The 66,775-nt window shown below is 47.5% G+C and overlaps 15 protein-coding genes and 1 pseudogene across 23 annotated transcripts in view; 10 read left to right on the forward strand and 6 right to left on the reverse strand.

Annotated features, from left to right (window-relative positions):
* Window positions 1-3,383: 3,383 nt before the first annotated feature.
* Window positions 3,384-11,780, forward strand: HFE (homeostatic iron regulator). Of its 8 annotated transcripts, none has more exons than XM_074318388.2 (7): window positions 3,389-3,697; window positions 4,953-5,438; window positions 6,886-7,149; window positions 7,298-7,597; window positions 8,394-8,669; window positions 8,788-8,901; window positions 9,740-11,780. In XM_074318388.2, the coding sequence occupies exons 3-7, from the start codon at window positions 6,912-6,914 to the stop codon at window positions 9,778-9,780; spliced, it is 969 nt and encodes a 322-aa protein (XP_074174489.1). In that variant the 5' UTR covers window positions 3,389-3,697; window positions 4,953-5,438; window positions 6,886-6,911; the 3' UTR covers window positions 9,781-11,780. The 8 variants fall into 8 exon arrangements, with proteins under 8 accessions (XP_074174486.1, XP_074174487.1, XP_074174493.1 ...); XM_074318390.2 differs by having other exon boundaries at window positions 3,607-3,697; window positions 4,978-5,438; XM_074318389.2 differs by lacking the exon at window positions 3,389-3,697 and adding an exon at window positions 4,235-4,368 and having other exon boundaries at window positions 4,978-5,438.
* A 3,433-nt stretch (window positions 11,781-15,213) lies between these two features.
* On the forward strand, window positions 15,214-16,070 carry LOC109435966 (histone H4). Its single transcript, XM_019714207.3, has one exon. The coding sequence runs from the start codon at window positions 15,242-15,244 to the stop codon at window positions 15,551-15,553; it is 312 nt and encodes a 103-aa protein (XP_019569766.1). The 5' UTR covers window positions 15,214-15,241; the 3' UTR covers window positions 15,554-16,070.
* Window positions 16,071-19,328: 3,258 nt separating this feature from the next.
* LOC109435960 (histone H2B type 1-C/E/F/G/I) lies at window positions 19,329-19,965 on the reverse strand. The gene has a single exon (XM_019714201.3). It carries the CDS (start codon window positions 19,754-19,756, stop codon window positions 19,376-19,378), a length of 381 nt encoding a protein of 126 aa, XP_019569760.1. The 5' UTR covers window positions 19,757-19,965; the 3' UTR covers window positions 19,329-19,375.
* A 58-nt stretch (window positions 19,966-20,023) lies between these two features.
* LOC109435945 (histone H2A type 1) lies at window positions 20,024-25,634 on the forward strand. Of its 2 annotated transcripts, XM_074318569.2 has the most exons (3): window positions 20,024-20,610; window positions 22,997-23,125; window positions 24,815-25,634. In XM_074318569.2, exon 1 carries the CDS (start codon window positions 20,096-20,098, stop codon window positions 20,486-20,488), a length of 393 nt encoding a protein of 130 aa, XP_074174670.1. In that variant the 5' UTR covers window positions 20,024-20,095; the 3' UTR covers window positions 20,489-20,610; window positions 22,997-23,125; window positions 24,815-25,634. The 2 variants fall into 2 exon arrangements, with proteins under 2 accessions (XP_074174670.1, XP_074174671.1); XM_074318570.2 differs by lacking the exon at window positions 22,997-23,125 and having other exon boundaries at window positions 20,025-20,610.
* A 7,685-nt stretch (window positions 25,635-33,319) lies between these two features.
* Window positions 33,320-34,093, forward strand: H1-4 (H1.4 linker histone, cluster member). Its single transcript, XM_074318568.2, has one exon. It carries the CDS (start codon window positions 33,369-33,371, stop codon window positions 34,023-34,025), a length of 657 nt encoding a protein of 218 aa, XP_074174669.2. The 5' UTR covers window positions 33,320-33,368; the 3' UTR covers window positions 34,026-34,093.
* Window positions 34,094-34,908: 815 nt separating this feature from the next.
* On the forward strand, window positions 34,909-40,181 carry LOC109435953 (histone H2B type 1-M). The gene is made up of 2 exons (XM_019714193.3): window positions 34,909-35,360; window positions 40,041-40,181. The coding sequence occupies exon 1, from the start codon at window positions 34,972-34,974 to the stop codon at window positions 35,350-35,352; it is 381 nt and encodes a 126-aa protein (XP_019569752.1). The 5' UTR covers window positions 34,909-34,971; the 3' UTR covers window positions 35,353-35,360; window positions 40,041-40,181.
* A 7,094-nt stretch (window positions 40,182-47,275) lies between these two features.
* LOC141568466 (histone H2B type 1-C/E/F/G/I) lies at window positions 47,276-48,726 on the forward strand. The gene has a single exon (XM_088799715.1). The coding sequence runs from the start codon at window positions 47,329-47,331 to the stop codon at window positions 47,707-47,709; it is 381 nt and encodes a 126-aa protein (XP_088655841.1). The 5' UTR covers window positions 47,276-47,328; the 3' UTR covers window positions 47,710-48,726.
* On the reverse strand, window positions 48,720-49,407 carry LOC109435961 (histone H4). Its single transcript, XM_019714202.3, has one exon. The coding sequence runs from the start codon at window positions 49,199-49,201 to the stop codon at window positions 48,890-48,892; it is 312 nt and encodes a 103-aa protein (XP_019569761.1). The 5' UTR covers window positions 49,202-49,407; the 3' UTR covers window positions 48,720-48,889.
* A 3,702-nt stretch (window positions 49,408-53,109) lies between these two features.
* LOC109435937 (histone H1.3) lies at window positions 53,110-55,399 on the forward strand. The gene has a single exon (XM_019714170.3). The coding sequence runs from the start codon at window positions 53,712-53,714 to the stop codon at window positions 54,354-54,356; it is 645 nt and encodes a 214-aa protein (XP_019569729.2). The 5' UTR covers window positions 53,110-53,711; the 3' UTR covers window positions 54,357-55,399.
* A 135-nt stretch (window positions 55,400-55,534) lies between these two features.
* On the reverse strand, window positions 55,535-56,318 carry LOC141568575 (histone H3.1). Its single transcript, XM_074318841.2, has one exon. The coding sequence runs from the start codon at window positions 56,005-56,007 to the stop codon at window positions 55,597-55,599; it is 411 nt and encodes a 136-aa protein (XP_074174942.1). The 5' UTR covers window positions 56,008-56,318; the 3' UTR covers window positions 55,535-55,596.
* Window positions 56,319-56,922: 604 nt separating this feature from the next.
* LOC109435950 (histone H2A type 1) lies at window positions 56,923-57,628 on the reverse strand. Its single transcript, XM_019714189.3, has one exon. The coding sequence runs from the start codon at window positions 57,616-57,618 to the stop codon at window positions 57,226-57,228; it is 393 nt and encodes a 130-aa protein (XP_019569748.1). The 5' UTR covers window positions 57,619-57,628; the 3' UTR covers window positions 56,923-57,225.
* Window positions 57,629-57,905: 277 nt separating this feature from the next.
* Window positions 57,906-58,360, forward strand: LOC141568550 (histone H2B type 1-C/E/F/G/I). The gene has a single exon (XM_074318775.2). The coding sequence runs from the start codon at window positions 57,931-57,933 to the stop codon at window positions 58,309-58,311; it is 381 nt and encodes a 126-aa protein (XP_074174876.1). The 5' UTR covers window positions 57,906-57,930; the 3' UTR covers window positions 58,312-58,360.
* Window positions 58,361-60,984: 2,624 nt separating this feature from the next.
* On the reverse strand, window positions 60,985-62,370 carry LOC109435955 (histone H2B type 1-C/E/F/G/I). Its single transcript, XM_074318744.2, has one exon. The coding sequence runs from the start codon at window positions 62,248-62,250 to the stop codon at window positions 61,870-61,872; it is 381 nt and encodes a 126-aa protein (XP_074174845.2). The 5' UTR covers window positions 62,251-62,370; the 3' UTR covers window positions 60,985-61,869.
* Window positions 62,371-62,467: 97 nt separating this feature from the next.
* LOC141568535 (histone H2A type 1) lies at window positions 62,468-62,986 on the forward strand. Its single transcript, XM_074318743.2, has one exon. The coding sequence runs from the start codon at window positions 62,587-62,589 to the stop codon at window positions 62,977-62,979; it is 393 nt and encodes a 130-aa protein (XP_074174844.1). The 5' UTR covers window positions 62,468-62,586; the 3' UTR covers window positions 62,980-62,986.
* Window positions 62,987-63,053: 67 nt separating this feature from the next.
* On the forward strand, window positions 63,054-64,512 carry LOC141568534 (histone H3.1-like; annotated as a pseudogene).
* LOC109435936 (histone H1.3) overlaps window positions 64,399-66,775 on the reverse strand; it is a 5,086-nt gene continuing 2,709 nt past the window's right edge. The window contains exon 2 of the mRNA XM_019714168.3: window positions 64,399-64,537. The gene's annotated coding sequence lies outside the window, so the exon portion shown is untranslated. The remainder of the gene's footprint in view (window positions 64,538-66,775) is intronic.

The raw sequence follows: 66,775 nt of genomic DNA on the forward strand, positions 1-66,775 counted from the left end.
AACACGGCAGTTTACGAAAACTCAAGATGTACAAAAATGAATGAGAGTAGACTGTTGTTTTACCCATGTCGTGCGGAAGACCCTGCTCACCGCGCCATGTGTCGTGGGGGGCAGCCTGTGGGGTGTCAGCTCCCGCTCCCCACATAAGAACGTGGGACATGGTGAGGCCAAAAAGGAACACCCACGGAGCCATAGGCAGGGGAGTCATACCACTATACTCTCGCTGGCGGCTGGTTTGGAGACACAGGAAGCAGGAGCCACACTGTTCGCAACCCTCACTGCGCCGCTTGCAGGCTCAGCCACCATCTTGCTAGCCCCCATTTTCCTTGCTAGCCCCCATTTGCTGCTAGCATAGCCACAGCAGTTATATTAGTGGCCAATGGCTCACTGGTTACAGCTGACGGCCAACTAGCCACAGCTGATGGCCATGCAATCACAGTTGACAGCCATTTATTACCTGAGCCAGCACCTTTCCACGTGAGGCCGAGAGCCTGGAAACTGCACTCCTGGCTCTGTCCCCACAATCCATCATAATGGAAAAAAACATGGGTAGTTTCCACCAGAAGATAGTAAGTACCGAGGACGTTGCCCCCTTAAGGTTCTTAAGGCTAATAGAGCCCAAGGATACCATTTACAAAGGTAGGCGTTGCACTGGTCTCAAAGTGGCCGCGGCTGAGCCAGACATCTGAGCCAGACATCTGCACGGTGGCATGTACTGGGCTCTACACCAAAGTGTATGACACATACAGCTTCCTCCCAACCTGCTTGTCTGTGATTATTACCTTCTGGTGTCTATGAACAGTTGTAAGAAGTCATTCACATAAAGTATCACCTGCTGATCAGAAACCGTTACCTTATTTAACAGATGAGCAGAAGACTGAGGTCAGAGAGGCTGGAGCGAGGCCAGCGGGCGGTGAGGCCAGCAGCCAGCAAGCAGGACTTCGGACTCCTAGATAACATGAGAGGACCAGAAACTTGTGACCTGCCCTGCCACCTCTTACTCCTGCTGGTCACCAGACAACACAACTTCTCCAGTGTCCACATGTACCAGGAGCTCTGGGAACAGGGAGACCAGAGGGCTTCAAGGCGGGGTGCAGGTGGCTTCACAGTCTAATCTTTCTTCTTCTTCTTCTTCACAATCTAATCTTGAACATTCATTCACTCGCTCACTCATTTAGTTATCCACTCCACATCTAAGTATTGAGTACTTACACCAGGCAATACTATGAATATAATGTTCTAGCTTGAGCTCTGTCTGGGAAAAACCGCTGGAAGGAAACACTGATATATCCACAGGGTTTTGTCTCTGGAGGCTGACATTGCACGTGATTTTTATTTTCCTAGTTTGGCTTGTCTGCTTTCAATCTTTCTCTCATAAACATGGATGGGGTCTGTAAGTCAATTGCTATGACGAGCAGCATGCACGAGGTTCTTTAGCAAACAGAAAGGGAAGTCTTTTTCTAAGGTTGTTGGAAGTTTTGCTGAAGTGCCTGAGCTGCAACTCTAAGGCTAAGAGCCCCTGGTGTCCACAGAAATGACAGTCAGAAGCAGACGGAGGGAAAGGATGGGAGCTGACGGACTGGCTGGCTCTGCCCAGCCCCCCAGACAGCAGTGGTGTTCAGGCTGCTCTGTGCACAGGAGCCAAGGGGGGCTGCTGACAACTGAGGGGCAGGTTCCACTCCTACTTTCGCATTTCAGTAGCTTTGGGATCAGCCTTGCGTTGACACAGTTTCCCCAGGCATGCTGACGCTCCTGGCCCAGGACCACCATCCAACAATCCTTTCTTTAAAGGACGCAACTCCCTGCATTCCTTTAGCTTTCCGTTTCCCAGGGCGTTGCGTGAGCCCAGGATTGGCGAGCGCTGGGCAGAAGCACGTGCAAGAGCTCAGGTGCCTGCCCACCACCTGCAGCAGCAGCCGTGTCCCAGCTGCACTTTCTCAGGCAAAATATAACCTGCACCGAGATGGCTTGGCTCCAGCGGCTTCTTCTGGTGATTCATTCTGGCCCCACGGAGCCAGGCCCTCGGAGCACCGTGCGCGTGAGTCTCCCCCTCCTCCACTCTCCCCACCCCTGCATCCCGCTTCCAGCATCTTCCGCAGGCCGGTCATTTTCCAGGCAGCTGTTATTTGTTCCTCCGCAAGGTCTCCTCTCTCCCTCTTAAAATATATAATCAATAAAATAGTAATAAAGCTCTGTACTCCCCCTCCCAACAACGCGGGTCAATCGGAAAAAAAACCTCGTGTAAGTGTACCGGCGGTTCAGATCCGTGTTGATCAAGGATCAACTGTACATGAAAGGCCCAGAACAGGCAGATCTAGAGACAGAAAGTAGGCTGGCGTCTGCCTAGCGCTGGGGGGAAGAAGACAGGGTGCTCGGATGTGAGGGCGAAAACGTCCAGGCCTTTTTTGTGGAGAGAATGAAAAATGTTCCAAAACTGATTGTGATGATGGTTGCACACCTTTGCGAATGTACTAAAACCCACTGAGCTGTACACTTTAAATGGATGGCTTGTGTGAAATGCGAATTATATCTCAACAACACAGCTGTTGGGGGGGGGGGGAGGAATAGTATAATCAACCCCAATGTGCTCATCACCAATATTCAACATGTTTCCAGCCCTGCTTCATGCCCCCTGCAGGTAAGACGCCCTTTTCCCAAGTCTGATTTTCCCTTAGATGGCCAAAATTTGCATATGTGCTTAAAAAGATATTGTTTATTGGGTTCATTAGGTATGTAAAGGTATTTGGAAAATCAGATTATTGAATTTGTTCCTCTGGTTTGAAATGTCTGCAGCAGTAGGTCCCAAACCTTGTTGTGTGTGAGGGTGGGGGGCTTTTAACATCTGGACGCCCAGGTGGCACCCACACCAAATCAGTCAGTGTCGGAGGGCCCCAGCTCGCCGGCAAGAAGCTTCCTGTGTCTCCAGCTAACCCGAAGTGCTGTGAGTCTGTGAAATGAGATTAAATTAGATAAATTGTGAAAAATGTCTCCGTGGCTTGTCACAAGTAAATACATCTCCCTAATGACAGCCCTGTCTCCTTGAATAGGACACTCCAAGCGGCCGTCCCTTGAGTTCTGCAACACTATGATTCAATTAATTCTAACCAAATAATGAAATCGAATTATTCTAAATTGAATAACAAGATTGGCACCTTGAACTTAAGGTAAAACTTTTGAAATGTAAAATTGAACTTTTAAATTATTCAATATGTAAATATCTAGATCTATCAGAAACTCGTTAAACACCGTTTCCCCTGTCAGCAGCGTCCCCTGGGGGTGTAGAGCCCGCGGTGGGGCGCTGGGCAGCCGGGCGCTGGGCAGCCGGGCGCTGGGCAGCGGGCGCTGGGCAGCCGGGCGCTGGGCAGCCGGGCGCTGGGCAGCGGGCGCTGGGCAGCCGGGCACTGGGCGTTCCGCACGCGGCGGCAGGAGGGCGACTGTACGTGCAGGAGGCGCAATTCTTTCCACCAGTGGCCGGAAAAGGGTCACACTGGTCAGGAATTTTCATTCGGCAATGGCTGCAGGGTGACGCCTCGAGCCACCCCGTGTCCCCGCCCGCCGCCCAGGCTGAAAGGCCCGGGGACGCGCGGTGCGGCCGGGATGGGCCCGCGAACCGCGCGCGCGCTGCTGCGGGTGCTCCGGGCTCTGGCGGTTCTCCGGCTGCTGGGGGTGCGGATCGCAGCCGCGCAGGGCCCAGCGCGTGAGTGAGGGCGGGGGACGCGGGGACCGGGCGGGGGACGCGGGGTTAGCACGGGCGCCCCGAGCGAAATTACGGATCGAAAATTAGCTGTCGTCAGCGAGAGGGAGGGGTGCGGGCTCCCCGGGGAGGAGCCAGGCCGTGGGGTGCGGGTGGGTTCCGCGGCCTCCCTCCCGGGGCCTGGCCCCCACCCCACTGGCCCCAATCCGCGGAGCAGCACTCTCCCTCCCTCACCTGACGCTTCTAAATGTCACTCTTTCCGTTTCTCCTGGAGGCCGAGCTTGGCTTTCAGGTCCTTGGACTCGGGTCTCGGGTTTTTTGTCTCTACTGCCGGTTGTGTCCTGTTTCCCGTCACCTCCCCCGACCAGGAAGTCTTCACTCGGGGTCACTGCGTCTGGAGCACCCCTCGACCTTTCCGCACCGGGCGCCGCTAGGGCTGAGGGGGCACGCGGGTGTCCCGCTCAGAGCCCCTTGCACTGGGGAGAGTTTCGGGGGTGCGCGAGGGGCCTATTCAAGGAGGGAGGCTGGGATCTTGTTGCGGAAAAACGGCGGAGACCGAGACTCAAGCGGCACGCAGAGATCAGGCAGAACACAGCTTTATTACGCCGGCGGGCTCAGCGGGATTGCTCCCAAAGACTGAGCACTTACTGGGGTCCGGCGCTTTGTTTTATAAGGTTAGGCCTCGGGGTTTGGGGGGGATTCGCGCCATTGAGATTGCGGCGCTAGGGATTGGTTAAATCTGGCCGGGGTGCCGGGGAGGTCGGTCCCTAACAGCTGTGATTGCTCAACACTGTTTTGATGGGAAGGCCTCTAACTGCTGTGCTCGCAGGGAAACTGCTCCGATAAGATATCGGAGGACTGAGGGGGACCGAAAGCTCCCAAGGCTGTGCTGGCAGGCAAAAACCGTCCCAACAATCTGAATTCCACCCCAGCCCCACCCCTGTCGTTGATCCCTGGGGTGGGGCTCCTGAGAGGGATCTGTCCCCAGCCTTATTGTCTCTGCGACACTATTCTGCTGGGACATATAACTTATCAGTTATTTCTGAACTGGAAGTCAAGTTCTGGCTTTCAGTGGCATTGATTTACGGTGTTAAACAGTACTGTAACTAAAGGGCCTTTACTGAACGATGCCACAGAGACGACAACTAACATCTACGTAATGACCTCAGTTTTAGGTCACCTTCCTAGCTCTGATCTTACAGACTCTAGCCTGGGCAGGTAGGAGACATTCATATGTTGATTTTACTGGCCCTCGCAGGTTAAATTACTTTTTCGGGTTACAGAGACCTGGACAACGTGGTTTTCTCCTGCCGGGCGAGTACCACTGCTCTTTCTAACCTTAGCTGGCAGGGACTTCACCGTCGGGCACAGGTCAGCGTTTTACTAGTGACCACGGAACCTCAGGGCAACACCTGGAGGGCAGGTGGGAAGTTGTCCACTTGTACAGATGACGAGAATGAGATGGTTTGCTCTCTGGTGGTGATGTTACCCTGAGCTCCTGCGCCGGAGCCCACCCAGGTGCCCACTACATAGCCACCATTGTTACACGTCACACTGCAATAGCGGTTGAATCCGGGAATCTGGTGTTGGACTGGAGCTCTCCTCGTTCGCCTGGAAGGGGGCACCAGCCATGTGCACTGTGCCAGACCCCTGGGAGAGCAGGCGCCAAGCCTTTGCCCTCTGCCACTGCATTCTGGTGGAGGAGTGGCCATAAGCAAAGGAGGGAAAGGAACGAGAACGTCAGGTAAGGAGCGCTGTGAAGGCGTGTGGAGCACAGGTCAGGACGGGCCACTGTCGCAGGCGGCCTTTGAGCAGAGAGTCCTGCCGGAAATAAGGGTGCCAGACGCTGCCTGCCAGCACCACTGCCTGGACAAGCCGAGGGCCCTGGCGGGTGGGGAAGCCTCAGCCCTCATGATGTGTGAGGACCGCCGTGTGCGTTGCTGGGTATTTAGCAGCATCCCTGGCCTTCACTCCCTAGATGCCGTGGCCCTTCCACGGGAGTGACAAGCACAAACATCTCCTTTATTGCCAATGTCCCCTGACCTGGTCTAAGAATTCTCACTTAAGAATTGCTGTGTTGAAGAAAGAGCAAGGACGCAGATGCTCCAGGAGTGCAGGGCCGGAGGCCAAGACTCGGTGACAGTGACAGTGACAGGCTCTGCAGAGGAGCCACAGGCCAGTCTCCAGGGTCTCACGGGCCGCGGTGTGGATCCTGGCCGAGGAGTGACATGAGCTGTCACAGCTTTGAGCAAAACTACTCTGTGGAAAGCGGGGCGGAGAGAGCTGCAAACAAGCGGGGAAATAGCCCGGTATTCCGGGCAGCAGGCGGGTAGCAGAGCCATGTGTGGGGGGGTTGGGGGGCAGCTTTTCCGGGTGTTTTGAAGGAGCTGCTGAAAGACCTGTAAGCTGTGCGACACAAAGAGGAGTCACAGGCGACGCTGTCCTTTAATTATTTCATGGGCCTGAGCTCCGGGCGATAGGTGATGCCCTCTCTGAGATGGTGAAGGCAGAAGAAAGAGCACTTGGGGGGAAGTCAGAGCAGCTTGGGGCTTGTCAAGTTTGAGAGTCCCATCAGCCATCCGACTAGGGGTGTCACGTAGGAGCTGTCACCCTGTATTCATCCAATGAGTCTTCATTAAGCACGTCCTCCTGGCCACGCTGTGCCAGACACTGGGGTCCACCACTGGACTCCCCACTCTAACTGAGGTGCCGCTGGGGACACTCACTTTCCTGGTCCTTTTTGGCTTCCTGGGGCTCTTTCTGTATTTGCTCTGAAGCTGTTTGGATGCTGAAGCTTGCTTGAGCTATTGGTCAGCAGACCTTCCAGCATTTAACAACCACCTGGACACAGGAAAGGGTTTAGAGAGGACACAGTGAAAACCCAGCAGCACATTCCTCTGGCTTTGGCTCTAATGAGCTCCGAGCACCAACTTCCCGAGCTCAGTGCCATAGCTGGACACACCTTGGGTTTTCTAGGGCCTGTGGGGTTGCAGGGAGCCTGCCCTAATCAGATGAATCCTGGGCAGCGAGTAAAGGGCACATGAAGGGTGCGGACAGGACTGTCACATGGAGGGGAGGCAGGCACTGGCTTCACTGCTCATTCTGGGCCCAGGTGCTGCGGGTGGGAGCTGATGCAGAGGGCATGGGGCCGGCCAGTCCCCTGGGCCCACGGAGGCCTGTTGTCTCCCCAGGATCACACTCTCTGCGCTACCTCTTCATGGGCGCCTCACAGCCTGACCTTGGGCTGCCCCTGTTTGAGGCCTTGGGCTACGTGGACGACCAGTTGTTTGTGTCCTACGATCACGAGAGTCGCCGAGCAGAGCCCCGGGCCCCGTGGGTCTTGGGTAGGGCTGCCAGTCCCCTGTGGCTGCCGCTGAGCCAGAGTCTGAAGGGCTGGGACCATATGTTCACAGTGGACTTCGGGACTATCATGGACAACTGCAATCACCTTAAGGGTACGTGGGGGGCGGGGGGGGCTCGCCTCCTAGAGGGAGAGAGCTGGGCTTTTGAGGTCCTGGCAGGCAGCGGGGAGATGAGTTTGCTTCCTGGGGTTGTTCGGTCCCTGCAGATGGTGGAGACAGAGACCTGCTCCTTTGATTTCAGTAACAAAGCAGGGTGTGCTGCCAGAGTCCCACACCCTGCAGGTGGTCCTGGGCTGTGAGGTGCGAGAGGACAACAGCACCAGGACCTTCTGGAAGTACGGCTACGACGGGGAGGACCATCTCGAATTCTGCCCCGAGACGCTGGACTGGAGAGCTGCAGAGCCGAGGGCCCAGGTCACCAAGCTGGAGTGGGAAGTGAGCAAGATTCGGGCCAGGCAGAACCGAGCCTACCTGGAGAGGGAGTGCCCTGAGCAGCTGCAGCGGCTGCTGGAGCTGGGCACAGGGGTGCTGGACCGGCAAGGTATGTCGGGAGCACTTGGTGCACCCACATTCTAAGGACGAAGCGGGCGGGGCAGGCCTGAACCCCCAGGTGGGGTTTCAAGGTGTCTGAGGTTGTGAGACGCTGGGAAAGAACTGAGGTCTGAGGTTTCCACCCTAAGTCTCCGCCTGGTACGTGATATGCCTGACACAGCATCAGTCGTGGCTTTAATTTTTTCTCTCCATGTATGTGGCCAAAGAAGAAGTATCTGTGGTCTCTTGACTTAACTCCGAATCCTGCGTGCACTTATGCCTTTTAGGAATCAGAGATGTCAGTTATCCCATGAACACCAAGACAAGAAATGACCAAGGGAGACAGCCAGTCAGAGGAGCAGAAGCCTTGGGGGTTCAAGGTTACTTTCTCAGGGCACCGCATGGCCACGGCAGGCTGGCTGTCTTACAAGGCCCCCTCTTACAAGAGTGCTTCCTGGGTTGAACCAGGCGACACTGCTGGTCGTAAATGTTCAATCATTTGTGATCTGTAAAGGACTATTTTATCTGATTTAACTCAGCCTAGTAACAAAGCATGGAAGGCATGGCCAATAGGCGTGCAGGTGGCCACAGGACAGGACAGGCTGATACACTGTGACTGTAGGCCATGTAAGCCCCTCAGAGCAGAGTGTTGGGACATGTCTTGGGCACACGCTGGTGTGTGCAGTTGGCTTTGTCTGACCAGGCTGGCTCCTTCCTCCCACCTGTAAGGGAGGGCAGGGCCATTCTGGTCTTCCTGGCAAGGCTAGAGGGCTCCCCTCTCCTGCCCCTTCCTCCTCCCTTGCCAGTGCCTCCTTTGGTGAAGGTGACTCGTCGTGTGGCCTCTGCCGTGACCACTCTTCGGTGTCAGGCTCTGAACTTCTACCCCCAGAACATTACCATGAGGTGGTGGAAGGACAGGCAGCCAGTGAACGCCGAGGACGTGGAGCCTGGGGACGTGCTGCCCAGTGGGGACGGGACCTACCAGGGCTGGGTGGCTGTGGCCACACCCCCTGGGGAAGAGCACAGATACACCTGCCATGTGACACACCCAGGCCTGCAGCGGCCCCTCACTGCCAGCTGGGGTACAGGGGCCAGGGGCTGAAAAGATGTCCTGTGGGCGGGACGGAGTGGGACAGCTTGGGGACGGTCTGCGGTGGGCTGGTGGCTGTCACAGGCACTCACTTACTTTTGCTGTGTTAGAGTCCTCGCTGTCCGGCTCCCTGGTCACTGCGGTCATCAGTGCGATCGCCGTTTGTTCCATCATCCTCTTTGCTGGAATTCTGTTCAGAATCCTGAGGAAAAGGCAGGCTTCCCGTGAGTAAGAAGACACAGGAAGTTTCAGTGCCTCTGCCCCCAGGACACATGGGTCCCCTGTAGGGAGCAGGCAGAGAGGGCTGGGGCTGGGTTCCCTGAGAAGCCTCTTCTCTCTCCCTCTTTCGGGGACTGGCCCGCCCCGGAGCAAGGATTAGCGTTTCCCTGGAATGAAAGCTCCTGATTCGATAAACATCTTCTGAGCACCTATGTTTTGCAAGGTGCTGGTGAAGGTCATGCAGGGGCTTTGAGGTTCAGCCACCGGCCATTCTCAGACCCACGTCCAGTAGGCAGTGAAATCAGTAACATAGCTAGTGTGGTGACCCAACCCTCCTCCCGCTCCCGGTCCTAAGGCAGTAAATGCGTGGGGAGCCAAAAGAAGGAATGGCCATTCAGTTGGGGGTAGAAGCAGCAGGATTTCCGTGGGTGAGGCTGAGGACTGGGGGTCTACACAGGTGGGGCATGAGCGTGGTGGAACCATCGTGCACGCCCTCCCTGACTTGGTGTGCCTGTCAGTCACCAGGTCTGCATTTCTAGCCCTGGACATCTGCACTGTGGGGACAGACGGGCACGCAGAAACCCGGGGCCTTTCTGTCATGAGCACTGGGGAGTCAGCGCAGGGACATAGCCAGGAGGGACAGCCTCCCCAGTGTGGGAAGTTGTCAGGAGTGAGGTGGAAGGCAGGGCGGCTGGTGGGGAGCTGAGGACAGGAGAAGTCATGGTACTTGAGATCTAGCGGGCCCTTGGGAAGGGACTGGTCAGAGCAGCGGTGGTGGACGAGGCCGCTGACCACAGGCCGGAGACAAGCTGGCGCCCAGCCTGTGGTGTCTCGTCTTTACAGGGGGAGCCACGCAGGAGTACGTGTTAGCTGACCTTGAATGAGGGGCGGCCGGCAGACCCGGCGGGGAGGACACCGTGCGAGGCTGTTGGGCTCATGTGTGCAGCCCTTCCTGTTTCAGGACAGCTGGGCCTGACAAGTAGGCACTGTCCCCAGAACTGGCTGTCAGGACTCTCAGGCTGCACGTGGACGCTGCCTTTGTTTCCTGGATCGCCTCCCACTCCACACGCCCACGGCCTCTCACCTCCTACCTCTGTGACTGGCTCTTTCACCTGGGGACTCGTGACTCTTTTTAACTGAGCGTGAGAAAAGCTCTGAACCTTCTCAGGACATACTCAGACTCCCACCGGAATTCTGCACACATCCAGGCACTTCCTGCACCCATTCTAGTTTCCCTGTAATCCCCTCTCTCTCTATTAGCCAGTCAGTCATCTGTCACCCAGCCTTGTGGTCCCTTCTACCAGACAGTGACCTGGGGCACGTGTAGCTGTCGGGCCCGTACCCTGTGCGACCGCATGCGGACAGGAGCGCCTTTCCCATCCAGGTTTCCTGGATGTTTGTGTGCTGGGACAGTTTTCCAGAAAGTGGGTGGCACGTGTCCTGCCGAGGGTCCCTTTGTTGCCGCGTGCACAGAGGTGCCCCTCGGGCCTCCTCAGTCAGCCAGGCCTGCCTTTCCAGCACCTCCCTGGGAAGCCAGACTCCAAGTCGCACAGCCAGTTTCTACTTGGCCTCTGCTGACCCTTTCCTTGTTCTGATCATGAAAATGACAGTAAGGACGATGAGGATGAGGATAAGTGGTCGACACATGAAAAAGAAAGTGCGTCCTTGGCTCCAGGCTGTGTCTGGAGCACCCACTTACATGCATTGTCTCCTGTAATTCTTAGCAGAATTCTTTGATGTTAAGTACTGTCATCCTCATTTCTTTAAATAAAGACAGCGAAGTACAGAGCGTCTCACAGCTCGCCGGTTCGAGCTGCGTCCGAGTGACCCGGACCACGCTCCCACCCACTGCGTTCCCAGCCGGGACGTGTGACGCAGGAGGAAGGCGTGCCTACCAGACACTCTTCTGCCTCACTGTCTTTTTCAGTGAGCTGGACCCGCTGAAAGGAAGCCAGCAGAAAACAGCCTCGGCTGTGCTGCCTCTCACAGGCCTGTGGGAAGGACCCGGCGTGTGACTCCCTGGCTATTCTGTTGCCACCAGCAGTCTGCCCTCTCAGCCACGCCTCTTAGGTGCCAGTACAGGACTGTCATTGGTGTCAGTGAGTGGCTGTGTTGGACCTCACAGTGTCCTCCCCCCACCAGGGCCCCTGGAGTCAGAACCTCAGTGGCATTTCACATCCATGAACTGGGAAAACCTCTCATTAAATGTGGTAAAACTGTAGCCGCCAAATGGTCCGGAGGGTAGCTGGCACCTTCCTGGTGCCCTGAAAGTTTGGTTTTCATCCATCCCCAGCTGTCAAAACATTTAGTCTGACCAGCCCCTCGGGAACGAGTAGAGTCTGGTTAAGTGAGTCATCTGACCACCCTGAAGGGTGGGGGGGGGGGATCTGCCTGACCCGGCCACACACGTGTGATTGCAGAGCCATGGCACGGGGCATTCTGTCCTGAAGGACAGATGCTCGAGAGGCCAAATACAGCTCACAGGTCTGTTTGGTAGGTACCGAATTTGGGAAAGAGATGTCAACTATTTTTTTAAACTTTTTTTCTGGTTGCGAATGTTACATGGATAACATGTGCTTACTGTAGAAAAGCTGAAAATGAATTAAATTGAAGCTATTGTTCCATTAGCCAATTACAAACTCTATTACTAATGTGTGCTTCCTCTCAGCATTATTGCTATATTAAAATACATAAAAGCTACAAATACATACATTTTAATAAATGCATGATGAATTGTGCTGTGTACTACACGACTTTTCTGATGTATTTGTTCATCTTATGTATATACTTAATCATTATGTCATTTTGGGGACATTTATATGGCTTCTAATTTTTTTTTACATTTTGTCTTATGGAATATTTTCATTAAAGTATGATAGCTGAATTAATTGTGTTTCTTCACCCTAGAAATGCCATCTAGTTTGTAACACGTTGGTCATTTTGTTAGATAGAACAAGGGTCTCAAGGTCTGGGCGGTTCTCACTAAATCCTATTCTTGCTAAATGTTAAAATGTAGCACAGTATTTTGCAGGCTCAGCTGTAACAGAATGAACTTGACCTAGAATCTAAGGGATCAGGTTAGCCTACTGCCAGGAAGAAACCAACTTGTAGCTAACCAAATAGTGTGTATAAGCACCAGCTGAGCCTCTCACTTCCCGGAGACAGCTATCAATGTGTATCCCCAGTGTCCTTTACTTGTCACAAATACATACAACTACCTAAACACAACCCCATCTCATCCCTGAATAGGACACCCCAAGTGGCCGACCCCTTGAGTTTGGTAACAATTTTCCCACCAAACCATGCTGGACGCGCACTGACAAATTCTCTTTAAATATCATCCGATCCTCAAAGCCGACTGCCAAAAAGCTGCCCTTCCTCTCCTACCCCTGGAGGACATGTTACAGTTCATTAGGCAGTGGTTTGTTTCCTACTGTGTTATTTCCCACAAGCTGACATTTCAAACACCCTAGTCACACAGTCAGACATTTATTAACCATCGGCATCCATGACCTGCTAATTTTCTTTTTTATAACTGAAGTTACAAATCTCCATTATCTTTCAGTGTGTCTTAGCTTGATTTTTCTGGCCTCGTTTATTAGTCCTCAAAGTCAACTATATTGGAAAAATCAAAGACCTACATTTTAAATTCTGTATCTTATTTCACCTCTGGTAAAACCACCTGCACACAGCGTGGTAGTACGGAGAATGGTGCCATCTGCTGGCCACAGTCAAACATGTCACAGTGTCATGTAACTAAAGAGCTGGGCTGGGGGGTTTCCCCAGGGGATTGGGACAAAGACAAAGAGTGGGACACTGGAAGATCACTGACGGAGAAAAGCACGTGGAAATCTGAGGAAATGAAAAAAACTATTCAAGAGCTGTGTGAATCACAGCGCTGTTTAGCTTCCTGAAGTGGAAATGGAACAGGAGGAAAACCAATCTGGCCATCTTTGAGACAACATGCAACAGTTGGTAAAGGCCTGAAGGGAGGTACAGGCAAAAATTCTTATTTTCTGTAATAATTATACAGTGTTACAGTGCAGTGTGCACTTGACGCATTCTTCAAAAACAAAGTTCCTTTAACATGCTGAAGGCTCTTGTAAGCTACCACTGTTTTCTAACCACACTAATAATGAATGAGTAGAATTCAGAAATGCATATCCTGGGAGTGCCAAACATGTATACACATTACTTGTATTCATCTTTTGTTATTGGTATATATCGAGTATTACAATTTTAATACAGTTTTTTACTTTCTTAAAAGGTGTATACATTTTTTTGGCCCCCTCTGTGTGTATATATATGTATATATGTGTATATGTATATATATATATATATATATATATGTATATATGTGTATATGTATATATATATATATATATATATATATATAAATAATTCTTCATCTCTGATAATGATTGACTTAGTCAGTGAGGGTGGTTCTGGGCATTTCATATCTTTATAAGGTGTTTGGTTAACATCGTAGTTTTTTTTGTTTGAAAATGTCATGTGTCCAATTATCCACAACTCATCCCCAGGGGTTTTATCTGAGGGGCCTACCTCACATGTTGAATGAATGGGGTGCCACAGCCAGGTTCACTCTGGGGGTGAGAGGAGGGTGAAAGACAAGAGAACAACCACCTTATCAGTTCTAGAGTAAGCTGCCCTTTCCCAAGTCACATGACCAAACAATACCTGTACTCTGCCCACAGGGGAAGGATCCATTTGTTACATAAATCTACATGTGTATACCTTTCAAATATTTCTGTTCTGACATTCACATTTTTTTGAGTCAAGGTCACCAAGAAACATTTAGAATAGGGGAAATGAGAAGGGAATAGAAGAAAGGAACCATGTTGTATACATTCTATTTTTACATATTTTTATGACTTCAAAAGCATGTTGAGATTTCAGTTTTACCTCTGACCTTGCACTTTTACTTTGTAAAGTTTGGCACTTCTTCCTAGCCAAGTCTCCCCTTACAAAGTGTGTGTGGTGGGGAGGGAGTGGTGAAAGTCAAGAACCTATAAACTTCCCATTTGGGGTAGAATATAACCACTGAATCATTTCAGAAGTGCTACAACCCATAGGCCACTCAGAGCTCTCTCGTCCTCTTCTGAGTCATTTTTCTCACTCCCGGGGTCTCCTCTCTTTGTTCACCTAAGCCTGAGGTTATATAATACGTGGTCTTTCTCCCGCCATAGTATCATTCTAAGTTCCCAAATTGGCATTGATTTATTAACCAGAATGGGGAGAGGGTGTTCCTTTTTTTCTTTTTTTTCCAACTAGAGTGACTCCTACCGTGGAAATTTGTGACAATTGCAGAAGAAAACTAAGGAGAAATTTTTGATTCGAGATATCCCTCTTTTCAAGCCATATTCAGACCCACTTCTGCTCTGTTCTGCGTTTCCCCCCCTCCCATGGGATTAGCCTTGTTTAAAACAGCAGTCATCTCTTTAGAGGCCTCCCAGGGTATGGCCCTGAAGGCTTCATAATAGCCTTCATGAAGTATTAGCCTTACCTACAATTAATCCCCAACTCTACAAAAGGTAGGGGCCGATCTCTGAAACTGAACAAGGTTGAAAGGGATTAATGAAGGTGGGAAGCGGAGCTTGTTGGGAACTACAGGCAGGTGAGATGGTGCCGCAGGCCAAAAAGAGGATGGGGTGACTGCTGATCCAAGCTTAGCTTTAGATTCCCACTCTCGGACTTGCCATAAAAAGGAGTTACCCAATAAACGCTGGAATCCAGATAATGAAGAAAAGGAAGAACTTTTAATTCGCAATTGTCTACCTTTCCATCTTCCAAAACCCAGGACCCTTAGGACGAGAGCTTTGTCGCTAGGCTTATGCTTTGTCTGGCACCAAGAAGGTTGTCAAAATGCGTAAGTTTAAGTAGAAATATGAAAAGGACTGAGGGAAAGCCCCTCGTTCTCTAATCCAACATCCTTTACACATTATTTCTACTTTCCCCAAAGAACCAGTACATAACTAATTAGTTAATAGGTGGAAATAAAAAGAAATATTGAGTGGACCTCTTTGTTCAGCGTCTTAGAACTGAAGAACACATTCAATTTACACAATACGTGCTGCAATAAAATAATGTAACGCAAAACAGAAACAATCTTTTCAGGGCAGTAAAATCTGAACCACCCCTTCAAGAAGAAAGACAGCGAGGTTTCACTGACCAATCAAAACACTGACATGTTAATATCCTTCCCTTACTCCACCCCCTTGGTGACCTAATGAGGAAAGCCGCCAGCGAGCATTGTCTTCAATCAGGTCCGCAAAAATTCTATTTAAAGGGCCGTGTCTGCCTTCAACAGTCACTCTCACTGCAGCCATGTCTGGTCGCGGCAAAGGCGGCAAGGGGCTCGGGAAGGGCGGCGCCAAGCGCCACCGCAAGGTCCTGCGCGACAACATCCAGGGCATCACCAAGCCCGCCATCCGGCGCCTGGCCCGGCGCGGCGGCGTCAAGCGCATCTCCGGGCTCATCTACGAGGAGACCCGCGGGGTGCTGAAGGTGTTCCTGGAGAACGTGATCCGGGACGCCGTCACCTACACGGAGCACGCCAAGCGCAAGACGGTCACCGCCATGGACGTGGTCTACGCGCTCAAGCGCCAGGGCCGCACCCTCTACGGCTTCGGCGGCTGAGTCACTTGTATGCACTAACTTAGTCTTTTCCCAACAAAGGCCCTTTTCAGGGCCGCCCACTTTCTCTCGGAAGAGCTGTGCGCTGCATTTCTGCTGATTTGTGTGATTGTATGTTAGCTTTAATGTTAGTGTTTGCTTACCTTCATCGACAAATTAATCAGACTGGACGGTGGCTCTTCCACGATAGTCCAGTTTGCGGGGGTTCCCAGGACCAATGGCGTTCTCGGTTTATGGGGAAGAGGTTTCTTAAGGGGACAGGCAGGAACGCGGCAATTCCGCGCCTCCCGCTGGAGGTCAAATTCCAGAGCCCCCAAATTGATCTGGCAGGGCCCTCCATTCACCCCTTGTCCCTGTGAAATCAACTACCGGCCGCGGTGCCGCCGAGGAGGCAGTCCGCGGTGACTGGAAGTCTTGGAAGCACCGCCCATCGGGCTCATTAGGCCTGGGTGGTCCAATAAACGGACAAACTACAGAAACCTGCGAGGATTATGCCGGCGGCCCACAGGCACCCAGATGATTGAAACCCGCCGTTGTCAGCAAAACGCTTGGTGTTCATTCCTCATATGTTGGCTGTGATCGATGTCGGGAAGGATCGGGACGCTTTGCCCCTCTTTCCCCCACCGGCCTCCCCAGGCACCGGCTGGGTGCCGTCACCCCAAACCCGGTGTCCTTGGGGTTAAATGGCGCTGTTGGGCGTTGCTGATTCCCGTTCTCAGGCTGTGTGCCTCCCTAAGCTTGAGGCCAACAGTTTGTAAGTTATCTCTCCCTGTAAGTTACAGACCCGGGCGCCAGTGTCCTAACCGGTCTAACTTCCCGGGAGCCCGAGCCCCAGGGCCGAACTTTGCATGTGTAAAGGAGAAAGCTCCGTCCTGCGCAACAGGGTGTCTGTGATTTTTTTGCCCCTATAAAATGACATACCGTAAATTAAAGTTTTTAAATTGGTTAAAATAATGGAGTAGTTCTGGTATGTTTCTCATTAATCTGTTAACCTGTTAATATATTACCTGTTAACTAAGACTACTAATTACACTCAGTTAAACTTGCTTTTTTTCTCCAGGTTACAATTTGAAGAGCACATGTAAAGCATCAGGAGAATTCTGATTTTTGAGTTTATTTTTAAATGATGTTTTTCAGTCTATGTAAGTCATATGAATTTTAAGTTCATATAAGTTATTAATTTCCTGCTGAAGTAAACAATTTGATCAAAATTATTTGTACTCATAAAACAAAATATTCTCAGTCCTTGTGCAAGTCAGAAGAGCTAATTGTGGAAATGGAAAATTCAAAGCAGGTAAAAACAGCCACAGAATTGAGTATGGCCAGTTAAAGAAAAAAGACGTGATTAAGATCAGAGAGCCTTCAGGAGCGTCATCCCTGAGAATAAGTAAATTCTGACACCCTTCTAAGATTGCTGTAGCCTCTATAATAAACTCGGTAAGGTATAGAAACTATTAAATGCTTGTGTTATACAAGCATTGGAAACCTTCTCTTCTGACTCAGCAGTCTGATTCATTATGACATGTTTCTTCTCTCTCCTCTCTAACCTTACTTAAAGGACCTGAAGGGACAATAATTTGGAATTATTGAATCAAACTTTAGAGGCTTCAGTGTAGCAATTAAAGGGACACTGCATGCTGGAGGACTTGTTTCCTGTTTTCTTTCTTGTCCCAGCTCCCTTCTTAGGCCTAACAAGTTAAAAAGAAAACCATAGGTGCCAAAATGGCCTTGCTGGGACTGAAAACCAAGATACCTAACCTAGAGTTAATACCTGATCTGAGATTCAACCTCTCCCAGAAGTCGGAATTTCCTGGTCAGCACTGGTGAGGGTAATTTGATGAGAGCCCCTGCCTTCCCCCAGTGGAAGGTGTCCTTGCCTGAAATAATCCACTCTTTCAACTTTCTTAGTGCCACCCTATCTGCCTATGAAACCCTCCCAATTAGCACAACTCATTGGAGCCCGTTCCAGCTGCCTGATGGGACTCTTGCTGCCCCACTCATGAATTTCTTAATAAAGCTAACTAGATCTTCTGACTCGTTCGGTTGAATTTTGTTTTTTAACGATGTCAGAAGTTATATGCGGCCATTTCATGTTTGTATTTTCTTTGAGGCCGGCATGCTATTTTTGCACATGTGAGGGTTCAGAACAAGCCACCCCAAGATGTGTCTCTGTGGTGATTGTTCTGAGCTAAGGGCAACTTTAGCCAGGGTCCCAAAAACTAAACTTCTGCTTCACTACACCCCCCCTCCCATTACCTAGAAGAATTTGAATTCGGGGACTTGCCCATAATGAGAGATTAAGAGATTATCAGAGATAACCTTTTTGACCACCTAAGTGGCAGGGCAAGTTTGTATTTACTAAGCATCTGATCTTACCATGCTGCAATGACCCTTTGAAGCCGCCAATGGACCTTACCTCACCCACAGCTCAGGATGTCTATGTACCCATGTTCCCTTTCTATCTCCCTACCTCTCCTGCATGTGGGGTCTCTGACTCTCATGTGCGTGGGGTTCCCATACATATGTGTGCATTAATTTTGAGCATTTTTGCTTCCTAATCTGTCTCATATCTATTTCATTATTACACCAGTCAGAAAAACCTTGTCAGACACTGACAACTATTTGGACTCATAATTTATGACGAAACATGGAAAAAGACAGTGTTGAAAAGAGGCGAGAGTTTGTTGTTTAGTTGCAGGAACCCACGGCATACAAACACAAAACACCAAACACAGTGGATCCCACCAAAGACCAGAAGTACACCAATTTCCTGATCCTGTGTTCTCAGATGCCAGAAACTATCATAATCCAAACCAAAACCAACAAAGATTAACAAATGATCCAGAGTCCAGATTCCCTCTCCTGTCACCGGTTTCTCTTATGATCTGACCATCCAGCCCACAGACAGTGCCCCATAGAGAGTAATCAGTTAAGAACCAAAATGGGCAGGAATAGAGTTTAGACTGCAAGGGGAAAGGACAGCTGTACAGGACACTCTAAGCCCGCAGGCTGGACAAGTAGTTTAGTAGGTCGCACATTCCTATCGATTGCTATGGTTGGACTGTTACATGTCTTACTGGTATCTTCAGAAATGGCCAAGGGGTTCACGATTAGCCTGCGCTTCACTTGTGAAGGAAAACAAGCAGTGGAATTACTTCACTCAACAAATGCAAAACCAGAAGTTATACAAAAGGGGGGATGGGGTGTGTCAGGCTAGCAGTGACTGCACATTTACTGGGTGGACTGACTAGCTCTCTTAGAGGAGAGGTCAGCCTGCCTTGGGCCATCAGTACTGGAGTAGGCTCAACATGGGCACAGGAAAAATCCTTAGTTTGCATGAGGAGGCAAGCACCTGCCCACTTCCCGCGTTGGTACTCCTAGGCTGGTTGGGCCTGGGCCTGCACCCCTCCCCAAGCAGCGATTCCAGAACTGAATGAAGACCCAGTGTCAGACAGGCCTTAGTATTCCTCCCGAGACACAGAACTACAGACTTAATACCAAATCAGTCTTTTACCTCATTTGTATAGCTCTCCATGTTTAACAGAATGTAACTCCTTGCGTGCTGTAAGAGTGCCTGAGACTTCGGTACAATGAAAGGAACAAGTTCTCTCCGCTGCTTAAGTTTCTGCCTGGGGCAAAGACCCCACGAGTAAAGTGGACCCCACAGCCTACAACCAGCCTCCGGCTATACGAACTCGCCCTTTTGTGAGTGTCAACGCTAAACCCACCTCCATCAGCATATATAAGGGCTTGATTACAGCTCTGTTGTGAAAATGTGGGTGGCTCTGAAAAGAGCCTTTGGGTTAAAGTGTGCAGCACAGGCACTCACTTGGAGCTGGTGTACTTGGTGACGGCCTTGGTGCCCTCAGACACCGCGTGCTTGGCCAGCTCCCCGGGCAGCAGCAGGCGCACGGCCGTCTGGATCTCCCGGGACGTGATGGTCGAGCGCTTGTTGTAATGCGCCAGGCGCGACGCCTCGCCCGCGATGCGCTCGAAGATGTCGTTGACGAACGAGTTCATGATGCCCATGGCCTTGGATGAGATGCCTGTGTCCGGGTGCACTTGTTTCAGCACCTTGTACACGTACACAGAGTAGCTCTCTTTACGGCTGCGCTTGCGCTTCTTGCCATCCTTCTTCTGTGCCTTGGTCACCGCCTTCTTGGAGCCCTTCTTCGGGGCTGGCGCAGATTTAGCTGGTTCTGGCATCTTGTAAGTCTCAAAACACCTAGAAAGAAGATGGAGCTGAAGACCGGATCTCTGCTACTTATAGGGGCTTTATGCTAATGAAGGATGCAGAGGGCCTTTTAGTTCATTGGAAGGTGAATGACAAATCTGTCATCAATGGGCCGAGCTATGCAAATTAGGTGTGGAAATGACGGCCTTCTATTGGCTACTTGACTGAGTATGTCAGTAGCCAATCAGTCATCTTGATTTAGTCCCCAGGAACTGCCTATAAAAGAAGCGGTGCTCTGCCAGTTCCCACGACTGAGTCTTTCGGGGTTGAGTATTTTAAGCTTGTTTGGGGGCATTTCCATTTGCTTAGCAATGTCTGGACGAGGTAAACAGGGTGGGAAGGCGCGCGCCAAAGCAAAATCTCGTTCTTCTCGTGCGGGGCTCCAGTTCCCCGTGGGCCGCGTGCACCGGCTGCTCCGCAAGGGCAACTACGCCGAGCGGGTCGGGGCCGGCGCGCCCGTGTACCTGGCGGCCGTGCTGGAGTACCTGACGGCCGAGATCCTGGAGCTGGCGGGCAACGCGGCCCGCGACAACAAGAAGACGCGCATCATCCCGCGCCACCTGCAGCTGGCCATCCGCAACGACGAGGAGCTCAACAAGCTGCTGGGCAAGGTCACCATCGCGCAGGGCGGCGTCCTGCCCAATATCCAGGCCGTGCTGCTGCCCAAGAAGACCGAGAGCCACCACAAGGCCAAGGGCAAGTGATTTGACTGGCATGTGAGTTTCCGGAAGAACTTTAAAACCCAAAGGCTCTTTTCAGAGCCCCCCAACGCTTCAAAGGAAGAGCTAATACCACTTTACGTTTAAAGGAAATAAAATACATGAAGGTAAGCCAATTTAAAATACGGTGATGCAAGTTAGGTGTTCGATAAGAGGACCTGGGTGTTAAAACTCAGGCGGCCTCTAGAAAATAAGTGGGTGAAGGCTGTGATGTGAACGCGTGTAGCAAAAGCCTCATGAAGGTGGATTAAGACGCATTTTTACACTCCAGTCTGGCTCTGGTCCTGAATGGGTTAACTGCCGAGATGTTCTGGGGTCTCTAAACTTCAGATTGCTTTGCAAATTTCTTGGATTATCTGAAAAGCTAACTTCCCAGCTGGCATCGTACCATCCTTCTGTAACCCCAGAGGCTGTTAACATTCAAAGCACCATCTGAAACTTACCCGGGCCTTGAAAAGCTACTAAAAAGTCGGTTCTCTGATTCTAGAGTTGGATGGCAGTTCCAGTTTCTAACTTATGGTACAATTTTAACTGACCTGTTGATGGGGAGAGTGTTAGATTTTAAGAGGCTCTAGCCTGTTACTGATGCAGCCGGAAAAGGTATAGACTAGGGCCCGAGGCCTCCCCAAAACAGCTGCTGGCAGGGATCTGGTAACTCAGCTGCACCAACCCCATTAAGTGACGATCAGGGACAGCGCAGAAATCCTTAGGGTCCTATTCCCTAGGGTTGAATCTTAACCAAGATTTTGTTACGGTTGACCATCCTCCCCGCCAACCCCCTGATTGCCATTGAACCCAGCGCCAACACTTCGGGGATGAGCTTGGCTGACTGGGTGCCAAAGCTCTCCCCGCTCCCATGCCTGCTGTGTGCTTTTTCTTCTGAAGTTAGAACACAGGGTGCTCAAGACAATGGCCGACACCCACTAACCTCTTAGTGTCAGGACATTTCCTGAGCGTCCAGCATATGAATTCATTTAACCCAACACTTAATGTTACCCCATCTTAAAGTTGAGGCCACAGGAACCGAGTGAAGCAACTTGCCTGAGCTCCACAGTCAGGAAGACGGGCCTTCTAACTGCTGCTGGTCTGTAACCCTGCTCCCTGAGAGATTATTGCTGGAATAATGCAACCTGTAAAAAGTGCACATTAAGAGTTAACTTTGACCACATTCCAGTGTTAACTAGTTGTATCCTAAACGCTGAAGTAAGGGAAGGCGGGAGTTCTCCCAGAATCTACATAAAGGGAGGGAGGTAGATATTAACACTGTGAGCACTATAAACCCAAAAAAAAGGGCATCACTTTTTTGCTTTAGTGTGTGACAAGTGAAAGGAGGAACAGGTGGGGAGATGGCTGGGTAAAGATCTGTTGTACTGAAGAAACTTGTGAGGAAAGGAGTTACAAAAGACTTGAGTTTGAATTTTCCCTCAGGGTGCCATTTAAAAACGTTTCCATTTGATTACTTAGTAACAAATGGTACATTGTGTTAATCTTATTTATTTCATCTTCAGGGCCCAAAGATCAAGGACCCCAGCTGGTTACATTGTTGATGGCCGGCCTAGGCCCAGCCTGCAATAAACACTTGAGAGAATTCTCTAGTGGGCAGTAAGCTCAGCAGCTTCAGTCGGTTCCCACCCCTTGAGCAGGTCTCTATCTACCAGGGTGCTGGGGAGGACCCATTTCAACTGAGAGAAAGTGAGGAGAACTGAAGGCCCAGGCACCAGGGACAAAAAGCTGATTTACTAAGATGGAGGCCCAGGCAGAATCACCTGTTTATATGGGGCTTTCCACACAAGCACATCAGCTTGACATGGCGCCAATTATAAAGTCCCTTTTTACATTTCCAAAGACTGTGCAGCAGTACCCTTTCTTTTACTCCATCACCCACTTGCTTCATGTTTTTCTGTATTTCTTGAACTCTTTTCTTGCAATATAAGTTTTATAATCAGTTGTAAAAAAAAAATACGCATTTTAGGGGTAGAATTAGGTTAACTTGTAAGGGTTTGTCATCTGTCGATCTTAAATCATAATTCTAAATGTAAATATTCCTGTTAAGTATGATGCACATGTATTATTCGGAGGTGTTAGGAATTTAATTGAGGCTTCCCATGCATACTGAAATTGAAAATAAGGGCTCATAGGTAGCCTCAGAAGTCTTTCCTATTTTATTCCAGTACCTTAATATTGTGTTTTAAAACTAAGATTAGCATCATCAGATCTACTAAAAGATAGCCATCGCCTATATTTACATCTTGAAAATCATACTCTTAATAATAGACAAATCTATGAAAAAACCGAAATATAACCATTCTAACTCCACGAGACATTGGAATATGACATGTGGCCTTCAAAACAAGGTGAAATCTCAGGCATGGAATCACTAGTCCTGTGAGAAAGCAGAATTGCAGTGGTTTGTCTGAGTTGTAGTTTGGGCAGAGGGAGAGAACCGACATGTCTTAGGGACTGGGGACTTAATGCAATTACTCACAATTGCAGCTGTTCCAGAAGGATGCAAGTGTGCTGAGTGAGCCTCAGACTCTGTTACGAGTTGTTTGCCAGTCTGCCAGTCGGAGCGCAAAACCTTTACCATGTTCGTCAGCTCTCAGGGACACCAGGCAGTGGCAGGTGAGAAACAAGACTGCTAACCTTCCTCGTAGGTAGTTAAGCTGTGTTTCATTCACAGCAGCAAAGGGATCCCATTTCTTATTGAAACCAGTAGGACTCAGGACGGCTGAGGATGAGAGGAATTGTCACTGTCGTTCACTGTCATATAAACTTTTGAGAAACTGTTCCTGGCAACACTGATTAAAATTGATTAGTAGACACTTGGCCTTTTGTCCAACACGGTAATATTAGATTAAGTAAATGAAAAAGGAAAAAAGTAGACACTGAAAGAGGGTGTGTACCATCTAGAAACAGAAGGCCCACTCAGGTTGTGTGAGCCTTTATAAACATCATCTATAAATGGAAAGTGTTAAAATGAGCATGTATCCAGTTTTTAACTTAAAGCATAGAAATAAAACAAAAAGGCACCTCCCTCTGCCCACTTCTCACGCCAAATCTTTAACAATTATTCTGTTTAGATTCTTCAAAAGTCAGATTTTATGACCAGATTTCTCGCCTGCCTCTGTCCATTACGCCCTTCCATGATGTAGGGGCCTGGTCTGTCTAATCACTGTGACATCCCAGCCTCTAGCAGGGAGCCTGGCACCTTGCGGGCACACATCTCTAGGGAATGAGCCAGGGAAGGAGTGTGGCCTGAAAGCCCTCAGACCCCACACATGGTTATGGGAGTTTGTGTACGCATAAAAGTCTGCCCGCTAACAGGTGCTCATATACCACTACCCACCCTCCCCAGCTACAGGAATGCAGGGCAGTTTGGGGAAAGCCCCACTTGCTTTCCACACCCTACCTTTCCAGGTCTCTTCACTAACTCCTCCAATGCCATTCAGTCTCCCTCAGGAAGCCCTTAATTCCTGAGCGCCTGCTGGCTGCTGGCTGACGTGCACCAAACAGTCCTCTTGATATGCTGCGGGAGCTTTGGTCATCGATGTTTGCTTTAAATTGTGGAAAGGGGTCATTTCTGCACAGAAATGGAACGATCACTAAGCTGCAGGGACGAGTTTGTCCCTTGGGTGTGTGCCATTGTAGCCACCAGTCCATCTTAAGTTCCAGTCGCTAAGTTTGGAGGGAGATACGTGACTGGTTGGTTCTAGAGCTGCTCTGTCCAAAACAGAAGCCACTACCCATGTGTGACATCTTCAATATAAATAAAAGAATTAAAAATCCGGGACCACATTTCAAGTTGCTGGTGGCTGCCATATTGGACAGCAAAGATACAGGACGTACCTGTTGTCAAGAAAGTTCTATTGGCAGCACTGAGCTAGGTCCTTCTTGCCCCTGTGGGTTGTCATGTTCAGGGACACTCAACGAGCTTCCTCCAGGTGGCGTCTGATAAAACATGGGATGCTTAAATTGCAATCTCAGATACACAACACATAATTGCTTTATTATCCATATGCCCTGAAATACTGCATGAGACATACTGTACTGAGCCAAAAATTGTTGTTTATCGGAAATGCCTACATAACGGAGCACGCTGTGTTTTTATTTGCCAAATCTGGCGACCTTATCTGCAGAGCAAGATCAGACCATCTTCTCTGGGAAGCTGGGTCCTCTCATCACCTGGGGTTTTATGTAAGGAACTGAGAAGCTAACTCCCGAGGAAACGGGTCTGTACGTTTTCTGCTCATGTTCAGGAAGGCTGAGAAAGAATTTCCCAAACATCCTTACTTGGGTGTCTTCTCTCCTTAGGTGTCAAACGCGTGTCACTGCAGAGATGCCTGAATCCGAGTGTCTGTCAGACTCGCCAGTGCTCAGAAATAGATGGACGGCATCCAAGTTCTGACGTCACTGACCCACTCCCCACCTGCAAATTTTTCCTATTGAAAACTTGCTCCGGTCTAATTACTTTGTGTCCCTGTGTGCCCTGGGGATAAGGAGAGTAAAGGGGAGAGAAAGTATTACTGAGGGAAAGCAGCATTCGTCCAAAAATGTGTCTAGTTTTTTTGAATGAGCAATGCATTCGGAGGGTTCAAACAAACCAACAAGGTGTGCATTGAGAATGTCCTCTTCCAATGGACCAGCCCACTGTTCCCTAGGCCATCTGCATTGTTCATTCATGCAAGTGTGAGACAAGAAGGAGTGAGTACCCTATCCCGCACCCCCACCCCCCTGCATTCAATGTCTTGGAGAACTTGCCAGACTGATGCAGGAGCTTCCTGTACCGTCCCCTGGTGGTGGTCTGTGTGGCTGCACAGCAGTTTATGTAACCTGCCCCCTGTTGGGAGTCAGTGGAGACAACTCCGGAATGGTCAGCCCTGATTTACAGCCAGTTGAAAGTGTTCTCATATTCTGCTGTGACGGTGGAAAGGGAACAGAAATTGAAGTCCCTCGTGGTTGGGACTCAAGTTTCTGCCCCTTAAAAACGATGTGGCCTCAGCCAAGGCAGTACCGTTGGATCTCCGTTTCCTCGTCTGGGAAATGCGGGTAACAATGAAGAAAAGATCACGCGTCTGAATTGTTCGGAGCTGTAAAGAATAGCACAAATAAAATTCGTTCATTTTCAACACCATTTCTTGTGTGAGAGTTACGCATACTATATTGTAATAGAAACAGATTCCCCAACCGCTGGCCTGGCACCAGGAAAGGGAAGATGGTGCCAAGTGGGAGGACGACAGTTGCACTGACCTCTCGGGATGCCTCCCTGGTAAATGGCCACTGCCGCCCTCCTCACACAGGGCTTGGGAAGCAGGGCCCACCACGCGCACTCAAGGTTGGGTTTGAAGGTCTCTGCTCTCCATGAAATCTGGGTGTTGGGGGTGGAGCCTGCTTGGCTTTCCGCAGGGCACCCCGTCACCCATGGGTATGTGTATAGGAAACACTGGGACACCTGAATCCATGGAGGGGGGTGTAGGAGACAGAAAACACCTCAGCCTTACCACATGCCTGCAATAAGTGCGTCTGCATACTGAGCGTCTGTGTGCGCGTGTGCATACAGCCCAGACATGCAGCGATGTTCCTTCTGGAACAGTGTGTTTGGGTTCCAGCTGTGCCCAGAGCCTGACTGAGGGACTCACCTGCCACTCCCGAAAATCAGGCTTTTCACCTTGTCACGCAGGGTGACATGCGGGGTCTCAGCTCCCGCTCCCCACACAAGAACACAGGATATGGCGAGGCCAAAAAGGAACACGCACGGAACCATAGGTAGGGGAGTCATACCACTATAGTCTCACTGGAGGCTGGATTCACACGACGTGCAACCTGCTGTCCGCTTTTCTGCCAACCAACTAACTTCTCGAAAGCTGCAATCCGCCGTGCTAACTGCAGTCCGTGCTTGTTAGCTCAGCCACCATCTCCTTGCTAGCCCCCATTTGCTGCTAGCGTAGCCACAGCAGTTATATTAGTGGCCAACGGCTCACTGGTTACAGCTGACGGCCAACTAGCCACAGCTGATGGCCAATCCAATCACAGTTGATGGCCATTTACTACCTGAGCCAGCACCTTTCTATGTGAGGTCGAGAGCCTGGAAACTGCTCTCTGAGCTCTGTCCCCACACACCTGTAAAATGAAATAGCACATCCCAGAGTTTTGAAAACCAGTCAAGTGAGCTGGCACATGACAAAGCACTTTGTTTCCTTGTCTCTGTCTGTGTCTCCCCCTGTCTGTCTCTCCCTCTCATGCCTACGCATATTGGATCACACTATTGTGCTATTTCCGCACGTAAAAGGGTCCTGTCTCCACTCCCAATGACCCCAATGCGTCAGGGCTGATTTGCGTCCACACTCCGGTGGTCTGCACCACCCCACCACCCCACATCCTTCTGTATTGTTTCCCATCTACTGTGTTTTCATATCTGCTTTCCAAATGTTATGAGGAAGCCCAGAACACTCTTCAGATACTCACGCGCCCCACCCCTCACTTGCTTTATGCTTTTGCTCAAATGTCACCTACTCCGTGAGGTCCTCCCTGACCATCCTCCTACTCCCAAAGCGGGAGAGATGCCTTTGGGGGAGGGGCCATGGGCTGGTCCACGATGATGCTGCCAGTGTGGGCTGTCAGCACAGCGTGGCTAGAAATGCCATGAGCACAGCAAAGACCAGCAGGGATGTTTATTTAACCAAGGGCCCCAGGGACTTCCTCTGGGTTGCCTGGCAATGAACTGGGAACAATGCTGCTTGTCTCCCTGTGGGAGGATCAACCAATGTTCCCTGGTGCTGGGAGGCTGGCATTCAGAGCTGACACCCACACAGAAACTGTTTCTCCTTATTCAAGTCTGCTGTCAGGCTTTGTCTATGAAAAGGAACCACATAGGCGGTGGGTCCCCCCTCTGGGGCACAGCCTCTCTGTGCGTGAGCCTGTCCCCTTCCCAGGCACATGGCTCTGAGGGCTGCATGAGGACAGACACATCTGCTGACTTCTGCCCATGAGTTGCAGCAGGAACAAGTGACACCGTGCTTGCTGACAAGACAGACAGAAGCCACAGCAGGAAGACCTGTCAGGAGGAGTTAAATGATCTCTAGTGTGGCAGCGAGTGTAAAGGGGTGGATATACGTTTGCAGTAAGGGGCCAGGGTCTAACTTCTCAATCATCATTCTGCTCACCTTGTGTCTCATCTTCTCACACGCTCTTGCTGAAAGCTACAAACCACTAATTAGCTCTTTCTGTAACTTTCCATTTGTCCCCTTGAATACCCCCAATTTTATGCCCATCTTTTCCCCACCATCTGTCTTTCCTCTCCATTAAGCAGCAACTGTTTTTTAAGGAGCACTTGCAAACAGTAGCTTTCTTGTTTTCACAATAGGTGGTCAGTGTTGAAATATGTGGAGACCCTACTGTGGCTTGGCTCGGCGGACACCAGGCGGAACTCGGTGGTGCTGGAAGGTGGTGCTGGAGTCGGAGTCAGAGCCATGCCGCCCGGCTCCATCCTCAGGCCCCACTGGTGGGATTCCACTGAGGCTCAGAAGCTGGGCCTCAGGGTCAGAACAATAGCTATCCTGGGGAAGATGCTGTGAGACTATGCATTTCCTGCTGGAACTCGGAGCCAATGATATAAGCGTCCACCTGTGGGGTTTATCTGCAACAAGGAAGAGTTGTTCCTTCTCTTTGTGTATTTACATATTTACATATTCATAGCTGTACATTGTATTCTGTGAGTTAAAATGCAATATTACCAATTCTTATTTGTTGCTCAAAGGAACTGTGTGCGTATGTTAACTCACACATACACACATCTATGTCTTGCTAGGAGTATAACTGCACATATATTTAAAAATGTAACTTTATATTAATACTTCTGATTCTAACCCACCACCACAAAGTTAGTTTTAGCCAAATACTATTTTTTCCACCTTTGGGAACACTGGATCTCATTTCTGACAACATGTTTACTGCTTTGTTCAATTCTACTAGACACATAACTAGTTTTAGAGTCGTTAACCCATATCGATGCGAGAACCACTTTTATTAGATTACAGTCTTTATAGATCATTACTTTTGTTTTAGCCCTACAGGAGGCAATCAAGATACGGGTTTCCACCGTTACTTGAGTTAATTTTTATCTTCCTCGACTCCTTCAGTGTTATTATGCTATTAATACGTTTTAGTTCATTTGTTAGTGCTTATATTGCATTTTGGGTCCTCATTCCTATGGCTGTTTGTTTATTTTGCTTACATAAGAAACATTACTATAGCAGTAAGAATGAGAGTTATAAAAAATACAGTCAGAGAACTGCCACTCCCTCCTCACTCCTGTTACTTTGTTCCCATTTCTCCCCTCTTCCCACTCCTTTCTAACCCCCCCCCCCCCAGATATAACCAGTCTTGTTTGGTTTTGGTTAACCTTCTTGTATATCTTTCACACAAATGAGCAGAAAAGTGTGTTTTCTTATATCCTCTTCTTTCCCTCACAGGGGGTATTATATTATGGATACTCCTTTACACTTGGATTTTTCATGTAACCATATGTCCTGGAATTCGCTCCTCCTTAGTTCAGAGACCTTTCTCATTCATCTTGGTAACTACATATCACTCCATATGGGGGTGTGTCCTCGTTTATTCAACCTCTCTCTTAGGTGTAGAAAATAAAGTTCTTTCCAACATTTTACAGTTCCAAACAATGCTGCCATGAATAACCCGGGGTTTGCGACCCACAGTTGTGACTGTTGAATTAAATCAAAAGAATAACAATTTCTATGATCATGTCTACCCCTTTTTAAGGAAAGGTTTATGGAAATGCCCTACTTCAAAAGCCAAGATAAAATGCCTATTTAAAAAGTCCAGAAAGGAAAAAGTCTGTCGCAACAGAGAGTTCTACAGGTTGTCTTCACAGCGCCACCATGCCACTGCTCCTGTGAGGAAGCTGGGGAGGGGCTCATTCGTTTAGCAAAAAACACCTCTTCCCCAAACTCTTGTCTTCAGTAAAGCAGTCAGGGCAACATACTGAAATACAACAGTACAGAATCCAGTGCTTAGAACCCAGAACGGTGGAGGAAAAGCAACCAAGTAGAAGCGTCCCTCTCTCTTTTCCTTTTTTTGTAAATCACATTGTTCCTTCCTCTTAGCACAGCTCCTGTCATGTCCAAAGGGACATGTACACAGAGTTCTCCTCACTTCCCACCACTCAGGGTTCCTTAGAGGCTTTTTTTTAAAAAATTACCTTTTCTGATCCTTAGAGATTAATACACTTGAGAATATTCCAAGACTACAATCGCAGGAGGGCGCCTCCTCCCACTCCGGCCGTCTGAGCCTGCGCAGTGAGAACTGCTTTTTCCGTGGGACACCCAGCATTCATCCAGCCAGTTGTGTAAGTAACTGAAACTACATGCACTGAGCTCTGGTATTTTATGTTTTATTCTAGCTCATTGACAAAGGAACTTTCTGGCCTTGTGGCACTTACTTGATTTTACAACCTTTTATGATTATTCAGACCTGCTGTCTGAAAACCACTGTTTATTAGAGCACATGCTTTGAGATCAGACAGATGTGAGCCAGCATCCTGGAGGCATCTCTTACATCATACTTCTCAAGAGAATTCCTTAGCCTGCGTCAGCCCGTGTCGTCCTACCTAACGTGGGGATACTACCCAGAGCATTGACTTAGGAAAATGCAGGTAGCACACACAACAGTAGCCAGTCAGTGGAAGGGTAATTATTATTAAGAAGGATAAGACGGGATAAGAAGTGGAGATACCACTCTAGGGAGCTCCAGTAGCCCACACGCAACCCACGTTCCGTCTGCCCCCGGTGGCCTCTACTCTCTTTTCTCCCTCGCCAGCCCACTCTAGTGCCCAGTCAGGTGTGAACCCAAGGATGGCGGGATTGGATTGCCGCTGCCCCCACCCTCCGGACCTGTGGCCACATCCAACACAGACTTTTTGGGAAGGACTGAGAAGGGCGAGGCCAGAAATCCCCAGGGACACTCCCATGGCAGGAAACACTCCACACAGCGAGCCACTGGTTCCTAGGCTTGGCTGTGCATCAGAGGAACTTGAGGAACTTGATAAATATTTGAGATTCCAGGACCCACTGGAGTGACTGGTTCAGAATCACGTGACGCAAGACTTTGGAATCCGTATATAAAATTGTTAAAGGAAACAAAGAAACAAACAAAAAACCCACAGGCCCAAAATGACGCCACTGGTATTAAAGGCCTATGATACCAAACCTAGATTTTGTACCTGATCTAACTACAGTTTCAACCTCTCCCAGCAACTTAATCAACCAGTGTGGAGCTTTGTGGTGAAGCACCTGTCAGGTCATCTGTCACAGTGCCCTCTCCATCCCCAAACCCCTTTGCCCCTGGTCCCCCCCCCCCCCCCAAAGAAAGAAGAGGCAATCTGAATGTTAAAAACCCTCCCGTGTTCTTCCCCCAAAGAAAAGATGACCCTACCCAAGAATACTCCTTTCTTTCCTTTCACGAAGAGCTCCCCTTCTCCCAATGAAATCCTTCCATTTTGTACAGCTCTTTGCAGAGCTCGCCTAGCTTCTAGATGGGATGCTGCCTGATTCCTGCAGCACTTCACAAATTCAATTAGATCTTCAGACTTACTCAGTTGAATTTTGTTTCCTAACAAACATACGCACACACCCGAGAGAGTGCTGACTAGCCAGCCAGAGCTGACAGAGCAACGGGAAAGTGGAACCTTTTGGTGTCATCCCTGTTTCGCCATAGAAGAGCGTCACATAAATGCTTGACCTAATAATGGCAGGTCCTCAATGTCTTCTTTAACTCCATCAAATAGTTTGATTCAAACAAAAACCTAGGTGAGTTGAAAGAGCCCAGAATTTTGGAAAGTTTAAGTGGTCCCAAGTCATTAGTAGTAAGAAACACACAGAATAAAGTGAGGCATTTGAGAGGAAAATGACAATTTGTTATGCAAATAGAAGCAATTTACAGGAGTGATTTTGTTTGTCATTGAAAATGAGATAGCCCATTGTGTTGGGATCAAACGCCCATAAATCAGTTTTCCTAATTTGATGGTTTGATGGTTCCCTATTTGATAGTTATCAGTTGGACTGTTTTGGGACCTTATCCTCTCCCTTTTTATTTTAATATATACCACAGGGCACATTTATTTTTCTCCAGCATGCACTAATCACATTGAAAATGTTTATACATTAAGGCCTGAGAAATCGATCATTTATATCACTTTTAGGCCAGGTTCACCATTAATTTAAACAAGACTATTTTGAAACGTCTCATTAATGTTGCGTCAAAGATTTGTATTCTCATTTTTATTTCAGTAATAGGGTCTTGTTGTGTGTGAAGATTTGGGGCAATGGAACCAAAAACAAATGTGGTGTCCATGGCTGTGTTACCACCAGCCCACAGAACAGTATCATGTCCCCTTTAGCAGTGGCCAGCAGTTGTATTTTGTCTGTCAATTACACAGCTTGCAGTTTTTCAAGTCAGTTCTATCCAGACCATTTTCCAGGAATAATCCCTTTAGTTGGGTTTTCATTGCCAACATGTATTCTTTGCGATTGGACAACTACCTAAATGAGCCCACTCTTTCAGAGACCTTGGAAAGGATGTCTTCAGAGGGCAGTGGCTTAACTTGTATTGTCCCTCCGAGTGCAGCTTCTGAGATGGAAATCGGAACTTGTCCTTCAATCCTACCTGTAATTCGTTTCCTTCGTTATGCATAGCGCCACCCGCCTCATGAATCAAGCATATTTGGTGTGTGGACTAGTCATTCATCAGCTATTCAGTAATAACAGGGTCTGAGTTTCTGTAACGATTGGAATAAATATGTCATGATCTACACTTCTCGTTCGTTTCCCTTTATGATCAACGCCTGAATTTCAGTTCTAACTAGTACATTACAATCTGATCCTGAAGCATGGGCCGAAAGAACTCAGCACGACGGCCCACAGAGCCGTCAGAGTGACCTCCGCTTCCACTGTCCTTATGGACACCATCTGCGGGGTGATTTGAAAATGAATCATTTTCCATTGCTGTGTACCCTATGTTCTGGTCTCCCTTTTCTTCCCAAACGTCCTGAGTCTAGGGTACCTAACTCCTGGAGCAGTTGTCCAGGGGAAAGAGAAGCAACCGCCCCGCCCCCAACCCTTGGGAGCAGAAAGGAAGAGTTCTCCTAAGGAATTATTTAAAAACCCAGGTGCCGCAGACAGAAATAAAACCATGCTGCATGAAGTGATGTCCCAGGGCTCCAAAACTTAACCCCAAATGGGCAATAATTTCTTTGACATCGAAGTAAACCAGTTTGATGAACTCAAATGCCCTCGGCTCAATAGACAGGACTCTCCGAGGAGCCTGTGTTACTTCCCTCACTTAAGTGCAGATTTGTAATAAAAATCTTAAGGCCAGTGGCATGGTTTTTGGACATATAAGGAGCTAACCACTTGGAGAATTATACTTTAGAGGTCAGAAAACTCCACAGTTAAAGATCGGTTTATAATTTACGAAGAAAATAGAAAGTTTTGTTTCTCTGAGTTGAAATCTGACGAGCACGGCGAGAAATATTGCTGGTTTTTGACAGAAGGATTCGTGCTTTCCTCATAATTTCAGACCTGCGTGAAGCCTGAGGCTTCGGGGATCAATTTCTGAGAAAAACCGGGCAATTCGGTGTTGGGAATTTTGATATTTTTGGCATTTTTTGAGGTGTAACAAACACAACTCGGGATCCGAGAGGACTCTCTGCGGCTGCCAGCGAGGCGGGCTGGACAGCGCACCAATCACGGCGCAGCTCCGCCCTATATAAGCGCGCGGGCGCAGCGGCGCGGCCCGAGTCCCGGCCAGTGCCTCTGCTTCCGACTCGAGTCCTCTCCGCACGCCCGCCCGCAGCATGTCCGAGACCGCACCCGCAGCGCCTGCCGCCCCGGCCGCCACCGAGAAGGCGCCGGTGAAGAAGAAGGCCCGCAAGTCCGCTGGGGCCGCCAAGCGCAAGGCGTCGGGGCCCCCGGTGTCCGAGCTCATCACCAAGGCCGTGGCCGCCTCCAAGGAGCGCAGCGGCGTGTCGCTGGCCGCGCTCAAGAAGGCGCTGGCGGCCGCCGGCTACGACGTGGACAAGAACAACAGCCGCATCAAGCTGGGTCTCAAGACCCTGGTGAGCAAGGGCACCCTGGTGCAGACCAAGGGCACCGGCGCCTCGGGTTCCTTCAAGCTCAACAAGAAGGCGGCCTCCGGGGAGGCCAAGCCCAAACCCAAGAGGGCGGGCGCCGCCAAGCCCAGGAAGGCTGCCGGGGCGGCCAAGAAGCCCAAGAAGGCCGCGGGCTCGGCCACCCCCAAGAAGAGCGCCAAGAAGACCCCGAAGAAGGCGAAGAAGCCGGCGGCGGCTGCGGGAGCCAAGAAGGCGAAAAGCCCTAAAGCGAAAGCAGCCAAGCCCAAGAAGGCGCCCAAGAGCCCCGCGAAGGCCAAAGCGGTGAAGCCCAAGGCGGCCAAACCGAAGGCTGCCAAGCCCAAAGCTGCGAAGCCAAAGAAGGCGGCGGCCAAGAAGAAATAGGAAGTTCCTTTGGCCAACTGTTAAAAGCTCAACACAACCCAAAGGCTCTTTTCAGAGCCACCCACAAATCTCTGCAAAAGAGCTGTTGCACTTGGAGGGGGGAGTGGCTGGCGGTATAAGGCTGAGGGAGGGGCGTACCTCCGGCAAGGCAGCTGCGCCTCTACCGGCGCCCTGGGAGTATTTCCTTCAAGCGTTATGAGCTGTATGGGGAGGAGTTAACGGGGGGACTGACTATACGTTTGTGTCGTCTCTGCTCCCGGACTCTGGCTGCGGAGCGCCAACACAATTTCCTATGTAACTCCGACAGCCTAGCATACACAGAAAGGGGTGGGGGAACACAAACTTGGGAGCTTCCTGAGGTCCAGGACCTTTATGTTACACTGTCTTGATTAGACGTTTCCATGTTGTACGTTTTTGGGGTAACAAATGAGACGAGTGGGCCGCGCAACACAGCGGTTTGCTGGGCTGGTATTTCCGACTATTCGGCTGCCGGGGGCGCGAGATAATGTGTCTTGCATACTCGCCAACCCTAGCATTTAAGACATCAGCATGACCACTACATACCCCTCTGGTGTGGAACTCAAACTGCGTGTTGTCCCAACGAGCACGGCGTGCTTCCACCCACAATTCTACACTTAAGGGAACAGTTACAAAAAGTTTCCTACACTCAAGAACACTGCACTGGCTTGAGTGGGCCTTTTATAGTAGCTCTAGGTAGTCTAGCGTAGGCTTTCTGATTGGCTCAAGCAAAGCAACTAACTAACCAATGAAAAGGCCGGCCTTCCAATCATTTACGTTCTCATTTGTGACGACACACTAAGAATGATCCAATCAGCAATGAAATCTTACTAGCCTCATTTGAATACACCATCTATAAATAACCGTGGCCTCATTGAGAGTAATTACTTTGTCAGTTACCAGCGATATTGTGACGTGTGACGCTATAATGCCTGAGCCCACCAAGTCTGCGCCCGCCCCGAAGAAGGGCTCCAAGAAGGCGGTGACCAAGGCGCAGAAGAAGGACGGCAAGAAGCGCAAGCGTAGCCGCAAGGAGAGCTACTCGGTGTATGTGTACAAGGTGCTGAAGCAGGTGCATCCTGACACGGGCATTTCGTCCAAGGCCATGGGCATCATGAACTCGTTCGTCAACGACATCTTCGAGCGCATCGCCGGCGAGGCCTCCCGCCTGGCGCATTACAACAAGCGCTCGACCATCACGTCCCGGGAGATCCAGACGGCCGTGCGCCTGCTGCTCCCGGGGGAGCTGGCCAAGCACGCGGTGTCTGAGGGCACCAAGGCCGTCACCAAGTACACCAGCTCCAAGTAGACTCGCACGTAAGCTGCTTGTCTCCCACCCCAAAGGCTCTTTTCAGAGCCACGCATGCTTTCAACAAATGAGTTGTAACTATTTCACTTGAAATGGCTATCGTCACATTCCTCATGGCGAATTTAAAGCTACAGTAGCATTTTGTTTCATTAGAGCGGCGTAAGAAATACTTGCGTGGAACCCAGGCAGTAACTATAGCTACTACAAATTGCGTGCTCACGATGGACAAAGTATACTTTTCCTAGAGCCATTAACCATATCATAATGCATCACATGTCAGTCCAAGTGCATAATTCATTTCCGTGTACAGATCTCCCAAATTGATCAAGGACTTGGCGATGACGGCTCACAGAGCACAGTAGAACGTGGAGTGACAATTTTGTTATATTCATAGTTTGGATTTTTTGTTTTTTTAAACACGTATTACCGAAAAAAGGCCGAAAACAATGGCTGTCTTCACAGAGGTTTTTCTGGTTTGTTTGCAATTAGTCCAATGCATGTGGGGTTCTCCTGCACATGAGGTTAAATGTGATTTTCTCTAGTTAATCTGTTTCCTGACAATTTGATTACTCAGCCAGCCAGCCTTACGCCTGAGGCTCTAGAAGCCAGTGAGGGAAGGGGGAGGAGGCGTCGGAAGGGCAGGCCCGGAGAGGAAGGAAATGGAAGCCCTCTTTGAATCTTGTCAGGTACTATATCTTCTTTCCCAGAAAGTCCTATTTAATTTGTAGTCTTTGGGCAGCATTCATCTTTAAAGTCCCCTGTGTCACAAGGGAAAAGCCCAGCGAGAGTTCAGGTGTCTGACTGGATAGGCAACATTGACCTCAGGACTGGGGCCCCCTTGTTAGTACCCTTTCCTGATGTCCCCGAGGATCCAGAATAGAGGGGAGGTAGAAAGGGGGAGGAAAGCACTCTGTGGCATAAAGGGCTTTTGCTGCTGGGAAATGGATTATTGTGGGGAACATCTGTCTCAGGAGGCACAAGGACCTGGGAGAGAGTGGGCAGGAAGGAAAGTAATCAATGGTTCAGAGTTCTCCAAGAAAATGGGAGGGTAAGTGAGGTTGGGATGGGAGCGATGTGCTGGTGGATAAGGAGAATTTAGGTGGGGGGTGTTTGGCTGAAGGAGGAATGAATTTAGAAATTCATTCTAGTGTCCTCACCATCTCCCAAGCAAACTCAGATTCATGGGTTGTGGGCATAGATTTCCCAAACAGTGTGTGTCAGGCCCAGCAGCCCCAACAGGTGCCTTAGTGGTATGTGGATTATTTTGAACTAAAGACAATTTTAGCCTTGGGCTCAAGAGAAAATTCTGCCCCTCCCTTAACTACCTTGAATTTGAATTAGGCGCCTTGCCCGTAACAATAGGTTATCAGAGATGACCTCTTCTGACCCACTTATAGGGCAGAGCAAATGTCTATTCACTAAACATCTGCTCTTCTTACCCCCAATGACCTTTGGAAGCCCCCAGGCAACTAACCTGCCTTAGGATTTCTTCTATACTTCAAACCCCCTTTCTCTCTGAACTTCACATCTGTGGGGTGTCTGACTCTCCTGCATGTGGGGTTCTCGTGCACGTGAGGTTAAATGTGATTTTCTCTTGTTAATCTGTTTCCTGACAATTTGATTATTTGGCCAGAAAGAACCAGAAGAGGAAAGGAGAATTTTCCCCTTCCCCACGATGGCAAACTGAGTACCTGGACTGACAGTTAAAATCCAGAATATTTTTGATATTCCTAAAAGCAGTGATGAACCACTAAGAAAGTAAGCGGTCTTGGGCCCAGCGGCCTGCTTGGCTTGTGTGAAACTCCAAGCACCACAGCTGGCTTTCACTCAAACCTGAGCTCTGTTGTTTAGGGGGTTATGTGAAGCCTAGCCCTGGGGAGAGCCTGATGAAAAATCCTTGCCCATGAAGCTGAGACACCAGAGCAAAAGCTACATCTTTGGAGTAGAAGCATGAACTAGAAATAAACTCACACAGCACTGATGACTGGAGAGAAGGCCCTGAGCAGGGCAGACCCACCACTGAGAAGGTGAACCACAAGCCCACCTCCACACCGCCTTGTTTCCAGCATCAGTCCCACAGGGATTCAGAACTCCCAGGCTGAGCATTTAATCTAGAGATATTTCAAATTGGTTTTGTACCTCTGAGCAGCTGGTGAAAGCAAACAGGTCTTCCCTGAAGGAATAAACTTCACAATAGGCCTCACCAAATCCCCACCCATAAAATATTAGGTTGGTGCAAAAGTAATTGCGGTTTAAAAGGTTAAAAACAATTGCAAAAATCGCAATTACTTTCACACCAACCGAATAGCAAAGACCATGAGTGAGCTTCACAACCGAAATGAACCAAATAACCACAACCAGGAACACAAGCAACAGTGGAAACAAAAGGAGTAAAAAGACGGAATTAACAGACTTGAAGTGACTTACTGAAAAAAAATTTAAAAAAAGCCTGTTTCATTCGTGTTAAGGGACAAGGAGAATGCAAAGAATGACCGTACAGATTTGAAACAAGAACCAAATGGAAATTCTAGAAATGTGTGTGTATACAATTATAACAAAATTAAAAGCTTGCTAGGTGGGCTTAATAACCAGTTGGACCCAGTCAAAGAATTTAATGAACTACATAATCCAATCTTAAAGAATTATCCAAAATACAGAGAGAGATACAAGAGGTTTAGAATTAGTAGTAAAATTGCCTGACATGCGTCTAATCATAGTACCAGGAGGACAACCAGACAGAATGACGCAGATGAGCGATTTAAAAGATCGTAGCTGAGAATTTGTTAGAATTGATGAGTAACTCATACAATGAGAAATAAATGGAGAAAAAGTGATAACAACACAAGGGGATCACAGTGTGATACTGTGAGTTAAGCCTGGAATTTTCACAACCAAGGTCACTCTGGTTCGCACAGGGCTGTTCCCTCCTATCTCATGATTTATACTTGCTGTGTGTGTGTGTGTGTGTGTGTATAACTTTGTTGGGTTGATGTTGTTTCCTTCTAATCCTTTGTTAAGAGTTGTCCTTTTTTAAATGATTTATGAATGTTTGGCATTAGAATGAAATCATGTGCTTTTTCTCCTTTAACCTGTGCAATGAAGTATAGGTAGATGTGCTAATGTTGATCCCTACTTCATTCCTAGGCCAAATCTTATTTGGTCCTGTTGTATTATGATCTTAAATAATGACTGGATAATTTTAGTATTTTACACGGATTGTTTTCCATCTCTATTCATACATAAAATCACTCTATGATTTTCTCTTTTGGGTTTACCTTTGTCAGATTTTTGTCATGAGGTTTCTGGAAGCTTCAAAAACTCCATTGTGGGGCTCTCCTCTATTAATTATTTATGTATAACAAATTACCCCAAACTGAGCAGTTTAAGTCAGTGAACATTTATTATTTCATTTCATTTCTACGCGTCAGGAATCCAGAAATGTGCACATGTAAGCACAGGCCACAGTCACCTGAAGGCTGGAGCCTCCCCTCCAAGGTGGCCCGCTCACAGGCCAGACTAGTTCTGTGGGCTGTTGGCAGGAGGACCTCAGTTCCTTGCCATGTAGACCTGTCTGGAGGCCTAATTGACTCTCTTGGAAACATGGTAGCTCTTAACACCCAGAAGGAGAAATCAGAGAGAGGAAGAGAGAGGCCACAGTTCTTTTTGTGATCTAGTTTCAAATGTCACACACTCACTTCTGCCACTTTCTAGTCATTAGAAGCAAATCACTTACATCTGTCATGTAGTCAGTAGGGGAATTAGACTCCACCTTTCAAGGCAAGAATGGTAAAATATTTGCGGACATATTGTAAAACTACCACATCATCTATTTATATACTTTACATAGTTGAACGTAAAAAGTACCCCTGCTTTAAAGATTAGGTAGAAATCAGCTGGACAATCACCTGGACCTATTACCTTTGTAACTGGTGGATCTTTAAGAATTCCAGTAATGTAGACTAGCAGCGGGCGTAGAGGCTGGAGCTGAGTTGTCACAGTGGCTCCACAGAATGAGTGACTCAGCCTTTCTGGGGTGCACTTTTCTCGTGGATACAACAAGAATAATAGCAGTACACTACTTCTTAAAGTTCTTTTCAGGACTGAGCGAGATAATTCATGTATAGCTCTTAAAAACAGGGACATTTGGGAGGCACTTAGCCATTGTTACCAATTATTATATTTTTATAGACACTGAATTAAAATGTAAATTACAGTAGCCAATTATCTTCAGCTCAAAAACTAAGGGGAGGTGATGGAAGGAGAACTGACTCTGGGTGGTGAACACACAATGGGATTTATAGATGATGTAATACAGAATTGTACACCTGAAATCTATGTAATTTTCCTAACAATTGTCACCCCAATAAATTAAAAAAAAAAAAAAAAAAAAAAAAAACTAAGGGGAGAGAATATAAGCATGTGAACTGTTTGAATCCCGCCCCAAGCGGGGTGCCTGTGGGATTTGGAATGCAGTTTCATTATGCAGGAGTGTCTCTTGACTACGCATGAAGTGACTCATTACCTGTTCTTACTAATAATGACTAAAGTGTAGGTAATACTGCAGCAGAAACTTCTCCTAGCACATTAGACGAGCAAATGTGAAAAGGATCCTCTCATTGCATAGCAAATACTAATGTGGATGGCCAAATGGCACCTAACAAATAAACCCTTTTTATGTCTTCAATTAGGGGAGAGAGATGAATGCAGAGAAGAAGGAAATGCAAACAGTAACTGAAAATGTGACTCAGCCCATAGAAGTTATGAAATATGAAAAGTCTGATCTGCCTGAGAACGACCTATTAGTGTGTTTCTCCTGCCTAAATCCAACCCTGCTTTGCTGCACACTGATTCATCAAAAAGAGATCATTACCTGAGTGGATGAGCCCAAACGAGGTGTTTTAGATTTCTCATTTTATTTTTTGTTTGAAGTACAGAAATAGGATTTACTTCTGTTACAGGTCTACTTACTGGGATTCATTACTCCCCATGGACTGACTACCTTTGCTTAGAAAAGTCTGAATGAGAGGATGGGAAAACGTGTGTAAGTGGGATGTGATTAATAAAATTTGTGGAAAGTTGGAATTCTGCATTCATTAATTCAAATATTTCTCCTAAGATCTCCCCTTTCTAGACATATAACTTATTGATTTTTCACTTTATCTTCTGGCATCAAAGTCAGAGTAGGAAAGGCCTAAGCACTGTTTTGGTAACAGAGTTGTTTGGCTAGGCTGACATTGGAGAGGTCATTTCCAGCATCTGAATCAAAAGAAACAATACTTTGAGGCAGTCTCAGATTTGAGTGTGCACCAAATTGCTGGGCTCCACCCCACTGTCTCTGATTCACTAGATCCATAGTAGGATCCCATCATTTGTATTTGTTTCACAGGTGATGCTGGTGCAATTGGAGCAGAGCTCACACTTGGAGAACGAGCTTCAAATTAGGACATGGGATTTCCCTGAAATGCTAACACCAAACGGCTACCACATAGGTTTAAACTGGGAAGTGAAAAGTCCTGAAAACTGGCAGGGGCCACCCTCCTTCCAGTGCGAGCACACACCGGTGGAAAGCAAACCCCGCCACACCCCTCCGCCCTCTTCCCCATAACCACGCCCCTCCGCCCCAGCTTCCTCATTGGGCCCTCTGGCCCGTCCTCACGCCCCGCCTGTTCCTTGACAGGGACGCACTTTACGCTTACGCCACGTTACGCACTGCGGGGGGGGGGAGGGCATGGTGTGGTCCGTATGCTTGCTTCTGCCTGTCGCCCGCCTCCTGCTGGTGCGGAGACCGTACTGTCTCGGCCTGTGTCTTTGGGCTGCCACTGGACACCCGAAGAGTCCACACAGTCACTGGGGTCATTCACATATACAAACACAAAAGCGAGCAGTTTGAAGACCGAGAAGCAGGGCAATAACCCTCCGTGGTCTGTCTTCCCCTCTCCGGACTGTTTTGCAGAGCTGGCACCTCCCATGACTGAGGACACCCCTCCTAACAAACCCCAGGACACGTTGCTTGCACCACCCCTATTTATTGTCATCACACAAGTAGGGCACTGAGTGAGGATTGTGTGTGCGTATATGAGTGTGTGCGGATTATTTCCTACTTGAATAATTTTACAGTTACATCTCAGGCACATGTAGGGCGGACAATCCATTAGGCACCATAGGTGCAGGGCTGACAATACCTGCTCACGAAAATATTTTCATTTCTTCTAAAATTAGAAGAAAAAATAAACTTTTAGGTGGACGAAAATGTTATACTAATGCATTAATCTTTATATAATTTTAATGATGTTATTTTTGTTATTTTTATGGAGAGGCCCAGGAAGGCAAACGTGCCTAAGGCCCACAAGAGGCAATGGAGACCCGGCTACAGGTAGCAAACAGACCTCCCCAGTTATTTGTATGTACTTAAAAAATAATAATAATAATTTATTTATTTATTTATTTTTTGCCAACAGCCAGACACATTTCCAAGTGGTTTCTGGCTATTAGTTCATGTAATCCTCATAACACGTCTGTGAACTATTTTTATTCTAATTCTACCCATGGATATATTGACTCACCTAAAGTTTAAACGAATGTGTCCCGTGTCATACAGTTAATAAATGGCAGAGGGGATTTTGACCCAGGAAATTTAGCACCAGGGTCCCTGCTGAAACCCAATACACTAAAGACATGATCTTTTGGTAACTCTAAGCAATTAATACAAATAACAGCAGGTAAAATTTAGACCAAATTCCAGCCAGGCTCCTCTGAGCCCTCTTCTGGACTTGGCCTATAAACACTTAGATAACAAACACTAACATAGCTTCTAACAGCTCAAGGCTGTTTCCCTAGGATGACCCCAATCTCTCCCTCTTAAAGTCCCTGCTTTAAGTCAAGACCAACCATTCTTTATTTTTTTTCTTCTTTTCTATTCTTTCCCTTTTATTGGGGGGCAGGGGGAGTGGGGGGGTGGGAAGATCACCTTGACTATTTTTGCTCAACATGAATTTTACAATGCTTTGCCAAAAATCCATCAAGGTTTTGTGGCACGACATAGAATTTTTAGGTTATTTTGGAATTAATAAACATTTTGGCATATTGAATCATCACAAAACATAAATATTATGTAGCCATCTCTTAATTTAAGTGGTTCTTGTTTTGTATCCTTCAATGACATTTTATAGTCTCATTCATATAGATCAGATTTTTTTTTTTCTGATCTTGCCTTAGAATCCTTAGGATCTGTTGTACTGTTATGAGTGATGTCTGGTTTTTCTATATCAATTCCAGATAGGTCAGTGCTAATGTATAGACAGTGCTAATGTATAGAATTTTATGCGGTGCTCATATATCTACCAACCCTGTTGAGCTCTATTAAATCTGTTTATAGATTCTCATGGATTTTAACAATGGTATATTACGTTCAAACAATAAAGATAACATCTTTCCTTATTGAATCCTTCTCCTTGTTAGTTCTTGTCCTTGTCTCATGATATTGGCTGGGCCCTTGATGACGTGTTGAATAGGAGTAGTACCACTCACCTTTGTCTTTGTTAACTCTGGGAATCCTTCTAAAACTGATTATTAAATGTTATACTCACTGTAGCTACTCCTTCTGAAGTATTATTAAATAGCTACTCCTCATTCTAGTCTATGGAAAAAGTGTATGATGAAAGGGTGTTATATTCTAGCAAATACTTTCCCAGGATCTGTGGAGATGACCACATAGTTTTTCTCTAGTAATAGCTTTCACTGGCAGGTTTATGATGTTATATGTTTCTTCCATTCTTGGAATAAACACTACACAACATACTATTATTTTTTAAATAATATGGCCTCTTGGTTTCCATTTGCTTTTTAAAAAGTGCTTATTTTTATGAATGCTCATAAGATAAGAGTATAATTTTGTCTCTTGTCTCTTCCTTTGTTTTTTTTTTTTGTTCCTGTCCAGTTCAGATAATAAGGTTATACATTTTCAAAAGAAAAAACAGGAAGAGAGCTATTTTGTTTTATTGAGACAGCTTCTGCTAAATAGGGATTATCAATTCCGTAAATTTCTCTAAAACCTGTAAAACCCAACTGAGCAGTAGTCATCTGGGTGAAGGGTATCTTATGTTTCCTTGTGATCAACTTGCTCATTCACTTGTTTATTGCGCAATGTTTTCTTGAAAATTATCCTTTTATGTTAAGTTTAATTGTTTGTAAATGTTATTTATAGCATTCTCATGGTTCTTAATATCTCCCTTTTGGTAGCTGCTTTCCCTTCTTTATACCGGTGGTTATCTACAGAACTTGGGTTCAAGACGCTTCCCTCCTCCAGGGGTTAATCTTTGCCTTCATTAGGCACTAGGTGGCGCTACCAACCCGCGTCACTTTAATTTCAAGACACTGGGATTCTGTACCCTAAGTAGGCCTGTGGTTAAACCCATGAGGCAAATTTCCTCTATCCTCCTCCTCAGAGCCCTGCCCAGACGAGAGGGTTTTCTTCTTAGGAAGTTTTTCAAACATTTTTCCCCCCAGCCTACGCTTTTTCAAAGAGAAACCAAATGTGTTCAATATTTTACAGTTTTAATTTTTTTAAACATCAGCCCCTGCAAGATTTGTCATTGAATGTAACTGACATTATTGGCTTCCTTCTGAGACGTGCAATCCTAGGAAACAACAAAGGTTAAAGACATCCCCACCCATCCTTTATATTCCGACAATGGCTTATTGCAAGGAACCAATGCTTCCTTCTATGACTTAGGTAAGACTCAGGGATGAATTCTTTGTTTACCTACCACAGGGCCAAACATGGATCCTGCAAATTCCCATTCTGTGCCTCATAAATGATGAGCTGAACTAAAGTCCTCACAATCAGAACAATATGTTTGTCAACCAAACTTCATGTTTCCTCCATGCCCCCAAGACCCCTGACGCTAACCCACCCTCACTCAGCCTCAATAAGGGTCCCTCCTGAGAACTGGATGACCTCAGGGTAAAACATTCTCTGATCTGCTATCCAATCAAGTCTGTCCTTTCTAGTCTTAAATCTTCCCTATAAAGAAAATCCCTTTTGCCTAACGCTTGAGAAGCTTACAGATCTTATGCAACAGTCACCCTCCCCCTGTTGCAATAATCTCTTTCACCCCATTCATCATCCTATGGGAAAAAAATCTCTTCTTACCAAGCCTGGATCTGTTTTTTATTAAACACAATTCTTGGACTATTTTGTCTGACCTGTACTGTTTTTTGTGTGTGTTTTTTAAACTAAGGTCAGGTAGACGTGGAATGAACACTCCAGTTTGGGCCAATCCTCACCACTCCTCAATGTTATATCGTGGCCAGGTTCACCTTATTAAAACATAAAATTCAACCAAGTAAATCTGAAGACCCAGTTGGCTTTAATTAAGTAATTCATGACTCCAGCAGCAATCCATTTAGCAACCTGAAGGCTGCTCCGAGGGGGGTGGGGCAAGGGAGCTATTACCAAAAGAAAAGAAAGGTCTTGGGCAGAGACATCTTTTTTGTGGGTAGAGAACACAAAGGGTGGTATCATGCAGACGACAGCTTCTTTCCAGAGAGCGTGGAGAGGGACCCTGTGACAGATTGATTACTGGTGCTTGATCAGAAAGTTCTATTCTGGTTGATTAAGGTTATATTTCTGGGAGAGTTTGAAACCATAGTTAGATCAGGTATTAAATCTAGGTTTGGTATCATGGGCTTTTAGCATAAATGATGCCAGTTTGGCCCTGTGGTTTTTCTTTAACGATCTATTCACACACTTAAATTAGCGTTTTGGTCCCTTATATCCATTATTTAAATCCTATAAACCCAATGATTACATTTGGGCACAAATGGTCAAGTATTATTAACCTGATGTTCTTATTTCGCTATTTATATTTGTCCTGTGTTGGACATAAATCCGACCACAAAGGTCTTGTGTTTCCAGGCATTGTATCTTAGTCACAGAATGATCACATATATTTCTACAAATAGGTGACCTTTGCACAGTGAAATCTCATGGGGAGGAAAACATCTGAGTAAAGTTAAAAGAAATCATCACACCTCAAGTGATTGCATACCAGAGCTTTGGTTCTCAGTTGGTGGCTTTCAACTTTACCCAAAATGGAAATATATTAACATTCTCAACTAGTAAATGAATAAAGATGTGGAACTGGTAACGCTAATAAAGCCAACAAAGAAAGCCAGTGGCAATGCTAATATAAACTGATAAATAACAAATGACCCTGGACAAAGAACCGAGAGTGTTTTTAAAAATAAGAGAAGGGATTGAAGGAAAACGTTTGCCTTTGGTGCCCTGTGTTTTATTCTGCCACTCACTCCTCCCCTGCAGGTGAAAACCAGAGCTCCAGAGCACACTTCTCAAACATAGCATACGCAGATTACCTGGGGACCTTGTTGACATGCAGTCTGCTTTGTAGATGTGGGGCCGAGCCCAGGACTCCGCATTTCTAACCACCTCCTGGGTGACTTGCTGCTGCTGGTCCAGCGTCCACAATTTGAGTAGCCAGGCCCTAGTGGAAAGGAAGCCGATTGAATTAATTGGGAGCAAGTGTCAGTGGGAAGGGAGCCTGATCTGCCAGGACTCAGGCCAAGGAGAGTGGGGCTGCACAAGGCTGCACTTAAGAAAATTAGAGGATCTCTCAGAGGATGTGTTTTGGAAAAGCAGGATTGCAGCCAGCTGGGCAATGGCAGGGAGACGAACCAAAGCATGCGTAAAATTTTGCAGCTCTACAGATAATCAAGTGCTCATGAAGTAATGTCAAGAGCTGAATAAAAAATAGCAACAGCTAATCAATTAGAATGACCACCTAACCTGTTTTTTGTTACACAAAGATCCAATCTCTGCTACTTTAGATATGTATCTTGTTTTTCTGTAAAATGAACAAAAATAGAAATATTTAACCAGGGTTTATGATTAAGCAAATACCTATAAAGCAAGTTAGCAATTATTCTGAAAATTGCTACATTGGATAAATTGGGAATAAAGAAGAAATGATGCAGTTGGATACATCTTCAGATTTCCTCAATATGGAAATGAGAAAACAAATTAATTATTTGGTGAAACAAAGGCATGAGTGCAGGGGTACGGTCTTATGGGCCTGCCTGCCTCCTGCAGCGACTGCCCTGATTTACTGAGGGGGGCGGGGCAAAGGAGGGTTAGAAACAATACTGTTAAGGGAGGACGACTCTGAAGAAAAGAGAGTGTGGAAGAACTACATAAGCCGATTTCAGCCAAATATGAAGCTAACACTTCAGAATAAAGCTATTGAACATCAGATTTTCACTTTAATATTTTAAAAAATCATTTCACTAGTTATACTGAGATCTCTGACCCTCCTCTGTGGCTAAACTGAATATATGATAATTTCCAACACGAAGGAGTGTAGCCATATAAACGAACAAATTCCTTCTTTCTTACCTCCCTTTCAAGCCGTGCTAACTTTGCTTTCTCTCTGAGGTTTTATTGCCCGTCCTTTATTTTTTTAACGCTATATTTCTGCATTGTGCCTAAAGTGGAAACCACTGTTCTCGGAATTCCCTGGATGGCCGCAATCACCTATTTCTTTTCAGTTCTTCCTTCCCCCAACCCCTCACTAGTTCATCGAGATTCAAAGGTAAAGACACACTGATGCCTTGCCGCCCTGCTTCCGACTTCCGGATAAACTGACCCTAGAAAATTCACGACGTGGCAAAAGTGCAGGAAAGGCACTATGTACAAACTTTTTTGGGCGCGACAAAGACAGTGTGTCATTGGTTAAAACTGCAGCTTCAACTCAACCAGTGCTAATGCAAATTTTGTATTCCTATGTTCTGATTGGGCAGAGCCAATTTTCTTGACGTTATTCTAAATAACCACCAATCAGACACAAGACTTTAGCTTATCCTCAAATTTGCATGCGAGGTTCTATATAAAAGGGACACGGCACACATACCGCACGTACTTTCCTTTTTGTTCTTTCCATTTCTGTCGGAGTCGTCCCCACCATGCCCGAGCCAGCCAAGTCCGCGCCCGCCCCGAAGAAGGGCTCCAAGAAGGCGGTGACCAAGGCGCAGAAGAAGGACGGCAAGAAGCGCAAGCGCAGCCGCAAGGAGAGCTACTCGGTGTACGTGTACAAGGTGCTGAAGCAGGTGCACCCGGACACGGGCATCTCGTCCAAGGCCATGGGCATCATGAACTCGTTCGTCAACGACATCTTCGAGCGCATCGCGGGCGAGGCGTCGCGCCTGGCGCATTACAACAAGCGCTCGACCATCACGTCCCGGGAGATCCAGACGGCCGTGCGCCTGCTGCTGCCCGGGGAGCTGGCCAAGCACGCCGTGTCCGAGGGCACCAAGGCCGTCACCAAGTACACCAGCTCCAAGTGAGTGCCTATGTAGCACCCTTTAATCAAAAGGCTCTTTTCAGAGCCACCCACGTTTTCACAACAGAGCTTTGTACTGGCCTGTTCCGTCCTGGGAGCGGTTTTTAATGAGCTATGACGGTCACACTAAACAGGCCCTGCCAGCTTTCTGGATCACGGCCCAGGTTCCAAGCAGTACAGAACTTAGGCTGCAAGTCAGGGCTGACTCCCCAAGCTGTTGGGGCTCCTGGTCATCTTTTTAAAGGTTTCATGGGCTGTGGGCTAGTGGCAGCGCTTCATCAATCTCCTACAACAGCCATAAATGGCCCGGTCTCCGTTTTATCTAAAGCACCGATCCGGTGCCTCAAGCAAGCCACAGCAACGTTTGAAATTCCCGCCCTAGAAGCGGAACTTCCCTCTTGGGGACGAGGCGGTTCTCCCCCCACGGTCTGGTCTACTGATTGTGTCTCACTTTCACTCCCCAGACCCCAATCCCTACACTTGGGGCCGTTGAGTCCTGGTCTACCGTTCTATGGAAAGTTTACAATCGACTAGGCTGGGCGGCTGCTGCTCTCCATTTTGGGAACGGCCATTAACTTGGATTTTATCTCTTTCCTGATCTATAAAAGTCGGCTCGTCCTTGAGTTTCTTTTTCATGTCAAAGCATAATTCCCTCCCCAGCTTCTAACTCGTTTCACAAACTGAATTCTCAGTGTTAAATCAACTCACTAGTGTGACAGGCGAATGATCGTACAGCTGAGGCCCACCTCTGCTCCAGTTCTTGGGGATTCTGTTCTCCAGTGTTTGACGTCATCCCTCCGGCTTGTTCTCTGCTCGCTCAAATAAGAGCAACACACTGGTAGCTGGCGAGGGAAGGCGTTAAAGACGTCCTGGAAGTTACACCCTCACACTTGCATAACTCCGCAGCATACTCACCTAACCAAACAAACGGCATTGGCCAAAAAAATGACCTTGTCTGCACACCAATACTAAGCCCAGGATACCACCACGCGGTAAAAAGTTAAAAAAGAGCTATTTGTGATGCTAACTTTCACTTTAATAACGTACCAGAAAAAGTTTATAGACGTCATGAAACAAAACCCAACGTATGCAGAAATACAGACAGACTCTTTCAAGTGAAAGAATAGGTGGCCCTGAAAAGGGCCTTTGTTTTTGCTGCAAAAAGCGAGCTTGCGAGTTCGGACTCAGCCCCCGAAGCCGTACAGGGTGCGGCCCTGGCGCTTGAGCGCGTAGACCACGTCCATGGCGGTGACCGTCTTGCGCTTGGCGTGCTCCGTGTAGGTGACGGCGTCCCGGATCACGTTCTCCAGGAACACCTTCAGCACCCCGCGGGTCTCCTCGTAGATGAGCCCGGAGATGCGCTTGACGCCCCCACGCCGGGCAAGGCGCCGGATGGCGGGTTTGGTGATACCCTGGATATTGTCACGCAAGACCTTGCGGTGGCGCTTTGCACCACCCTTTCCGAGCCCCTTGCCACCCTTGCCGCGACCAGACATCTCTACACAAACTCGCTGAGCTCCTAACGATACTGAAAGCACTGCTGCTCAGCACTTTTATAGGGTCATGGCGGACCTGATTGGAAACCACAAGTGCAGAGGCGGGAACCTACTTAGTTCCCGCCTTTCTCTCCTTTGTCCAGTGCTCAGAGCTGTGCAGACCCAATGTTGAATCTGAAGGGACCATGGACCCAGGGGCTGCGACTTGGTCAATGCTCCTCCATATGGATATGTGCGTAGGTGTTTGCGTATAATACTTGTAGCATTAAGTGGGAAAAAATTCATACTTTCCACAAAGAAGCCTGACACTGATCCTTCAGATTTCCCAAAATATTAATTTATTAGTCAATACACTTCCCTTACAAGACATTTATAAGAGATAATCTGCAAATTGTTTAAAGTGACATCTGTAAATCATCAGCCACTCAACATTAATTATTATGACACTACAGTGTTATGGAGGCCCTGAACTCCTCCCTCAATATGTGCCCCCCAAGACAGCCTGACAGCATCCCGATTTGCTAAAACCTCCTGTGAGGTCATTTTTTTTAAAAAAAATAATTTTCCTCCAAATTAACAGCGACAGATTAACAGGAGAAAATTAAATTTTAATATGTGCATACGGGGAATTCATATAAGCAGGAAAATCCCAACGACAGGCAAAATACGGTATATCTATCATTTTGGACATAGGAAAAAGTGGGGAAGGGGTCTGGGATTTCAAAGAGGAAATAGGCAATTCAGAGGTAGAGAAAGTGGCAAACACTCTTGCTAGGCAACTTAGAACCGAGAGGACAGAAAGAAATCTAGTGGACAGATTTTTGCATTGACCGTTCCTGTCTACCATACTTAATTCACATGTGCTAAAAATGTGCTAAAATGATTATGCTAAGGTTCCCTGCCTGCAGCAGGTCTTTCTGTCTGAATCTCTTTAACAAGGAAAGGGAAATTCTTCCTGAGATTGTTGGGCTTTAATTAACTTCAACTCAAAATTGTCTGTAGGCCAGGGTGTCACATTTCAGGTAGACTTGTTCCTGACCCCATTTCCCTTGAGGACTCCTCAAAATAATATTTAACTCATCATTCATTCCCTTGATGAGGTCCAGCTGACTTTTGGTAGATTTTCTTTTCCTTCATGGTCTGTGAGGAGGAGGAGGAGGACCAAGTTCATCACAGCTGAGTTTACAGTGTATGGAAAGAAGTTCCACAGTGAATTTCTTAATCTGAGATATGCAGACGGCATTCAGAGCCTCTGTATACATAGAACAGAAATTCCATCTTTATTCTTACTGTCCCCCACCTGAACCTAAGCATTTCCTCTGTTTATGAATGCAGGCAACAAATAGTTTAATTGGCAGAAATTGTGCTGTATTCATATCAGGATGTATTTGCAGCTGTCAAGATCTCAAAAATATCGTTTAAACATAGTACGCCATCTAAATTGTAATTCTTGGTCTCATGGGAAATCTTATGTATTTAATGCATTGATAAAGAAGTACTATGTTAGTACTTCACCAATTTGGGTTTTTCATAAGCTTAATAATGGTATTTTAATGTAAATGTTTTGCTTTGTAATCCTATGTATATTTTCCGAAACATTTACAAATATTATTCTGGGAAGGGACCCATAAGCTTTATCAGTTTCATGAAAAGAGACCATGACACAAAAGTGGTTAAGAATCACTCTTCCGTAAAATCCTGAATGCACTGAAAGTCTCTGGATATCAAGAATGTGCAGAAAATTGCATGAGGAAAACTGACAATGTTTCAATAAAAATCAGGTTAGTTACAATACTCTGACAGAGGTGTGAAAGGAAAGTGACGCTGATTTTCTGCACTTCTACACACTAAGAAGGTCACTGCCTCTCCTTGTCTTAGAGAGTTTTCTTGGAGAATGAGTGTGTCTGAGTTTTCACTCTTCCCTTAGAAATGAAGTTTTTCTGGGGATTAAGCCCAGTCTTCAGTTTTTACGATGTAGAGATATCTCCTAGGTTGTGGGCCAAATAATCTGCAGATAAGTAAAAAATGTACCCCTAAAATTAGTATTGTAGTTTCTCACAAGACATACCAAAGGTTGTCTCAAGAGATAAGCTTGTTGTTTCTTCTACTTTGTGCTTGAAGATGTGTGAGATTGTTTTTCCCTGACTGTAGTCGCTTTTGTTCTAACTTACATGTATGTAAATTTTTATGCTTACTCAATAATAAATTGTGTTCTTTCTCTTCTATTTTGATATAGAAATGTCTCTTTTTTTTTGACAGAACTGTTTTATTTCTCCAACATGTGAAGGGGACAGACAGCCCCCTAGTTTTTATATTCCTTTATCACATCTAAGAGGAATGTGCTTGCTGCAACATGAATTCTCTGCCTGTTAATGTGAGGATTCAAACTCTCTAAGAAGAGGCATATTTGAGGCACTCAGACCTCAATGGCAGATTATTTCCTAATCGCTCTGCACCTTCAATGAATGATAAGGCCCCAACCGGTCAGGCTAGGCTCTCATTCAGTTTCAAATGAACAAGTGTCAAGCAATACTGCATGGACAGCCCTATGCGAAGTGTGGTAGCACAGAGAACAAGCATTCAGGCAGCAGCTAGACAGCAGAATAAAGGCCTGGAACGGGACTGAGGACACACTTGTGTTCTGGGTCCACACAGACTCCCTGTGCGTACTTGTGCACGTTTCTTTATATAAACGACTCCTCTATGAGACCATTGGTTGTTTACAGGCTACTAGGAAGATTTGAAAGTGGATACGTATGCAGATAATATGAAGCATATTATAATAGCCCGTAGAGAAATCAGTATAGCAGTTGAGAAGAGGGGGAGATCTGACGCACATTAAGAGACTGGGAATGACATATATAAACACTTCAAAGTATGTCATTTGATCAGTTTGATGTATACATTGACTTTAAAATAGGGTGAGTAGCAGGAAAAGGAAAAGGGAAGAAAAACCTGGAAAAATGTACTGTGAAATGTTAGACGGTTTCCCCAAGACCATGTAACTCATAAGCTGCAAGACGAAACTCAAATGCATATCAGTGTGTTTTGCAAATCCCACGCTTCTTCTACTAAACCACCTGCCAGAATGGTGACTGAACACCATAGAAAAAACTTTGAATGCTAAAGTGCTTATTCTTCAATTAGAAAACTACAGGACTATGAGCTATAGAAATCTGAAGCTCACCTGAGGAATAGTTCATTGAGAACAATAAACAGGATGAATTACAGACAGACTGAGAGGTGGTAGGGGCCCATAAAAAGGCTGTGAGAATAGCCAGTCCAGACAAGAAACAAGAGCCAGAATTACAACCATAATGGGGGAAATAAAAGAGGAGAGAGGAATTTAGGAAGAATTCACTGAACTTGGTGACTCCCTGGATTTGGTGACAATGAAAATGGGAGAGTTGAATTTTTGTGTGTGCCAGGTAATAGAAGAATGGTGTTGTTGATAGAACCTCTGAGATATCAGCAGGTAGGTTATCTTTTGATTGTAAACTACTTAGATGATGTTGGTCACGTTGAGAGTCTGATGTAGATGGACTAGCAGATCTCCAGCAAGTACCCAGAAATGTAAGTTTGTCATTTAGGGAAGAAGACAGACCTGAAGGGTCTTCCCAAGAGCTTGTGAACATTTAAAAACCTGACCCTCCCCTAAAGAAGCAATGTAAGTAAAAGACTTATTTTTTTATTTTTTTACCCATAAAAGGGTCCCACTGTCTTTCATGCCTTTTCCTGGATGTTCCCAGCCATCAGCGATTGAGCACAGGCCAAGCTTCCCTGTCAAGAGAACTATTGACTGTTGAGTTTCCCCCTTTCCTAAAGAAATCTTGAATGATTGAAACCCAAAAAGAGCTCAACTTCCACACCACCACAACAAGCTCTCATCAAGCGTTTTCAGACAAAATAATGACTTTTCTCTCAGACATTGCTATTATTGCAAGCACCCCTTACTACCCTTCTTGTAGAGAAATCCTGAAAGAGCCTGTGTTATTTCTCCTCATATGAAAGAGATTTTCTGGGTAAATCTCAATGAAAATACATCAGTCGCTGAGCTGTGGGAGAAGCCAGGAATGTCCCCAGCATTACTAGAGACCAAGCCCCTGAGGACACAAAGGGAAGTATTTAAATTTTAAACGAAAATCAGCAAGTTGTCTCTCCCACCTCTGAATCTCTCAGTGACCCTGGCTTTTGACACAGGCTGGAGCCAAACTGATAATAACTGGAGGGAAAAGTTATGAAGCTCTCAAAGCTTGAGCTCTCCCAGAACATTGTACAGTATAATTGGTGTCATTCCTCCCAGAGAAATTTTAATTTTGTGGCTTTACTGAATTGTAACAAACACAATTCGGGACAGAACTGACACTAGGAAGCTGTCAAGCCGGAAGAGTGAGCTGGGAACCAATCAGCGTGCAGCACCGCTGTGTGTTTATATAGACACGATCCCCAGCCGTGGCACTTAACTCCCAGACTTAATTTTTTTTTTCTCTGTCAATTCAAACCAACAACCATGTCCGAAACCGCACCTGCTGTGACTCCTGCGCCTCCTGCAGAAAAGACGCCGGTGAAGAAGAAGGCTCGCAAGTCCACCGGGGCCGCCAAGCGCAAGGCGTCAGGACCCCCGGTGTCCGAGCTCATCACCAAGGCCGTGGGCGCCTCTAAGGAGCGCAGCGGCGTGTCGCTGGCCGCGCTCAAGAAGGCGCTGGCGGCCGCCGGCTACGACGTGGACAAGAACAACAGCCGCATCAAGCTGGGTCTCAAGACCCTGGTGAGCAAGGGCACCCTGGTCCAGACCAAGGGCACCGGCGCCTCGGGCTCCTTCAAGCTCAACAAGAAGGCGGCCTCCGGGGAGTCCAAGCCCAAACCCAAGAAGGCGGGCGCCGCCAAGCCCAGGAAGGCTGCCGGGGCGGCCAAGAAGCCCAAGAAGGCCGCGGGCTCGGCCACCCCCAAGAAGAGCGCCAAGAAGACCCCGAAGAAGGCGAAGAAGCCGGCGGCGGCTGCGGGAGCCAAGAAAGTGGCCAAGAGTCCGAAGAAGGCCAAGGCCGCCAAGCCCAAGAAGGCGGCTAAGAGCCCGTCCAAGGCCAAAGCCCCGAAGCCCAAGGCGGCCAAACCTAAAGCTGGGAAACCAAAGAAGGTGGCCCCCAAAAAGAAGTAAGGATTAAGGCGATCTGAGAACACAAAGGCTCTTTTCAGAGCCACCCAATGAATCTGATAAAAAGAGCTTCTAACACCCTTTTTGATGGCGTGGGGGAACGGAGGTGGGAATCTTTATACTTTAATTCTGACTAGACACCGCAGTGTAGCAATCCACAGAAAGGGTGGTTGGTGCTGGGAACAGCCTTTTGGGTTAAGGTGGGCACTCGGCGCCCTACTTTTTTTCACTAAGCCTTATTTATCCCTTAGCTTCAGCCCACTTGTTACAAGTGTGGATAGCCTCCCTTTTTATTGCCGGGTACTATTCACACACAAACATTCCCCCGCCCCCCGACTGCGAGTTTTGTTTTTTTGTTCCCTGCCTTAAACTGACACTTTTACAAAAATACAATATAGCACTGTTAGCAGGACTAGGCATCTAATGACACTTTACCAGTTATGTGGGAGTCACAGTAGTGCTATTATCACCTGCAAGTTGGCTACAAGATGGAAAACTGGACTGAGCTGTCCAGGTGTTTGTGAATCTCTTTCTAGGGTCCGTAGCTGACCATTACCTCTAGGCAGGCTGCAAGTGTTCAATAAATCACTGGGTAAGCCAGGCTGTGTGGCTCCTGCCAGGACCTTGGGTGTTTCCTGAAGTGCAGACCTATTTATTGACAAAGTTCCTGAAGGGCCTCCAGTGTTTACCGACCCCAGGATGGGGACTCCCTTAGGTGCTATGAGCCAAAGTAACAGAACCCCCATACTGCGTTGACCAAGGGAGGTTCAGGCCCCGCCTTTGTTGAAGAGGGCTTGTCTCAATGGTACCTGAGGAGCTCCAGCAAACAAGAGATTATTGTATTCGCTTTACCTGTGCAGAATGCCAGTCTTGCCTTAGCGATACGTTCTGCAGTGAGCTTAGGTTACTTACTGCGTAACAAATTCTCAATTCCTGGTATGAACTCCCAGATCAACACGCCAGGCCCAGGCAGTTAGGTGCCGAGCTCTGAAAGTGGCAACACTCGGTGCCAAAGGGACACCGGGAGACACGCCTGTCAGGCAAGGAAGGGTTCGGGGTTGGTGGACAGAGAAAGGAACTGGGAAGCCAGTGACATTGAAACAAAATGTCAACTGTCACCGATGGGTCCCTTTTTCTGCAAGATACCGACAATTCACTAACAGCTCTTCCGGTTGAAAGCGTAGGTGGCTCTGAAAAGAGCCTTTGGGTTGGTTTTAGGTTACCGCTCGGCAGTAAGAGCAGTTTATGCCCGCTCACCACGGATGCGGCGGGCCAGCTGGATGTCCTTGGGCATAATGGTGACGCGCTTGGCGTGGATGGCGCACAGGTTGGTGTCCTCGAACAGCCCCACCAGGTACGCCTCGCACGCCTCCTGCAGCGCCATCACGGCCGAGCTCTGGAAGCGCAGGTCCGTCTTGAAGTCCTGCGCGATCTCGCGCACCAGCCGCTGGAAGGGCAGCTTGCGGATCAGCAGCTCCGTGGATTTCTGGTAGCGCCGGATCTCGCGCAGCGCCACCGTGCCCGGGCGGTAGCGGTGCGGCTTCTTGACGCCGCCGGTGGCCGGAGCGCTCTTGCGGGCCGCCTTGGTGGCCAGCTGCTTGCGCGGCGCCTTCCCGCCGGTGGACTTCCGCGCAGTCTGCTTCGTACGAGCCATGACAACCTCTGAAGACCAGCTGGCTAAAGCTGAAAGCGGGAGCCTGCACCAGTTTATATAACGAGAGTCCTGCTATGATTGGGCCGGCCATCTGTCCATCATGGTTCGCTGGGACCGTATTGGAAACGGCGCCCCCTTCTTGATCACATGAGCCGGCGATGTGTTCAGACCGAAAATTAACATCTTCCTGTCACCCATCCTTGCAAATTCTGATATTTTCAGCCTTTTCTCGCCTCTAATGTATTCGTGTTTTCTTTACCTTTTCGGTGCTGAATTTAATACATATTACAACGACATATCTTGTTTACTGAATAAAAAATGTTAATTTCTAACACCTGAAACAGGTTTCTTGTTGATTTTTGAAAAGGCGCGCGCTAGCTGCAATTGGAGATTTTTTTTCAGCTTCAATGTATGTTTTTTTCTGTTTAAATTTAGCGAATCTTTAAATGTTTATGTAAACTAAGTAAACCCAGACCATTAACTCTGAATTTCACATTTGACACTAGAACTACATGAACATACTTTCCACTCACTATAGCATCTCATATAAAAGCACTCTATCCACTAAGTTTCAATTTCCACTGCGGTGTGTGCGAAATGGGGTTAAGAAAAAATCCTCAGACTTACACATGGTACAACTTTCCTATGTGCAAGCCTTTTTCAAGTCCTTCTGAAGCCCGGGTTAAGCTCGGCCTAAATGACAGGACTCCGGGGCAGATAACATCGCATTCCTGTTTACAAGTGATTAGGACCCAGCAGAGGTGGCGAAGGGCGAATTGCAGATGGGTAGCCCTATTAAGATGCAAAACAAGTGCTTTGAGAAACAACATTGAAAGGCGGCTTTATTGCTAGTAGGTTACTAACTACATTTGCATGTAAATATTCACCTCTGGCCAAGCATTGCTCTCTCCAATTGCTTTCTCACGGTTTCACAGAGGGCCGGCTGCCCTGATGGACATCATTACTTGTAAAACGAAAGTATCTCTGTATCCGTTCTAATTAGCTGATGGAACTTCAACAAATCTCACATGAATTAGTGTCACGTTTCTGTGGTGTTTCACTACTGACATCTAACGACCAACAGCGGTAAAGATTGTTTTCAATTATCGGCCTAAATTAAAGAACACGCGAGCCCTTTTAGTGAAAAGCTAGGTGGCTCTGAAAAGAGCCTTTGGTTTGGACTGGACATACTAGAGATGCCGCAAAGTAGGGGGACTTCTATTTGCCTTTGGCCTTGTGGTGGCTCTCGGTCTTCTTGGGCAGCAGCACGGCCTGGATATTGGGCAGGACGCCGCCCTGCGCGATGGTGACCTTGCCCAGCAGCTTGTTGAGCTCCTCGTCGTTGCGGATGGCCAGCTGCAGGTGGCGCGGGATGATGCGCGTCTTCTTGTTGTCGCGGGCCGCGTTGCCCGCCAGCTCCAGGATCTCGGCCGTCAGGTACTCCAGCACGGCCGCCAGGTACACGGGCGCGCCGGCCCCGACCCGCTCGGCGTAGTTGCCCTTGCGGAGTAGCCGGTGCACGCGACCCACGGGGAACTGCAGGCCGGCCCGCGACGAGCGCGTCTTGGCCTTAGCGCGCGCCTTACCGCCTTGTTTCCCACGTCCAGACATTCTCAGTGTAGGAAACTAACTGAATGTGATCTTAATTGGGGGTTGGCCTTTATTTATAAGCCTTCTTTGGGCGCGAAAAAGAGGCTGTGTTATTGGCTAAAATTGCAGCTTGGACGAATGCAAATTTGGGATACCTGCGTTCTGATTGGGAAGAGCTGTTTTTTTAACGTCACTCTGAATAACCACCAATCAGACACAGGACGCTAACTTATACCGTTATTTGCATGCGACATTTTATATAAAGGGAACACGGGGAATTCAACTCACAAATCGTGTTTGCTGTTCTCTATCTCTTTCCGAATTCTCCACACCATGCCCGAGCCAGCCAAGTCCGCGCCCGCCCCGAAGAAGGGCTCCAAGAAGGCGGTGACCAAGGCGCAGAAGAAGGACGGCAAGAAGCGCAAGCGCAGCCGCAAGGAGAGCTATTCGGTGTATGTGTACAAGGTGCTGAAGCAGGTGCACCCGGACACGGGCATCTCGTCCAAGGCCATGGGCATCATGAACTCCTTCGTCAACGACATCTTCGAGCGCATCGCGGGCGAGGCGTCGCGCCTGGCGCATTACAACAAGCGCTCGACCATCACGTCCCGGGAGATCCAGACGGCCGTGCGCCTGCTGCTGCCCGGGGAGCTGGCCAAGCACGCCGTGTCCGAGGGCACCAAGGCCGTCACCAAGTACACCAGTTCCAAGTGAGCGCCTGTGCAGCAGTGTTTCATCCAAAGGCTCTTTTCAGAGCCACTCACATTTTCACAACAGAGCATTGCACTGGCCTGTCCTGTCCTGGGGACTGTACTTAATAAGCTGTGATGGTCACACTAAGGAAAAGCCCTGCCAGTTTCCCGGGTCACAGCCCCAGGGCCCGAGATCCTGACACTCAGGTGCCCAGTACCGGGTTCCCAGCAGTGCAGAACCTTGGCTGAAACCCCGGGCTGACTCCCCAAGTCCTGGAGCTCCTGGTCACCTTTTTAAAGATCACGGGTTGTGGGCCAGTGCCTGCGCTTCATGAAGCTCGTACAACGGCCGTGACTGTCCGGTCTCTTTTATCTAAAGCATGACCCCGGCGCTTCTCAGTCGCCCCAGCAACATTTGAAATTCGCGCTCCAAAAGCGGAACTTCCTCTTGGCGCCGCGGCGGGTCTCCGCCCACTGTCTTCGGTTTGCGTCTGGCCTTCACTCCCCATCCCTCATTTACTAGCCCTTGGCCTGGGGCCTTTAGAGTCGGTTGAGCGTTTTGTCGCAGCGTTCTCGACACCTAATTCAAAGGATCTTTTCAGAGCCGTTTACACTCTCATCGAGTTTTAATTATTTCTGTGCCTTCAAGCATAGTTGACACCCGAGTTTGCTGAACCGTTGTGCATTCAAGGACGAAATGTATAAGCAGGCCCTGTGTCCCTGCTCCAAGTCCCTGCTCCTTGGCCTTTGGTGTTTTCTCTGGTAAGTGGGCTGGGGTCCTGTACACCACACTATTTCCTGTCATGGCTAAGGAAAGCTAGGGAAGCTAGGAGGAAACTCTACTTCTCTACGTTTCAACTATGGTCTTACTCTTGGTTTCAATTTCCCGCTTTGGCTTTTTCCCCAGTCTGGATTCTACACTTCTAGAATCACGTTTATAACCACCCCCACCCAGTTCTGAGCCTTTTCTCCACCTGGCCCACCTTTAAATTTCTAAATTGTAATAACTACTTTTTTCTTTGCGCTCTGAACCCTGTGTATGGCTCCTTCCACCTTCATTTATTTCCCAACACCAGCTCTGCTTTTGCTTTCCACTATCCCAGAACCAGCGGAACATTTATTCAATTATCTTTGTAAAAACAACCAGTACTTTTTGGTTTTCCTGGCTAGACACTGAGGCCATGGCACCCAGCCTCCCTTGATTTAAAGTGCTGTTTCTACTTTACCTGTTTAAGATATTTACTTCTTGCACTCCTTAGCATCAGAAGGTTGAAAATCACATAAGACACTTTCCTTGCTTTCAGGGAATGCAGTCTCAGAAGGGGTCATCACACTCTGTTCCCACAGGTAGGTAAAGCTTTTATTCCAGGAAACAGAAGTGAGGGAAATTCGTGGAGCTTGCATGCCTGTGGCCTATGAGGCTTCATGTCGTCGCCTGACCAAGCGGCCTTTTTTGGCTAATTTGTGGACACATGAAAGATGAAAAGGAATACAGCGAGGAAAGACACATAGCCTAGTGCTGGGCAGAGGCGAAAATCTATTTAAAATAACTTCCTAAAGTGTTGAGAAATCAATACGTTTCTATGGAAATGTTTTGAATTCTATCTACACATCTTTGAAAGAGCATAGCAACAGAAGACATTGGCTGGAATTTGACTTCTGCCAGGTAAATGAGCTTTGGTTCTCACACCTTCTGTTCCTTATAAAATGACAATATTACCAAAATCAACTTTATTGACACTTATGCAAACAAAGCAAGACATAAATATTTAGAGGTATTTGCTATTCATGGAGTTATTTGTAGACATTACGAGGTAAATTTGATCATTACTCCTAGACTTTACCTATAATGAAGGCTAGCTTTTTGAAGTACTATTATCAGAATTAATAACAATACTGCAGTGGGTGGAGGAAGTCCTTCTCCACGAAAGCAGACTTTTCTGCTCTTAAAATCAGACCATAGACACTAGCAAAAAGGAAATATAACTTGCTGCTGTTAAAATTAGAGCAATTGCAAAATTACACGAACCTGAAATGTTTAGGAAGAATTTACATGCATCTATAGTAATTTTGATAATATTTACACATTTAAATTTAAATAGTCATAATCTTAAATACCATCATTGAATACATTAATCAACGATTCTTAAACTTGTGTAAGTGTATTAATTTCCTATTGATGGTCGGATGAATTATCACGAATCTAATGGCTTAAAAAAGACACCTTTAAAACATGATGGTTCTGTAGATCAGGAGTCAAACAGATGTCACTGAACTAAAATCAAGATGTCACAGGCTGCATTCCTCTCCGGCGCCTCTAAAACAGAATCTGTTTCCTTGCTTTTTCCCGCTCCTAGAGGCTGTCTTCCTTCCTTAGCCCCTTCCCTGTTTTCAAAGCTGATAGTGTCTGGCCAAATCCTTCCCATGCTGCCACCTCTGGTTCTGTATTCTCACTCTTCCATTGTTGAGGACCCCAGAAATTACATTGGGTTCCCTTGGCTAATCTAGGGTCATTTCTCTATTTTAAAGTGATTAGCAACCTTAATTTCATCCTGAATTTAACTGTCCTTTGTTGGGTAACCTCAGATACCCACAATCCTAGAGATTGAGAGGTAGACTTATTGTGGTGGCATTGTTCAGCCTCACATACTAGGTGACAGTATATTTAGAATTTGAGGGGGAGGAACATAAAGACAGGATTTAAAACTATCAGGAAATTCATGAACACCCCTGAAGCCCATACAGACCTTCCTTAGGTATTCACTTCTGGGACTACAGAAAGCAAAACTTGACTGTTTAATTATTCTTATATAGTACAGCTAGCTAGCTGGTATTTTCAGTTTTTTAACATTTTGCTTATTCCTCTTGTTTGTGCTTTCTTTGAATGTTTATTCTTTGTATGCACTCTGGTGTGTGTAGTGTACTTATGTATGTGCTGTGTAGGGACTGGGGAGGTTATTATTTTTCATGAAATAAAATACACAATATATAGAATACTACTACCTTTTCCCTACGTGCACTGAAATCCTAAAAGGATCAAGAGTCCTTTCGTACAGTTTACCCCACATGGTATTTCATTCATGGCAGTTTCATAACTTTAACTGGGTTTGGAATCAAGTATAGATTGTCATTGTATGTCTACATGGGGCAGGGCTATCATATGGTGCTGTAACTAGAATGACATGAATCTTTCTAACTTTTACAACCAGGATAAAAGCAAATTAATGTAAGTTCCACCAAACACAAGGGTGTTTCATTTCTGGACTGTATCATCAGGTCCAGAGGGAATTTTGCCACGTCTAACCATTCTGACATCAGTTTATTTGCGTGCAGGACTTTGGCAAGCTTGTTATCCAAGTGACCATTAGCAGCGAGAACTCCCCACCACGATCCCACAGCTAAATGCAGATCTTGCTTTCAAACAAGACTCTCAACTTTTAAGGCAGGGGACACAACACAGGACGATCACTTAAGTTAGTCGAGGAAACTAGTTTGACTGTTTAGCATGCACAACTCTTTATCCTGAAAATGTGGGTGGCTCTGAAAAGAGCCTTTGTGTTGAAAGCTGCCGTACAAGCACTCACTTGGAGCTGGTGTACTTGGTGACAGCCTTGGTGCCCTCGGACACGGCGTGCTTGGCCAGCTCCCCGGGCAGCAGCAGGCGCACGGCCGTCTGGATCTCCCGGGACGTGATGGTCGAGCGCTTGTTGTAATGCGCCAGGCGCGACGCCTCGCCCGCGATGCGCTCGAAGATGTCGTTGACGAACGAGTTCATAATGCCCATGGCCTTGGACGAGATGCCCGTGTCCGGGTGCACCTGCTTCAGCACCTTGTACACGTACACCGAGTAGCTCTCCTTGCGGCTGCGCTTGCGCTTCTTGCCGTCCTTCTTCTGCGCCTTGGTCACCGCCTTCTTGGAGCCCTTCTTCGGGGCGGGCGCGGACTTGGCTGGTTCAGGCATGGCAACAAAAAAAGGAAAGGACTAGAGCCAAACAAGTGGTTCTAAAATGTCCGCCTAGGTTTGGATTATCTTCCTTTATACTCGCTCTATGCAAATAAGGTAGTCAAGACCATCCACATCTGATTTGATAATATGTCAGTGACGACATCATAGAAATTTTTTTGCAACACCTCTCCTTTCTTATTGGTTGTTTATGTCAAGGAGTGAAATTTGAACCAATCCCATATCTCTATTTACAATTCCATCCAGCACTATAACTGGCGTCATATTGCTCCCTTCAGTACATTTCTTTCGCTGCTTTTCTCTGTCTCTGTGTTTTCAGTGTTAGTACTCAGGATGTCTGGACGCGGAAAACAAGGCGGCAAGGCGCGCGCCAAGGCCAAGACGCGCTCCTCGCGGGCCGGCCTGCAGTTCCCCGTGGGTCGCGTGCACCGGCTGCTCCGCAAGGGCAACTACGCCGAGCGGGTCGGGGCCGGCGCGCCAGTGTACCTGGCGGCCGTGCTGGAGTACCTGACGGCCGAGATCCTGGAGCTGGCGGGCAACGCGGCCCGCGACAACAAGAAGACGCGCATCATCCCGCGCCACCTGCAGCTGGCCATCCGCAACGACGAGGAGCTCAACAAGCTGCTGGGCAAGGTCACCATCGCGCAGGGCGGCGTCCTGCCCAACATCCAGGCCGTGCTGCTGCCCAAGAAGACCGAGAGCCACCACAAGGCCAAGGGCAAGTAGAAGAGACCTTTACTCGCGGCAGCTTCAGTAGGTCTAGTCCAAACCAAAGGCTCTTTTCAGAGCCACCCACTTTTTCACTAAAAGGGCTCGCGTGTTCCTTAGGTTGATAACTGAAAATGACCTTTCCCGCTGTTGGTCGGTAGATGTCAGTGGTTTAACACCGGGGAAAAAGCGAAACTTTAAGGTTACAACTAACAAAAATTAACATCAACCCATTGAAACGGATACAGAGATACTTTGTGTCACTTCTAATGGAGACTAGCACGGCTGGCCTCGAGAGTTAAAAGTGAAGCACTTAGCAGTCCCATTTGGGAAAAGGACTTGTTTCAGTCACCTTTTTCTGGAAAGGGTTGAAATACTTAGATGTGTGCAAATCATTGTGTAATTCACTTGTGTTCTGTTAGCACCTGGTTGCTAAGGTTTTATATACTTGACACAAAGAGGTTGCTTTACTTGAAGCAATTGGTCACGTTTTATGCCCTATAAAATCTTACAAGAAGTTTGGAAACTAGATTTCTGGCGTCCCCTTTTACAGACACAAGATAAACGTTTCTAAACCTACAAAAGGAATGGCTGTTAAGGCAATTGGAATTCTGTCAGGAGGTAAGTTAGGACTGGCCTATGTACAGGACATGGTAGGAATCAAGCATAATGTTTCAACATGTTGAAATTGTTTTCTGAGTGTACCATGCATATACACAAATGCATAATGATGGTGTACATTCAAGTAAACGTGTCAGAAAGTAGTGTATGAATAAAATACAGAACAAAGGAGGGATAGCTGACCAATCACACACCAGGGCGGGCTTTTCAAATTTCAGTGATAATGGCATTCAACACTAATCCGTGGGTTGTCTTTTCAAAAAACACTTAAGTAATGTACACTACAAACAACACTAAATGAAACCTTGCTTTTATGGACACAACGTGGAGTATAAATGCGAAAGAAAGAAAACGTTTGATTTTAATCAGTGTTTAATGGAAATCTAATCATTTCTCCGAAGATAAACAAAACCACGTTAGATCACAGCGTGGGACGCATGAACCAGGCTGATGTGCTCGAATGCATAAGGTCAGAAACCACCCCAGTTCTCTTCAACTAGGTTACTTTCCAGTGTTACCTCATGGCTCGCACGAAGCAGACGTCGCAAGTCCACCGGCGGGAAGGCCCCGCGCAAGCAGCTGGCCACCAAGGCGGCCCGCAAGAGCGCGCCGGCCACTGGCGGCGTCAAGAAGCCGCACCGCTACCGCCCGGGCACGGTGGCGCTGCGCGAGATCCGGCGCTACCAGAAATCCACGGAGCTGCTGATCCGCAAGCTGCCCTTCCAGCGGCTGGTGCGCGAGATCGCGCAGGACTTCAAGACGGACCTGCGCTTCCAGAGCTCGGCCGTGATGGCGCTGCAGGAGGCGTGCGAGGCGTACCTGGTGGGGCTGTTCGAGGACACCAACCTGTGCGCCATCCACGCCAAGCGCGTCACCATCATGCCCAAGGACATCCAGCTGGCGCGCCGCATCCGCGGGGAACGTGCGTAAGCCGCCTTTATTTCCGAGAGGTAACCTAAACGAAACCCAAAGGCTCTTTTCAGGGCCACCCACACGTTCAGTTGAAAGAGCTGTGCGCCAAGGGCTGCAATTTAACTAAGTCCAGGAATTCAGTTTGTGAAAGCGAAGAAGTGCACACTCACTGAAATGTGTGTGCTCCCTGTGTCACAGACTGATCTGGTCACTAAGGCAGGACTGGGACTCTGCACAGGTAAAGCGAATGCAATAATCCCTTGTTTGCTGGAGCCCCTCAGGAACCACTGAGACAAGCCCTCCACTTTCTCCAACAAAGGAAGGGGGCCTGAACCGCCCTTGGTCAACGCAGGATCTGGGTTCTGTCACTTTGGCTCACAGCACCTAAGGGAGTCCCCATCCTGGGGTCCGTAAACACTGGAGGCCCTTCAGGAACGCAGTCAATAGGTCTGCACTTCAGGAAACACCCAAGTCCTGGCAGGAGCCACACAACCTGTCTTTCCCAGCAATTTATTCAACAACTGCAGGCTGCCTGGAGCAAGTCGTCCGTTATGGAACCCAAGAACTACTTTCAGAAACACCTGAAAGAGCTCAGTGTAATATTTTTGCACCTTGAAGCAGACTTGCAAGTAATAACACCACAATGTGACTCCCATGTGATTGTTGATAGACAGGATCATTAGGCTCCCAGTCCTCCTCGCAGCACTTAATACATCTTTGCCAAATAGTATAAGTGGAAGGCAGGGAACACAAAATGGAACAACAAAACGGGGGGGGGGGGGGGGGGGCAGTGGGGTGGTGGAAGAAGGAAAAAATAACTCCTGTACCTGAAAATTCTTAACAGCTATATTTGTAATAGCCCTAAAGTGGCAATAGCTTAGCAGTTCCACTGACGCGTGGTCACACAAACTCCCATACATCCATACAAGTGAATCCTCCTGGCGATAAAAAAGGAAGCTATTGATACATGTAAAGAGCCCACTGGATCTCAAGGGCATGAATAGTGACAAGGCCAGTCTCAAAGGTTACATGTTGTACTATTCCATGTATGTAGCATTCACAAAATAAGGAAACCAGAGATAGATAACAGGTTAGTGATTGACCAAGGACGGGAGAGAAAGGTGGGCGCCTGTGAGCATGAAGGAGTAACACACGGAGTTCCTTGGTGATGATGGAACAGTTTTGTTCCAGCTCTGCGGTGGTGGTTCCAAGAATCTACTCACAGGACATTGCACAGGACCCTCCTCACTTACACACAGACGCGTAAATGAGAGCATGTGAAAACTGGTGAGAACTGAATAAGTATAATGGTGTAGGAGATCACCATTAGGGAAACCGGGTTCAAAGGACTCTATTTCCAATTTACAAGGTACAAGGGGGAAAAAAAGCTGTAACAACTCTTTAGCATTTGCTACTTTGTATCACTTAGGATTCTATTGGCTTGCTTAGTAAATCAATGGGACTTTTGTCATATTAACTGCAGTTGTTTTACTTTTTTTAAAACTTTTATTTATTTGTGTTTTTCCAGGACCCACCAGCTCCAAGTCAAGTAGTTGTTTCAATCTAGTTGTGGAGGGCTCAGCTCACAGCAGCCCATGTGGGGATTGAACCAGCAATCTTGTTGTTAAGAGCACCACGCTCTAACCAACTGAGCTAACAGGCCGCCCCTGTTTTACTTTCTTTTGGCTGGTCTAGTTGTGACACATCCATTTGGTTGGGATTTGGTTCATTTATATTGGCACCTGATTTTGGAGATATTGCTGCCCCTACCTTAAAAGGAAATTGAGTTTTAAAAGTTGATATTTGCAATCTCAAATTTTTTGATGGGTACTGGTTGAGTTAATCCGTGGTGCTTAGGAGAGTGTGCTTGGTACATCATAAATGCACAATAGTAAAGCCAAGGCCAAAAATGGCATCACTCATGCTAAGAACCCAACATAGCAAACCTAGATTTCATACCAGACCTAATTGCAGTTTCGAACTTTCCCAAAAAACATAATCTTACTCAACCCATTCAGAATATTCTGGGCAATCACCAGTAAGGTGATTCTGGTCAGTACATCATTCTAAACCATTTTTCTTAACTGTAAAATAAACATTTTAACTATGTAATGCAAGTACTTTATGATGTGGAAGTCACAGAAGTGCTTCATCAACTGTAAGGGACTACAGATATTATATAGCCATTTTGGCCACTCTTACTGAAGGTCACATTCCCACATAGGTCCCTTATTCCTCATCACTCTTCACCAAAAACCTCTCATTCTGGGTAGTAAAGACC

The sequence above is a fragment of the Rhinolophus sinicus genome, chromosome 7, assembly GCF_057876585.1.
Source record: "Rhinolophus sinicus isolate RSI-liver-muscle chromosome 7, RSI-T2T, whole genome shotgun sequence".
NCBI lineage: Eukaryota > Metazoa > Chordata > Mammalia > Chiroptera > Rhinolophidae > Rhinolophus > Rhinolophus sinicus.

Coding starts and splice junctions, on each gene's coding strand:
- HFE (XM_074318392.2), top strand. CDS start 3,598: ATGGGCCCGCGAACCGCGCGCGCGCTGCTGCGGGTGCTCCGGGCTCTG. Junction 3,698..6,885: donor AGCCGCGCAGGGCCCAGCGC/GTGAGTGAGGGC, acceptor TTGTCTCCCCAG/GATCACACTCTCTGCGCTAC. Junction 8,670..8,787: donor GCCCCTCACTGCCAGCTGGG/GTACAGGGGCCA, acceptor TTGCTGTGTTAG/AGTCCTCGCTGTCCGGCTCC.
- LOC109435966 (XM_019714207.3), top strand. CDS start 15,242: ATGTCTGGTCGCGGCAAAGGCGGCAAGGGGCTCGGGAAGGGCGGCGCC.
- LOC109435960 (XM_019714201.3), bottom strand. CDS start 19,756: ATGCCAGAACCAGCTAAATCTGCGCCAGCCCCGAAGAAGGGCTCCAAG.
- LOC109435945 (XM_074318569.2), top strand. CDS start 20,096: ATGTCTGGACGAGGTAAACAGGGTGGGAAGGCGCGCGCCAAAGCAAAA.
- H1-4 (XM_074318568.2), top strand. CDS start 33,369: ATGTCCGAGACCGCACCCGCAGCGCCTGCCGCCCCGGCCGCCACCGAG.
- LOC109435953 (XM_019714193.3), top strand. CDS start 34,972: ATGCCTGAGCCCACCAAGTCTGCGCCCGCCCCGAAGAAGGGCTCCAAG.
- LOC141568466 (XM_088799715.1), top strand. CDS start 47,329: ATGCCCGAGCCAGCCAAGTCCGCGCCCGCCCCGAAGAAGGGCTCCAAG.
- LOC109435961 (XM_019714202.3), bottom strand. CDS start 49,201: ATGTCTGGTCGCGGCAAGGGTGGCAAGGGGCTCGGAAAGGGTGGTGCA.
- LOC109435937 (XM_019714170.3), top strand. CDS start 53,712: ATGTCCGAAACCGCACCTGCTGTGACTCCTGCGCCTCCTGCAGAAAAG.
- LOC141568575 (XM_074318841.2), bottom strand. CDS start 56,007: ATGGCTCGTACGAAGCAGACTGCGCGGAAGTCCACCGGCGGGAAGGCG.
- LOC109435950 (XM_019714189.3), bottom strand. CDS start 57,618: ATGTCTGGACGTGGGAAACAAGGCGGTAAGGCGCGCGCTAAGGCCAAG.
- LOC141568550 (XM_074318775.2), top strand. CDS start 57,931: ATGCCCGAGCCAGCCAAGTCCGCGCCCGCCCCGAAGAAGGGCTCCAAG.
- LOC109435955 (XM_074318744.2), bottom strand. CDS start 62,250: ATGCCTGAACCAGCCAAGTCCGCGCCCGCCCCGAAGAAGGGCTCCAAG.
- LOC141568535 (XM_074318743.2), top strand. CDS start 62,587: ATGTCTGGACGCGGAAAACAAGGCGGCAAGGCGCGCGCCAAGGCCAAG.